The 65,059-nt window shown below is 39.6% G+C and overlaps 1 protein-coding gene and 2 long non-coding RNA genes across 4 annotated transcripts; 1 reads left to right on the top strand and 2 right to left on the bottom strand.

Moving 5' to 3' along the window:
- Nucleotides 1-7,281: 7,281 nt before the first annotated feature.
- On the bottom strand, nucleotides 7,282-8,359 carry LOC130471702 (uncharacterized). The gene is made up of 2 exons (XM_056841968.1): nucleotides 7,921-8,359; nucleotides 7,282-7,868 (listed from the first exon to the last, which is right to left on the bottom strand). The coding sequence occupies exons 1-2, from the start codon at nucleotides 8,357-8,359 to the stop codon at nucleotides 7,282-7,284; spliced, it is 1,026 nt and encodes a 341-aa protein (XP_056697946.1).
- A 56-nt stretch (nucleotides 8,360-8,415) lies between these two features.
- LOC130459216 (uncharacterized) lies at nucleotides 8,416-14,681 on the top strand. 2 transcript variants are annotated; one of them, XR_008918460.1, is made up of 4 exons: nucleotides 8,417-9,117; nucleotides 11,794-11,933; nucleotides 12,053-12,400; nucleotides 14,530-14,681. It is a non-coding gene; the product is annotated as an uncharacterized lncRNA (long non-coding RNA). The 2 variants fall into 2 exon arrangements; XR_008918459.1 differs by having other exon boundaries at nucleotides 8,416-9,117; nucleotides 11,794-12,400.
- Nucleotides 14,682-32,452: 17,771 nt separating this feature from the next.
- LOC110790528 (uncharacterized) lies at nucleotides 32,453-34,657 on the bottom strand. The gene is made up of 2 exons (XR_002533811.2): nucleotides 34,004-34,657; nucleotides 32,453-32,738 (listed from the first exon to the last, which is right to left on the bottom strand). It is a non-coding gene; the product is annotated as an uncharacterized lncRNA (long non-coding RNA).
- Nucleotides 34,658-65,059: the final 30,402 nt, after the last annotated feature.

The raw sequence follows: 65,059 nt of genomic DNA, 5'->3' as shown, positions 1-65,059 counted from the left end.
AGGTCTCCAAGCAGTTAGAGGCCGGATTTATTCGAGAATCCAAATATCCAGAATGGATTACAAATTTCGTCCCAGTTCCGAAGAAGGATGTCAAAGTTTGAATTTGCGTTGAATACAGAGATCTTAACAGTGCTAGCCCTAAAGACGGTTTTCCACTTCCACACATCGACATTCTGGCCGACAACAAAGGCAATCATGCCTTACTCTCTTTTATTGACGGGTACGTGTTTTTGACAAATTCTGCTTAGAGCCGAACTTGTCTTGAGGAAGGTGCTAACAATCGATTGAGCTAGATAATGGGAAGTGACAAGAGTAATTTGTAAGAGCATAAGGGAGCGTATTATTAGCAAGTAGAACTTATTCGTACAAAGGAGCTGTCTAAGCCATTTTATAGGCTTCATACAAGGATGTAACGTATGCAATTATTGTACATAATTAAGCTTAATGAAGATGGTTAATGATACGCTCCATACTTAATCATCTAAATGTAACCGCTGCCGTCTCACTCAACCGTTGGGATCAAGTTCTTCAGCCGTAACCTTGTTCCTTGCTGGCAGACACAGATACTCCATAGTGGCATACTTGGACACATCACCAAAAGGGTATTTTCTCCCCTAACAATTGTCCGCAAACCCATTTTGAAATTTTCTGAGAAGTTCAAAGGAAAAATGGGTTTCCTGGTTTACGAGAAAAGGGAGGAAATAACCTCTTATTCCCCCAATGACTGACGGCGTATCATAATGATGACCCCTTGATAAACCAACCGCCCACTTCCTCCACAAATATGTTACTCCCTTTCACCCACTTCTTCACACTTCCTCTTTCTCTCTCTTCTCAAGCGCAAAGAACTCGGTGGTTTTCTCTTCCAGATTTTAGGTAACCACCCTCTCTTCATCTTCCTTCTTCTAGTCTTCCATCCTCCATGTCACAAAGAATGGAAACCAAGTCGGCCCGTGCGAAGAACAAGAAAGTGGTGGTAGAGTGTGATCTGGATGAGGATCCTGTGTTTAGTCCAATTAACATTCTGGACAAGAAGAACCCTTGAGCGGCCACTTGGGGAAATCAGGATCCGGCGGCGCTCAAGGCTGACTGCGATTTTCCCCCGTCGGCGGTAATTCGTTTGCCGCTGCCCGACGAACGGGCCGATTGGACATTGGTCGGTTGGGTTTGCTTCTACAAGTACCCCTTCAAAATTGGGTACACTTACCCTTTTACGCCGCTGGTGAGGGGTGTTCTGAAAACCCTAATGGTGCCGCCGGCGCAACTGATGCCGCAGGTTTGGCGGGTCATGCATCTCGTCGACCACCTGGCCGACAAACTGGGAATGGAATTTCGGGTGGATGACTTGGTATACACCTACAAAGTCCGAAACTACGGAGCCTTGTCGGTACTTGCTGCATGTGAAGGATATCAGGGAAGCTCTGCTAGGTTCGGACCAATCGAACGACAGAGGGTGGATGGGTGGTTTCTTTTTTGTGGAGTTGGCTAGTTCGGGGCCCGACTCTTACTTCTTGACTGGGGAATGGATGGATAGAGGTATATTTGTTTATTTTTGACCTTTTATCACTTTTTGTTTTTATAGGGGCATCATTCGACACAGTTGGGGTCGGCGCTGAGGCGGTCGAGAAAACTGTTGTCCAGTTGGGGATACCTCTCAAGGATAGAACCTTTTGTGGGACGAGGTTCGAGCGTGAAGAACTTTCACAAGAGGAAGAACAATCTGAGCCTGCAAACATGTTGACTTCAACAGGTAAACTGGTTAACGTTAGTTACAAGTTGGGTTCGTAGCCCGTAAAATAATTACATGTGTTGCAACGAGACTAAGTCGTCTGTATGATATTATGTTTGCAGGAACTGGTCTTTCGACACGATCTAGTAGGGCCCCGTCTGCGGAAGCTTTGCTGAAAAAGAGGATGGACGCACTGGGGAGTGTAGTCCGGCCCAAACCCATCACAGTGGTGTCACCTCGGAAGTCGCCAAAGACTTCCCATGACGCTACCGTGACCGGGGCCACGGCTCTGCAATTCAATGTGCCGCCTCCATCTCGGAAGAGGAAGCTCTCTATTGAGTTTCCTGACGACGATGGGTCGGCCGACGCTCCATTGCACCAGATGTGGACATAAGTGGACCGCCTAAGGATGACCTCCAGTCGCGAACGTCAAGAGACCCTATCGCCAGTCGTTGCAACTGTCGAGAGCGTCTAGGATGCTTGGAAGGTATTCTTATTCGTCCTTTGCTTTTTGTCTTGTTGTCTCGCCGTCTTTGGGTTGGCAAAGACCTCTGAATGGTTTTGCTTTTGTTTTTGCTTTTCCTTTTTGAGTAGGCCCTGCAATATGCTTTTGTGACTCGCCATCATGTCATAGCCTTGGAAGAAAAGTTAGTGAAAATAAAAAATGACATGAAAAGGGCAAAGCAGGAAGTTGGTCGACTGGGTGGCGTCGCTAAGGAGGCAATGGCTAGAGCTGAGATGCTGGAGGCGGAGCAAGCAAAGGGGGTTGCTGATGTTGCTGCATTGAATGTCGACAAGGAGGCGCCGTTTGCAGAGGTTGACGAGCTGAAGACGTCCCTCGCCAAGGTCAAAGCAAGGATTTTCAAGTGTGCTGGCTATTACACTTGGATGACCCGGGCTGAGATGATGGAGGACTTCATGGCGGGCAGGCATGCGGACTGGACTCCGGAGAAAGACGCTGCTCAGTTCAATGCCGCATTCCCTAAGGAGTATGTCCCCCTGGTGCCGTCAGTGATGAAGAGGACGTTGAGGAGGGTGCAACTGCAACCAGCCCCAACGCCGAGATTGTGACGACACCAGACAATAGCGAGCAAGAGAAGAATGCGAGACTAGCAGACCCCTTGGAGTAGTCCATTTTCCGCCCCCTTCAAAAATATATAATTCTTAGTAGAGAATTATTTTAAACAATGGTTTGGTTTTGATTGGCGCGAGTGTGGTAAAAAAAAATTTCGGTTGTGTTTTGCCTTGAAGGCGGCAGTCTTTTGTTGTTTTGGCTTTTTCATGGGGATAAGTCTTGTAAATATTTGTGGATTTCTGGGTTTATTTATTTTTTTGTTTAGTTTGCATGATTTGCTTTGTTTTGTGGGATTCCTTTGGTGTTTGTGTGTTTGTGTGCAGGAAGCCTGGTATACGTACCTTGCTTTGATTTGGTGACGTCTTCAACTCGCCAAAGGTGGAGCTGCAAGGTAAAAAGGTTTTACCATATAGATGTAAACTTGTATTTCTGTAAATGTATAGTGTACAATATAATTTGTAATTTGTTTGCCATGCGTTTCGTATGGCCTATCTTGTAATTTGTAAAGTGTAAGACGCATTCCGTAGTTCGTAACTTGTATATTTAAGTTGTAAAATGTAACACATGAATATTCTTCATAAAGTGGAAATTTTGTGTTCATCTCGTCAGAGTGTTTTGTTTGTGTTGCGTACATGATTTTGTGGTCCTGCTTCCTTCTTTTCGACTTCGTCATCGAGTAGGCATCATATTGTCAACATAGCAGCGCGTGAAGATAAACCAACGACCCTCCGATGCTTAAGTCAGTATAGGGCTACATGAAATAAAACGAAATTACGAAAAGAAGGAAAAAACAAAGTTTTTAGAGAGTACTGGTCGAGACTGTGTCGTCCACTTGCGTTGTTGAGTTTTATTATGTTGGGACGAATGCGTAAACGTTGGCACTATGTTGTATGCATTCCCAAAAAATGTGATCTGCAAAACGAGATGATGGAGTCAAGGTTGGTCGTTGGTGCAGCCAACGGCCCTCCGATGCCTAAGTCAGCAATGGAAATGAGGAGGAAATGTAAATACAGAAAGGAAAAAGTAAGGATAAGGAACTTAGCTTGATTTGACGTTGTCGTGATGGCTACCTTGTGTTGGTACACCTGGATTATTATGACCCGAGGTGGAGTCATGTTGTCCCCTGCCTAGGGGAGCCGTCATGATGTCGCAAGCATCTACCATTCCTGTGTGTTAATGAAAAACAGAAAAAGGCAAGAAAAGATGGATTCTATGTTTTTAGAAGTGGTACAGCTTTAAGTGTGTCGCATTCTAGCTTCTTGGTATAGGCCTTCCATCCCTGTCCATCAATTCGTACGCTCCATGACCTGTTCGTCTCACAATCTGATAGAGACCTTCCCAAGTTGGGGCTAGTTTCCCATGTCGCGAATCTTTCTTGTTTGGAAAGACCTTTCGCAAAACCCAATCTCCTTGTTGGATGATTCGAGCTCGGACGTTCTTGTTGTAACTATTTGCAAGTGCCTGTTGGTAATATGTCATTCTGACAAAAAAGCCGCTTCTCTGAGTTCATCGACCGTGTCGATGTCGTATGAAAACACCGAGTCGTTCATTCCTGGTGCCACGAAACTTCTTCTTGCTGTGGGAAGCTCGACTTCGGGAGGAATGACAAATTCACACCCGAATACTAAAGAGAAGGGAGGTTGGTTGCTGTCTTGGGTGTTGTTCTGTCGGCCCATAGAATCATGGATAGTTCGTCTGCCCATCTTCCTTTTGCATCATCGAGACGTTTCTTGAGGTTGTTGATGATGATCTTGTTGCTCGACTCAGCTTGGCCATTGGCTTGAGGGTATCTTGGAGTTGAAGTATGCAAGGTAATATTATACCTGGTACAGAATTCCTTCGTTTTATTGTTGATGAACTGCGAACCATTGTCACAGAGGATCTCAAACGGGATTCCAAAACGGATGAGAACATTTCGCTTAATGAATGATATAACTTTCGTGTCTCGTACTCGTTTGAATGCTTCTGCTTCGATCCATTTAGAGAAGTAATAAGTCATTGCCAACATGAAGACGCGTTGACCTGAGGCTTGTGGCAGAGGACTCACTATGTCCATTCCCCACTTCATGAAGGGCCAAGGGGACAAGATAGGGTGAAGCTCTTCACAAGGTTGATGGGAGATGGACGTGAAACATTGACATGAATCGCTTTTTTTGGCGAAGGTGATTGCATCTTTCTTCATAGTTGGCCAGAAATATCCCATGGTCAGAGTTTTGTGGGCTAGGCTTCGTCCTCCGGCGTGATTTCCGCATTCACCGTCGTGGATGTTTCTCAGCGTCGACTCGATCTCGTCGTGGTCCAGACATCTAAGGTACGGTCCTGCAACTGACTTTCAAAATAGGATTCCATGGATCAAGATGAATCTAGAAGCTCTTATACGGAAGGATCTTTCATGGGTGACTTTAGGATGGTGTGGTGTTTGAGCCAATGTATGTACATCTCACGCCATGATGTGGGGGCAGAAAATTGAGTTGGTGGGGTCTGCTCATTGATGGGTAAGGTTTCTTTTGTATTGGCTGGGTATATAAGGTGGACTACGGGGATTGTGGTGAGTCTGGTAGGTTTGATGTTTGAGCCCAAATTAGCTAAGGCGTCAGCTTGGGTATTTTGGTCCCTTGGTATCTGTTGCAGGGTGCATGAGTCGAATTTACCGACGAGTCTTTTGGCTACTTCAAGGTAGGCCTGCATCTTGGAATCTTTTGCTGCATAGGAACCGTTAATTTGACTGATAATTAACAATGAATCGCAACGTACCTCAAGTCGACGAATATGCATGTCGAGTGCTAATGATAACCCTAAGATCAAAGCTTCGTATTCCGCTTTGTTGTTGGTAGCTTTGAACTCGCAACAGACAGACTGTACTATGGTGTCCCCTTGTTGGGACTTTAGCACAATTCCCAATCCTGTCCCCCGTATGTTGGAGGAACCGTTGGTGTACAGAGTCCATGTTGACGAGAGCCCCATATCCGTCAGCATGTTGACTTCTTTGTCGACATCGGGTTGGATACTTGGGCTGGAGTCAGCCACAAAATCTGCCAGAGCCTGCGACTTGATGGTTGTGCGAGCTTCGTACCTGATGTCGTAACATCCTAACTGTATGGCTCATTTGGACATCTTGCCAGATAACTCGGGTTTCCTCATGATTGACTTCATGGGATTTTTAGTTCTAACAATCACAAGATGACTTTCCAAGCAGGGACGCAATTTAGTGATTGCAATAATTAATGCAAGTACGAGTTTCTCGAGATGTGAATACCTTGTTTTGGTGCTAAGTAAAGACTTACTGACGTAATAGATGGGAAGCTGCTTGCCGTCTTCTTCTAGTACAAGGACTGGGCTGACGGTAAACTCTGTGACTGCAAGATATAACTGTAATTCTTCTCTGTGTTTTGATTTTGACAGGAGTGGGGGCATTGACAGGTATTGTTTGAGTTGCTGAAGTGCGGCTTTCTGTTGATCAGTCCAGCTGAATTTCTCGTTCTTCCAGAGGATGTCATAAAATCTAGAGATGAAGCGGTTGAGAGCAGCTACTCGCCCTGCCCACTTTTGCACGTCTTTTTGGCTTCGTGGTGACTGTAAGTTGATGATTGCTCGGATTTGGTCGGGACTAGCTTCGATACCTCGCAGAGTGACCATATAACCCAGGAATTTTCCGAAAGAGACCCCGAACGAACACTTAGTAGGGTTGAGCTTCATGTTGTACTCACGTAAGACGTCGAAGGCTTGCTGTAGATGTGAAATGTGATATGAGGCCTTCTTGGATTTGACCAGCATATCGTTAATGTAAACTTCCATGGTGTCTCCTAACTGTCTCCTGAACATCTTGTTGGCGAAGCGTTGGTAGGGCGCACCGGCATTTCTTAGGCCGAAAGGCATGACTTTGTAACAGTAAGTTCCCCGTTCCGTGATGAAGGCGGTCTTTTCCTGATCGTCTGGGTGCATCAGGATCTGATTGTATCCACTAAAGGCACCCATAAAGGTGAGCATCTCATGCCCAGCAGTAGCGTCGACCATGGTTTCAATGTGAGGTAGTGGGAAGGAGTCTTTGGGGGATGCTTTATTGTTGTCGGTGAAGTCTATGCAGACGCGCCATTTTTCGTTCTTTTTCCTGACTAATACGACGTTGGCCAACCAATCTGGGTATTTGACTACTGTGATTTTCCATGTATCAAGTAACTGTTGGACCTCATCGTTTATGATTTGATTACGCTCTAGGGCGAACTTTCGTTGCTGCTGCTTGACAAGTTTATGATATGGATCGACGTTGAGGTTGTGAGTGATGACGTCTGGACTTATTCCCGGCATGTCTTCGTGGGACCATGCGAAAAAATCTACATTGGCTTTGAGGAATGTTATGAGTTCCGACCTGATGTCGCCTGGCGCATCACACCCAATGAAGACGACTTGCTCCGGTTTGACAGGATCTAAGATGACTTCGTCGTGTTGTTCAGACTTCGGTTCTTTGTAGCTTGTAGGGTTAGAGCTGGACTGTAGTTGATATAATGAGGATTTGTTGGTGGCTGAAGGCTTCAGTGCCGCTTTGTAACACTCTTTGGATTCTTATTGATCTCCTTTGATTTCCTAAACCCACCACCGAGTTGGGAACTTGATGGTTTAGTGATAGGTTCGATGGGATGGCCTTCATGTCGTGAATCCATGGCCTACCAAAGATAATGTTGTAAGATGATGGGCAATCAATAACACATAATTTTACCTTTTGGTTGACTCTCTGGGCATAGACGGGAAATGTGAGTTCTCTGAAAGTAGTTTTCGCTTCGCCACTGAATCCTATAAGAACCGTAGATTTCTTAACGACGTCGGTGTCTGGGTTCATCCCCATCTCCTTGAGGGCATCGAGCATCATAACGTTGGTGGATCTACCATTGTCGACAAGGACCCGTCTGATCATACAATTCCCAACGGGAATAGATATTACCAGACCGTCAGTATGTTTGTCAGAGATGTCACCAGCTTCAGATTCGTCAAAGGATATAGGGGTCAGGTGTTTTATAGCAACTTCCCTCGCTGGTATGTCGATCTCGTTCTCTCGAGTGTGCCTTTTTGCTGCAGAATAAGTCAAACCACAAATGTCAGAACCTCCAGCAATGAAATTTACAGTTTTTAGTATGAGGGGGAGGTGAAGGAGGTCGAGAAGGAGAATTAGAGTTGTCTTTGTTGACGACACCTCGAGCTTTGTCGGACATGACGTCTTTGAGGTATCCGTTCTTTAATAGGTATGCGACTTCTCTTCTTAGCGCCACGCATTCATTGGTGGTATGACCAATGTCGGCATGAAAATCACACCACTTCGAGGGGTCTTTCTTTGAGTCTGGCTTGCTGGACTTTGGCGGCCATTGCACTGCTTTCCCCATCTTCGACAGGTGGTTTATCAGACCTACAGTGTCAACAGAAAAAGAATATTCGTTAATTCTGGGAGGTAGGTCGGGACTGTTCTTCCAATCGGTGTCGTCGTCTTCTTCCACCACTGCTACTTGTTCAGGTCGGGAGTAAGGGGCAGGACAATAATCTCTCCTCTTAGGGTAGGGTAGCCGCATGTCTGTCTTTGTATACACTAGAGGAAAAAACCTTATAAGTTGCTCATCAAAAGTTGCCCTTATACAACAAGAGCAACTTATAATAATTATAAAAAAAAAAAAATTAAAATGTATAGTAACTTTCCCTCCAATTTGAAACAAGGGCAACTTGAGACCTAAGCAGTTCACGCAATTCACATATTTCCCTTCATTTGCAGCAGTCACGTTCGTACCTCTCCATACTCACGTCTCCTTCTTCTCTCGTCCACACTCAACCCTCCGGCCACCATCACCGCGCACCATCACCATCACCACCGCCTCCAACGTTCGACTGTTCTTCTTTACCGGCCTCCAACCACCGGCGCGGCGCAGTGCTTCTTCACCATTCTTCTTCGTTGACCTCCAACTAGGGTTGTTCTTCTTCACCGGCCTAGCTGCGTCACTTCACCGGCGACCGATTCCCAAAAATCTCACCACAAGCACAACTTCTCTCTCACCAATGATGATTCACCGGAAATATCCAAGCGCCACCAGCACCGCCACTATCGCCGCCATCGTCATCACCACCGCCGTAGCAACTCCAAGCACAAAAAAGATGAAATCAAGGAAACGTCGAGGAAGTAGCGGAGGAGGTGACCAAGCCGCCTCATCTTGTCGATTATGATATGGAGGAAGGTGAGATAGTTGACGATGAAGGTGGTGTTGTTGCCGAAGCTGAAAAGAAGGTTGGTTCGGATGTCGAATCAGGTGAATTTAAGGCCGGAGATGATTCTTTCATGGTGTGTTCTCATTTTCCCTCTTTTAATTTTTCTTGCTTAATAAATTGAATTTACTCCTTGATTATGCTAATAATTAGAGTTTAATTTGAAAAACAAATTGAATTCGGGACTATTTTTTTAAAACATTTCTTGGATTGCTTTTATGTGCTAAGCCATACGAAGTACTAGAGTTGCTATTTCTTGGAAACATGACTCTTCTCTGTCTTAGAGGAAAAGAGTCTTACAGGTAAAGCGAATTGTAGCCAAGTCGTGAGATGTTTATTGAGAATGGTGTCAGACAGTTGCTTACCAGGAAATCAAATATAATTAGAAGTGGGAAATCTGTGAGATGTTTTATGAAGATAATGTGGGAATGCTCATGATTATGGCTCGGAATTTATGGATGTTTGAGCATGGTAAGCTTTTTTAAATGGGAAACTAGGCACTTCAGTCAGAACCTCCACTTGTACGAAAATTAGAACCTCAACATGTACGAAAATTGTTAAAGCAGGCTTGGTTTTTTTGCTAATTGATTATGAATAGGTAGCTTGGTGGTCTGAACGTAAGTTTTGCATAGTGTTATTAGCAATTCGCAGATAGACAGTACCATCAGTTTTCTTTTAAGAAAAAGTTTGTGTAGGTTATTTAGTTGTTGAGAAGAGGTCTTTACTGTTTAGGAAGTGTTTATTCCTTTTTGTTGGGGCTCAATGAACCTTTTTAATCGACTTTCTGTAGTTTCCTTCTTTAAATATAATTTGTGGGGGGTGGGACTTGGGGGTGTTTATAATAGTTAAGAGAGCTTATTATTACCATTTATAATTGGAAATTTTTTAGAATTTGCGATATATATTTCATTTAGTTTATACATTGGATTTGATTAATGGGGCATCCTAGACTCTAGAGGCGACTACGTAAAAAGACCGCCTGCCTTCTAATAGGGTGAATCACGAATCCAGAAGCCAATGGTTGTCACTTGTCAGTTTGAAGAAATGCACAGCATGAAATCTTAATAAGTTTGTAGAAATACACATCATGAAATGCTTACTTTCAGTTCAACCATTTGATATAGCATCTACACATGCGCCCATTGTGGGATCCATATTTTTAGTGGTGATAGTTATGAAATAAAATTGAATATTCTCTTTAGCTTATATGTTTGTATTTTTTTTCTTCTATAAATCTTGTTAATCGCCTGTATCCTGGTAATGAATTCACTTTTTCTCGAATTCCTACATCTTTTCTCAACAATCCCTGTGTATTTTATTCTAAATTGTCAACTATAAATGAAGCCTATGCTGCATACAACAACTTTTAATGGTCAACATCGTGCTAAGCTGGTTATATTCTTTTGATGTGGACTTGTTATACTTTCCATCTTCTCCCATTTATAATTGAAGGAGCTTATGAATCTTGTAGATTGGTTGGTAATCGCATTTGCTGGCATTGGTACAATAGGTAATGTAAGTCTGTAGAAGCTATCTTTTTTTAACTTTATTATTTCCTAATTTACTTAAAAGTTGACATCCCTATATAAATCATATTGATTTGAAAAATGACAACAAGAAAATCGAAACTACTTTTTGTGGTTTCCATATTTTTGTTCTTAGTTTTCTAAAAAAAAGAAAACTGATGCAAAAAACAATAACGAATGGGGCCTAATTAATTAGATTTCGTAGGAGAATGGTGATACCTTTGAATTTTACAACCAAAGTATTTTGTGTTAAGAAAGAGATTCACATAAATTCTCCATCACGTTACACTGGGATAATTTTGTATATTCTCCCGTTCAGATTGAGTGAAGATGGCTGCTAATTTGGCAACTAACTGCTGGCTAATTGTTCTGGCTATTAGATTTAGTGATAGTTGTTTAAATTTTCTGTTTTTTGTGTTACGTAAAATTTGTAATTTACTAGATGTTAGTTTTACAAACATGTAAATGATATATAAGGACACGACTAGGCTCTAATTAATTGGTAGTTGTTTGATAGGTTTCTAAAATCTTAGAGACAAATGAATCTAAAAACTTTGGCACCAGTATTGTGTCTTGCTGGTTTAGTATGACGTGCAGCCTGGGAACCATCTTCACTTTAATTTATTGTCGAGGGACTTATGGCAGCCTGACAGCAGATCAGCTGCTGAACAGATCAGTTTCTGATCTGCTCTGCTGCAGATCTGCAGCAGCAGATCAGTAGTTGAACATATCAGAAACTGATGTGTTCAGCAGCTGATCTGCTGCTGCTGATCTGCTGTTGCACAGATCAGAAACTGATCTGTTCAGCTGCAGATCACCAGCAGCAGATCAGCTGCTGAACACAACAGAGTTTCTGATCTGTGCAACAGCAGATCAGCATCAGCAGATCAGCTGCTGAACACATCAAAAACTGATATGTTCAGCTGCTGATCGTTACAGTCATTACACTTCAGCGGTTCATCATTTAGGACTATTTCTATGCTTGTGTAGTTTTGAACCAGCCATGTTACTACTAGATGCAGACAAAGGGAACACATTTTTTTTACTGGCTCTCATTTGAATCTGAACTAGAGCTCAACTTAGCCCATCTTGATCACTAGTTGAGTTGAGCATATTACATTTAAGCTCATATTGTATTTACCTGCGTGATTGAATCCTGGTGCAAGGTATCCTTCAATCAGCTTCCGATAAATGCTGGTTTAAGTCTAGTTTCTTGTTATTGGCAGGTCTTAGTTAGCTCTCTGGAGCAGAAAATTGATGAAACAGAGAAGAAATTTTAAGAAACTAGTAAAATCAGCGAAGAACGGTTGAAACAGGCACTTGATGCAGAATCAAGAATGATAAAGCTGAAAACAAATATGCAAAGGTTTATTGAGTGCTACATTCTTATGTTTCATTTCAACTATAGATTTGTTAATTTATTTTGGATATACATACTATTACTTGGTTTGAAGCTGCTTATGAAGTGGTGGTCCATTCCTACAGGCTGGAAGAGAAAATGTTTGACATGGAATCAGAAAATAAGATCCTTTGACAACAATCATTGTTAGAGCACCTATAAACTCAAGTTCAGAATTTAGTCCAATATGTGTTAGGAGCACCTTGGAAAAGTAGTAGTAATTCATGTTGTCATTCTAATCAGAGATTGTATATTTGTTTCAGTAGAATGTTGATGCTCTCATTCATTGTGTGGCAAAAAATATTGGCTTCAATCAGGGAAAGCCTGTGGCTGCATTCCCAATTTACAAGTGTCTCCTCCATTGGAAATCATTTGAAGCGGAGAGGACTAGTGTGTTTGACCGCCTTATCCAGATGATTGGTTCTGCCATTGAGGTAAAAATGTTCTGTTGTACTTGATGTGTTCTTAAACTTAACACCTTAATAATTCCATTATGAAATTTGAGGATTATTAAGGCTGTGAGATTGTCATGCCGCATTTCTTTTAGTTGCAATTGTGGTGTCAATTGTTTTGCTATAAGTAAAATTCATCTGCAATGGTGGGAACCAAAATTCTCCACCCAATAATGAAACAACCTGAAACCTTTTTCCCAAAGCGACCTAAAATTAAATCCGAACTTACTGACTAATAGATACTTGTAACGATTCCCTACATTGGGCCAAATGAGCCTTAGATGTGCATAAAGAACTTGAAATGAATATTAGTAACCTCTAACTAATCATATCAAACATAAAAAAGATTTAGAAAGTGTCCTTAGGTTCATTTGTTGATATTTGGAATTGAAAATGCCATTTTTGGCCAAATATAACCTATATCGAGCCAAATGAGCCTTAGATTTGCATAAAGAACTTGAAATGAGTTTAATAAATATATCACTAATCATATAAATCATGAAAAACGTTTAGAATATGGACATAGGTTCGTTTGTTGGTAGTTGGGATCGAGAATGCAATTTTTGTCCATAAATGACCTATATCGACCCAACTGACCCATAGACGTGCATAACGAACTTGAAATGAGTCTTATAATCATATAACTAATCATATGAATCATGAAAAATGTTTAGAATATGGAAATAGGTTCGTTTGTTGGTAGTTGGTATAGAAAATGCCATTTTTGGCCATAAATGACCTATATCGACCCAAATGACCCATAGGCATGCATAACGAACTTGAAATGAGTATCATAAACATATAACTAATCATATGAATCATTAAAAAGGTTTGGAATTTGAATATAAGTTCGTTTGTTGGTAGTTGGGATCGAAATTGCCATTTTTTACCATAAATGACCTATATCGACCCAAATAAAACAATAGGCGTGCATAACGAACTTGAAATGAGTCTTATAATCATATAACTAATCATCTAGATCCTGAAAAAGGTTTAGAATGTGGATATAAGTTCGTTGGTTGGTAGTTGGGATCGAAAATGCCATTTTTGGCCATAAATGACCTATATCAACCCAAATGACCCTTAGGCGTGCATAACGAAGTTGAAATAAGTCTTATAATAATATAATTAATCATAAGAATCATGAAAAACATTTAGAATATGGATATAGGTTTGTTTGTTGGTAATTGGGATCGAAAATGCCATTTTTGACCATAAATGACCTATATCGACACAAATGAACCATAGACGTGCATAACGAACTTGAAATGAGTCTTATAATAATATAATTAGTCATATAAATCATGAAAGAGGTTTAGAATCTGGATATAAGTTCGTTTGTTGGTAGTTGGGATCGAAAATGCCATTTTTGGCCATAAATGACCTATAACGACCCAAATGACCCTTAGGCGTGCATAACGAACTTGAAATGAGTCTTATAGTAATATAATTAGTCATATAAATCATGAAAGAGGTTTAGAATCTGGATATAAGTTCGTTTGTTGGTAGTTGGGATCGAAAATGCCATTTTTGGCCATAAATGACCTATATCGACCAAAATGGCCCTTAGGCGTGCATAACGAACTTGAAATGTGTTTCATAAACATATAACTAATCATATGAATCATTAAAAAGGTTTATAATTTGAATACAAGTTCGTTTGTTGGTAGTTGGGATCGAAAATGCCATTTTTGACCATAAATAACCTATATCGACCCAAATGAACCATAGGTGTGCATAACGAACTTGAAATGAGTCTTATAATCATATAACTAATCATCTAAATCATGAAAAAGGTTTAGAATGTGGATATAAGTTCGTTTGTTCGTAGTTGGGATCGAAAATGCCATTTTTGGCCATAAATGACCTATATCGACCCAAATGACCAATAGGCGTGCATAACGAACTTGAAATGAGTCTTATAATCATCTGACTAATCATATAAATCATGAAAAAGGGTTAGAATGTGGAAAGAGGTTCGTTTGTTGGTAGTGGGTCCAAAAATGTCAGTTTTGGCCAATATAATTGTTTTCGCGACCAATATAATTTTTGTTTTCGCATATGAAACTTGATTTAATTTATTGGTTTGCATGTACGGTGTTCTTTTAAAGGTTTTCAAAACTTCAAGGGAGGGGCCCTTTACCAAAAAGGAGTTGGATGAAGTTCGAGACAAGTGGGCTATTTACTTCAACGATTGTGAACCACCCTCAGTGTAATAAATAGAGCAGGCTTGTAGTTATTCGTGACTCTTACATTATTTTGTTATTTAACGATTTAATTAATTACATTTGAATTAATTCGGTAATATTAATAGAAATTTGAAATTTATATCATTTTTGAGAATGTCAAGCTGATGTTTGATGAAACAGAAATTATATTGCAAAATCAGAAATTATATTGCAGAATATTAGGAATTATATTGCAGAATTATTATTTTTTTTTTTTTTTAAAAAAACTCAAAAGTTGCCCTTGTTTGCAACAAGAGCAACTTATGTGCAGCTTATAAGGTGCCCTTGTTTGCAACAAGGGCAACTTATGTGAAACTTATAAGGTGCCCTTGTTTGTAACAAGGGTAACTTATAAGCTTCACATAAGTTGCCCTTGTTGCAAACAAGGGCACCTTAAAAGATTATAAGTTGCCCTTGTTAAGGGCAACTTTTGATAATTTTACAAAAGTGACCCCCCCATTGGTGGCACTTATGAAGGGCAACTTATAAGCCACTTTTAAGGGCAACTTATCAAGTTTTTTCCTCTAGTGATAGTCGTTCGTTACCTTCCTGGAATAGAGAGTTTCTTCGAGCCTAACTTAGGCCATTGCTTTGTCTTGGGCATCTTCAAACGTCTTGCAAGGATATTTGATGAGGTCTCTCCACAGATCGGTCTCCCCATACAACCCATGCCTGAACGCCTCGATCTGGAACTGTCACCTTCTCCCTAATGAATCGATCTATGTAATCCTTCAAAGATTCGTCCGGCCGCTAGACCACACGGTATAGATCACTTGTCTGCTTTTCTAACCCTCTGCTGCTGGCAAACTGCTGGTTTAACATATTGTCGAGATGCACAAAGGAAGTGATGCACCCATTTGGCAAACTGGTTAACCACTTCAGAGCGGGTCCGATTAACGTCGAATTGAAGCCTTTGCACAAGCTGGCTTCCCTCATGTGCTTGGGGACTGGGATCGTCATCATGAGCTGTTTGTAGGTTAATATATGTTTTCTGGGGTCGGTGGTTCCATTATACATGGGCATATTGGGTGGACTGAATCGCTTGGGGATGTCGATGGCATCGATGGGGTCAACATATGGCGAGTCAGCATAACTGTCCAGGCTGGCTTCTTTGATTGGTGTGGGTACTCCGGGGACTTTATTTATCATGGTCATGATTTGTTGGAGCTGGTGGTTGGTGTTTCGAAGATGCTATTGAGCACCAGGACGAGGGGGCTGAATGTTTCGGTGAGGCTAGCTTGAATATGTTGGTAGTAGGTGTTTTGTGGGTATAGCTTGATGGGGGGTGAACTGCGGCACGACTTGTTGCATGATGGGAGATTTCCCAGGGTAACGTTGGTACCTGCCACATAAGGAAAAGGAGTTACATAACCGTGACTAACCGGAATAACTGACCTGATAGGGGTATTGTAAAATGGAATAATTTCTAGAGGAATCTGGGCAGAGTGGCGCATGCGGGAAAGCTGCTTGTGGTGCTTGGCTGGTTAAGGGGACCGCCATTATCTGAGGAGGTGCTCCCGGTGCCGAAGTGACTAGATTGACGAAGGGTTGAACGACTTGCTGGGAGAAGAGTTGATCCCACGGCGCTTGGGTCGTTGGTGCTGGAGTCGGCCTCTGTGATGGCGCAAAGACAGGGACTGGCATCGACACATTTACCGTTGGAGGAGGTAACGGACGGGATACCGGGTTGGAGACGGGTGCCGACATAGGGGCGAATACCGCCACTTGGGATGTGCCTATCTGAGGTAAGATGGCTTGGGCGGTTGTCGAGGTTGCGATGGTTGCCGATGCGCCCATGGAAAGCGATTGGCTTGGAGGAGGGGGTAGCCAACCCGGATTTTGTCGGGGTTGACTTGGCAGGGGCTCGAATTCGCGGATCTGTTCCAGGACTGGACCTCCGGGCTCGCCAAACGGTACATGTAGGGGATGGTCAGGAGCAACGTCGAGGTCGAAGCGGCAGCTAAGACCAGAGGTATCTCGATGGTACTGGAACCTTGACCCGGTGGCGATGGAGGTAGCGGATCTGACCTGCGACTGCAAAGTTTCGTTCTCCCTTTAAAGAAGGCTGATGCGCTGCTCCATAGCTTCAACGCGACGTTTGTAAAGCTCGTTTTTCGACATTCGTTCACGAGGTTTGGGAGCGTCCTTCCAGATTAAAAAATAGACTAATTCCCAACACGAAAAGTTGAGCAAAAGTGGGCAACAAGCCACTATGAGTGTAACGCCCCGACCTCTAATTCAATAATTAAAGCATAATTAGCAGCGGAATTACCCTAATTTGGTCGGGACATTACCTGCCGTAACTCCCTCTTGGGAATTACAAGGCAACCATCAATCATAAGCTATTAAACTCCAAACTTAACATAATAATCCTTTTTAATTCCTTAATCAAAGTACGTAACTTAATCTCGAATCTTTACTGAAACTTGTTACAACTTAACAATAACTTAGGTGAACTTAGCAATAGTGAAAATCCTCGCCACTACTCGTTTCCGTGGTCCCCAGCAGTACCTAAAACAGAAAACAAAACGGTGAGCCGAAGACTCAGTAACGAGTTACCCTAGCATCGTAACATCATTTCAATTCATTTTATTTAATAACACAGGGAGAATAGAATATAGTAAAACATTTAATAAATCATCATTTCAAAAGCATCATTATTTCAGAAACATAATTTTAGAAACGTTATTTCAGAAACATCATTTCAGGAATATCATTTCAGGAACATTATTTCAGGAACATCATTTCATTAATCTTTTTCCTTTTAACAGTATTATTCTGGTCGTCAGGATTTTACAGTAAAACATGGTAGGTCGTCTCCTACGAACAGGGGAAGCCAGTGCTTCATAACAGGGGGAGCCATTGCTCCATAACAGGGGAAGCCAGTGCTTCTTACCAGGGGGAACCTTGGTTCCATATCAGGGGAAGCCAGTGCTTCTTATCAGGGGGAACCTTGGTTCCATTTCAGGGGAAGCCAGTGCTTCTTATCAGGGGGAACCTTGGTTCCATTTCAGGGGAAGCCAGTGCTTCTTATCAGGGGGAACTTGACCAGTTCTTACACTTTCCTTTATCATGTTTACATTTCTTTAAATAGGACATTAATCAGGAAAATCTCACTTATTCAGGATAGTTCAATAAAATCATTAAATCTCGTTATTTCATAAAATCATTTCTTTCAGGAATAATAATTCATTAAATCAGTACTTTGCATAAAGCTGCATTATCGTAAAACAATTCAATCAAATCATACTTGTAATCCCGCAAATCATAAAACATCATTATAAAACATCAATCATTCATAACATCATTCATAAATACATTTCGAAGGGATTGCGGGTACTAGCAATAACCGTTACCTCAATTCCACGATTTGACAGGCCTTTTTCCTTGGTTCGTTCGTCCTGAGCTCCGAGTCCGATTTCTTTCAAAGTATCAAATTACTGAATTAATTACTAAAACGATAAATTTCTTTAAAACTAATATGATTTTAAAATAATGAATATGTATTTTATAATTTCGGAATTAATGAAATATTATTTATTCCCAAAAATCTGTCAAATTATATTTTAAATCATTATTAATAATTTATTTTATTGAAATGTTTAAGTAACTATTTATTTTCATAAAACATTTAGATTGCCAAATTTATAAATAATAATTTTATAAATAGTGAATATTGAAATGATGAATTTAATAAAAATATGAATGTTTATAATTTCTTGAAAATATTATTAAACGAAATTTCAATCAAAGTTTCATAAATCGATTTACATGAATATTATTTAATTTCATTAATTAACGAAAATATTATTTAAATCCAAATTTTCAGTCAAAACATGAATCTGAAATTATCATGAAATTTATATGATAACAATTGATTAATATGAGTGTTTAAATAAATAAATAAATAAATAAATAAAAAGGGCTTACTTTGGGATATTGGGCCAGAACAAAGGGGTTGGGCTTAATTTCAGAAATAAAAACAAAGTTCCAAATTACTGGAACTCGTCCTTTTTTTTTTGAAGTTGGGTACGAAGAACAGGGGAAGCAGGGGGGAGATGGGTTCCCGAAACAGAGAAGCACGAAGGGAGGGAAGAGAGAAGGGAGCAGGGAGGCTAGGGGCTCGGTGCCGCCGGATTGCGCCGTTTAAGGCGACGGTGGCGGTGGGTTGTTCGCGGCGGCGGAGCAGCGAAAGAGAGAAGCAGGGGCGCGGTTTTGGGTGAGAAGCAGGGGAGTTGTGCGGTGTTGGGGCGGTGGAAGTGGTGGTTCGACGGTGATGGTGGAGGCGGAAACCAACTCAACCGGCGAGGGAGATGGATGTGGGTGGTGGTCGCACCACTGGTGGTGCGCCGGAGGAGAGAAAAGGGAAGCCAGGGAGTGCGAAGAGGGAAGAGAGGGAGCAGGGGAAACGGTGGTGCGGTGGCGGTTCTAGGTGGCTCGATGGTGAGGGTGGAGGCGGGAGTTTTTCAGGGGGTGGTGATGTGGTCGGAAGTGATGGTGGTTGCGGTATGGTGGTGCAGCGAAGGGAAGAAGGAGGGCAGCTACGGTGGTGGTTGTGGGTGTTGATTTTCAATTTTGTTTACTGATTGTTGGGTTGAAGAAAATGGGACAAATTATGGATTGTTTATACTGTAAAGTAGAGTGAAGAGGAAGCATTCACTCCTTGATGACCAAGGCATGAATGTGGACTGAAATAGGTGGAATGGGGAGTTGAAGACATACGTGGAGAGGAGGAAGAGAAGGGAAATGGAATTTTGCTCTTCAAGGGCATTTTTGTAATTTCACTAAGTTAGGCATAATTTCTGAAAATTGGTTTCTAATTTAGGAATTGATAAAAATAAAAGTGTTTATTTAGAACTAAGTTTTTGAATAATTTTTTTATAAAAATATCGTTAACGAAAAATAAATTTAGTTTCCTAATAAAATAAGAACGTTTCGAAATTATCAAAAATCCGAAAATAATTAAAATTTAAAAAGGTCGTTAAGCTCGTAAATATAAAAAATTAAATTATAAAATCCGAAAAGTAAATCGTGTAACAAATCTTAGAATTTCAAGAGAAATAAAACTTCGTAATTAAAAATAAAGTTCGAAATTAGGATTTAAAACGATTTTAGGCTAAATAAATAATTAAGCCTAATTAACCGAGTTTTAAAAATTCGGGGTATTACAATGAGCCACTGTCCTGGATGCAGGCAGTGGCATTGGGCGCAGGTGGCTGCGCCTGGCGCCAGTGCTGGCATCCAGTACTTAAGCAGATCAGTGGCTTGCTACTCGAAATTTGCTCGCATTTTCGAAATTGAAATTAGAAAAGTCCCTAGTGGAGTCGCCAGAATTGTAGGGGGTGTTTTTTTGCGTATGTATTGCAATTCCCTACAAGGGAGGCGGTTTTTAGAAACCATTGTATTTTTGTACCTCGAAGGAGTCGCCACCAAACATTGTTTAGGGTCTTGTTTGGAAAGACCGTAAATGACTCTATTAGGATAAGACTTGAATCTTCGAAACGGATGGGTGAGATCCGGGCACGAGAACGAGATGCTTATTCCGCGAGCTTTAGAAATTATTCGAGTACGTGACATAGCATTTTCGAAAATACCCTAGTTTAGACTATGTGGGTTTGAATTTAGAGCAAATAGAATCTCTACTTGTATGGTGGTCGTGAAGGAAATAATGCCCTTGGTCCAAGTATGCATTCAATGTTAAGTCTAATAAATGCGGTTCAGTATTAATTAACAAGTTAATAATTCAGTGAGATCAAGTGAGCTGAATGCCTAGCTAGAGGCCGCTTCAGTTCAAGTGGAATTAATGATATTAATCCACAGCTTACTCTTGACTGAACCCGTAGGGTCACACAAATAGTACGTAAACGGATCAAGTATTTAATGGCATTAAATACTCCATCTATGGATATTCGGAATCGACGGATCTTGGTTTCAGTGGGAGCTGAGATCGTCACAGGCAAGAAATGAATACTCCGGAAACGATGATATTGCCGGAAACGGAAATATGGATCGTATCGGAAATATAAATATTATCCAAGTCGTAGATGTTGCCGGAAACGGAAACATGGTACGTATCGGAAAATATTATCGGAAATGGAAATATTGCCGGAATCGGAAATATTGCCGGAAACGGAAATATTGTCAGAAACGGAAATATTATCGGAATCGGAAAATTAATTCCGGAATCGGAAATATTAAATATTGTTCGTATCGGAAATGAATTCCGAAACCGGGAATTTAATCGGAAGCGTATCGTACGAATAAGCATCGGACGACGCCTGCCGGACGAGGGCCCAGCACGAAGCCAGGCCATCGCCCAGCAAGCCACACGCATCCAACAACACGCCAATGCCTCGACCAGGCCCAGCGCAAGGCCAGTCCCAGCCAAGGCTGGCGCGCGCGCACAAATGGGCTGCGGGCAGTGGGCCTGTGCGCCGTGCGCACAGCGTGGGCCGCAAGGCTTGCGCATGGGCGTGCGATGCTCGTGCGGTGCGCGTGTACGTGCTATACGAATCCTAAAGCTATCGGGATTCGTGCATAGATTAAATCCTAATCCTAAAAGATTAAATTAATTATTTAGAGTTCTAATAGGATTCTAATTAATTAATTAGTATTCTAACAGGATTCGAAATCCTTTCCAAGGTTCTATAAATATATGCCTAGGGTCATAAATTTATACACAAGTTTTCAAGTATTCAAAGCTAGGATTTTTAAGCAGAAAAATCAGCCATAACTCTTGCCCATTTAGCCGAAAATAAGTAGCACCTTAAGGGCGATTCTAGTTGGTCAATCTTAAGGCGGATCCGGACGTGCTGTGGACTATCTACGGAGGGACGACACTTGGAGTCCTAAAGACTTGTTCTTGTTCGGTTCGGGCGCATCTAGGTAGGGCACGCAACAAAGAGTATGCATCTAAACTATGCTAAATGATTATGTGTAAATAATATGTTTTCCTGGCTTTATGGTTTTTCCGCATGATTTATGAATTGTCATATGTATCATAACCTAACAGTGGTATCACGAGCCTCTTATTATTTTCATAATCTAAAATTGCATGAACATGGTTAAATATTACAAATTTGCAAGAATTAAAAGGGGTGATTAATTTTCGTAATTGTTAATTAATTGCAAATTGCGTTTATTTAATTATACGTACGCAGTTTTTCGGCAGTTTCTTCGTTACTCATCCAAATCGAGTGATTTTTGTGTCAATTCCGTATGTAAAAGGCATTCTAAAATTTTGACAAAATAATATTTTTCTGCCGAACCCAGAATTCTCAAATTCGAAGCCTAACTATGACTTTTCGGAGGTTTTAGTTTTTCGAATGCAAAATTTCGTAAATTTAAGATGTTAAATTAAATATTTGCGATTCTTGTTGATAAATCTTGAATTTTTGATTGACCTACTGTATATGTTTAACAAGTTTGAATGCCTAGCCTTGTTAATTATGCAATCTAATTTGTAATTATGATTAATTTGTTGAAAATTAGAATAATTTAGAATTAATATGATTTTCATAATTAATTATAATTTAATTAGATACCTATGATTAAAAACCACCATAAAAATTGTAAATTTATGTTAAATTTTAAATTTTTATGACCTAGACTTGAATCCATGTTAATCGGAAATCAATTGAATAATAAATTTATGATTTTTCGCCCTGAAATTATGAAATTAATATTATTTATTAATTTGTCATTAATTTTGAATATAAATTTTAAATTTTTATGCGATTCGCTCATATAACTTGCACGCACAAAGCAATGGACGCTACGTGTTACCCTTAAGGGGTGTTGTATAGTGCGGGCATGTGACGACGAGCAAGGGAGCTCGTCGCCCATGCGGTACGAATGCAATGAGCAAGGCCATGGTGCACGAGCACAAGGCAGCAGCCCTGCCTTGTGTCGTGGGCTGTGTGCAATGGGCGAATGGGCGAGGGCGGGAACAAGGCCGAGCAGTCGCGTGTGGGCAGCAAGCGAGCTGCGCCACAGCGCGCACTGCCTCGCGCAAGCGTGCGGAGCCTCGCGCGCAGCGAGCGCAAGCTCGCGTGCCACGAGTGCTACGCCCAGCGTCGATGCCTCGCGCGCAGCGAGCGCCAGCTCGCATACTGCTGCCTCGTGCGATGAGCGCAAGCTCGCGTGCGGGAAAGGCAGGCGCGCAGCGAGCGATGGCTCGCATGGGTCGAGCGATGGCGAGCGCGCACAGCGAGCGATGGCTTGCATGGATCGAGCGCTGGCGAGCGAGCGCAGCGAGCGATGGCTCGCGTGCATCGAGCGGTAGCGCGCACAGCGAGCACCAGCTCGAGGGAAGCCTTGCGAAGGTGAGCAGCAGCGATGCGAAGCAGCGCATGGGCTGCGCGCACATGGCCAGCGATGGCTGTGTGCGTATGGCCCATGGGCGTGCGTTGCGTAGGATTGTTGCGATGCGATTAGATCGTTTTGAAATTTTCAGTTTACGTAATTTTAATTAATTTTAAAATTAATAATTTAAATTATTTTCTTGGATTTTAATTTTGAATATTGTAATTATAATAAATTTTATTTATTCTAATTATTTTACTAAAATTAAAATCATGAATTAATTTAAATGCGACTGAAATTAAATTAAACTTTTGGATTCAATTATAAATTTATATGAGCTTTAAATTTTAATTAAATTTGTATGTTTCCGGTTAGACTAGAAATACATTTTTATGTTTAAAATTAGTAAAGCATATGAATTTATTGGTTTAAGTGGGAGCCCTTTTTAGTCATAAACTCTTGATTAGGTCTACAAATCCTTAAGGTTAAAACAACTTGATTAGAATTAATAAGGACTGAATAATTGGTACATTATTGGTGCCCTTGATTAATTGCTGCAAATGTTTACGTGATGCATAATGTGTTTTACTAACCAGCTATGTGGGCCATTCATGATAATGAATGGGTGAGTGGTATATATTGTATATGTACTGTTTTGCAGGTTATGAAGTGACTAGTATGGCCCAAATAGGATAGAAAATATGGTCTGCGTATCATTAATTTGAATGTAATTGGTCTAAAGTACCAAAGTTGTTTTTCAATTCAAATATGGTCTGCGTACCATCAAATAGTTGTAATTAGTTATAGCTTATCCTATTTGAAGAAAATGGTGCCTCCCACGGAGATTTTCAAGACGGACTTTGAAGTTAAAGCTTCAAGATGAAGTCGGGCCATACTAGATCACATTTATCTTATGCATGTTTTAAGTTATTTATTGCTTTTAAATATGTCTTAAAATGCATGAGATCAAAAGCTTGATTATGTTGCATGATTAAGGATTTTAGTTCACTTAAAATCTAACCAACATAGTAAGAGCCTTAAGTTCCAAACTTAAAAATTGAGTTAAAAGGTGCCATGCCAAAATATACACTTGCTTGGATATCCTTTACATCAATCTAGTAATAGTTTTCGCTCAGCGAGGTGTTACTTATTGGTCCTAAAGGGGCAAGGTACACAAATAATTGTGAGTACATGTTACTTTTGGTGAAACTCAACGATATAAGTAAGGAGTCCTTTTATGTCGTGGCAAAATCAATAGGTTTACCTAATAAGTTCTTAGACGTACCTATCAACCAAGAGTAGTTTCTAGACTATTAGCAAAAGGCTTTTGCTTACCTAAAATGTTTTAGAATTGAGTCGACAAACTGTGCTTAATTCTTCAATGGTTTTAGGGTCTTGGAATCATTTTATTCACACCTGCCGGAACACATAACTCGAATAAAATGCTAATGACTTGTTGCATGATTGCTTTAATTTTCAAGTTATTATTCATGATAAATGTTTAGACTTTGCATGCTTCAATGTATGTTTTACTTATTGTTTATAATTAAATATCTTGCACTGCAATAAATCCTTTTAGAAAGGTAACAGTAAATTTCCTCGATTGTTAATGAATCCAAGAACGATTCACGGAAATGAGAGAAAGTGAGCAATTTAAAATGTACGTTTCTTATATCGACTTTTATGGTTGTTTTCGAGTATCAAAGTCGAATGGCAAACCGATTGGTGCTTGTGAATTCAAAATACAATGTAGTTTTGAGATCATAAAGCATTGAGTTTAAACGCTCAGCTTTAGCAATGGTTAACAACCTAAAATCCTTTTTCCATTTAATTCTCGAATGAGTCTAGTCCCTAGACATTCGAATAGATCGATGCTTAGAGAACTTTAGAAGCTTCTGGTAAAATCATCTAGTTGAAACAGAATATTCAACATAAATGGTAAGAACTTTGATAAAATGACATTGGACATGTCTAACAAAGTATAAAAGTCAACACTAGAGAATTCAATTCTTAAGACTATAAGAAAGGGTACAAGAAATAGGAAAACAAAGGAACAAATGAAAGGAATTTACGATTCCGGTTCTACCTATAAGTTTATGTTTAAAGAGAAGTGACCTAGCAATCAAACTTCCTTGGTATCATATACCGCTTGAGGTTCTTACTTCGGTAATAACTCAAACAATGGAAGCTAGGATACACTAATGGCCTACAAGTGGGAAATGAAGCATGGCAATGCTACATTAGTTGTAGGGTCATCTAGTTTGTTTTAAGTCCTTTCAAGGCTGGAACTTAATGGCTATTTTGTTCCATAATCAGCATACCTAAATTTCTGCTTCAAACACAGAAAGACTCACATTCAGAAGAACAAAAACAATTCTTGTTTGTTTGTTTGTTTGTTTATTTGAATGAAATGGTCAATTACAGGTTGAGTCAATATGCTTGATTAAAACAAACAACTCTTTAAAGAACTTTACTAGGTTCAAATCAAACCCTTGATTTGAGTTCCACTAATCTTTGGCATTGTTGCTTAGACCATATCAACAAGTTAACATTTAAAAGCTCTATTTTAATGGACTTTTGAAAGTTCATTGATTTTAGATCAATTTAAGACGACTAGTCTTACTTGTTGAAAGTAACAAAAGATATGAACTATTGTTAGAACGCCTAGACAATAGAGTTCAAAGCTAAAGAAAGATTTTATGACTTTATTATTTCACATGGATTTGAGTGAATATAGGTTTATTTACTCAAAAGTGATATAAGTTGAATCTGTTTGGCTAGTTCAAAGATTCAGAAGTATAAAATCCACTTGGCAAGAAATCATAAAGATCTAGGTTAGATCATGTTGATGATTACTTGAGACCAAATATGATCATCAATGATTGTGTGTTGTAATTTCACAATCTAGCTCCATAAGATATGGCATATCTGTTGGAATAATCGAAGTCAATTAGTACTTGATTCGATCAATGATGGATCATAAAGACTTTTCCTATAATTTCTAAAACAAAATGCTCAACTACCACCAAACTAAACCAAATTCGTCAAAGCTATTGAAAAGTAATTTCAGAATAACTTTTCATAAAATATATCTAGAGAGTTCCTAAACTCAGTTGGAGCTTAGTGTTTGTCATTCGACAAACTAAGGCCCAAGTATAGATATATGTTTCATTGTGATTTATTCAAATGAGACACAAGGGTATTGTTTCTACCACGAATTTTTGAGAACATAATGTTTGTTTGCTAAAAATGATGTCCTTTTGGAGATTCGTTTCCAAAATGACAAGTGGGAGAAAATAGACCTCGAAAGTCTTCGAGGCGAACAACAAACATAAACGGACATTCCGGAGGCTTTTCGAAGTGCTTCAGAAAACCCGAACTTATTCTTTAAGGACTTTAGAAGTGGCTTTAAAGAATAGACTTCTCTTAGAAGACTTTACAAGTGCTTCAAGGAGAACAGAATATTCAAAGGACTTTCAAGTGGCTATTGATATTCTGTTGTTTGATGTTCTATACCCAAGTAGGCATAGAGTTCAAATCACTGAAACTATGAGATTCTTCTATAGTGAAGAAACATGAAGTCCAGGTCCCTGAAACTATGCAATTCTTCTATTAGATAGTGAAGAAACCTACAACTTGCAGTCAAACTATTATCATGTAGATTATTGAGTTTGTGACCTGTAAGAAAGCTATGACGAAACCCAGATCCCCTAAAATGTTTAGAGGCCATATATAGACCCAAATGTTTTAAATGGTTGGAGGCCATAAAACATACTCAATGTTTTGATGACAAAATTGAAATTTTGTTGATTTGCAAGAATAGTTTCACACCTATTGGTTGCAAAGTTTGTTTTAAGGATAAAAACCATCAAACATGAAATTGTGTTCACACACAAAGCTAGATTAGTTGCTAAAGGTTACAAGAAAATTCACGGCGTGGACTGTGTTGAAGCCTCATGCAAAATCGTAATGCTTAAGTCTATAATTCAAGCAATGATTGCATATTGGTACATATGGCAATTGGATGACAAAACATCTTCCTCAGTCAAATGTTGGAAGAAACTATGTACATGGCATGTCATAGGATTTGTGGATCCAAACAAATGTTTGAAAAGGAATGCTAGCTTATGAAATCTAAGTACAGATTTAAGCAAGCAATTGGGAATTGGAAATGTATCTTAGTGAAGCTAATAAGTATTTTAGTTTCATAAAATGTACATAATTCTTATAGATATATAAGAAGTTTAGTGGGAGTACGTAAAACTTAATTGGTCCTATGTGTATCACACACATATCTCTCTATTGTGAAATAACATTCAAATGCTAATGACTTAGATTTGAAATAATTCATCAATGATGGACCTTGGAGAAACTTAGTACATACTGGGTATTAAGATCTATTTACAAAGATCTTATATTAATGTTTTGGATTAAGTAATGGCATTTACTAAATCAAACACGAAAGACTCCATTGGAGATATTCGACCCATGTGAATAAATCTAAGTAAAGAATGTTTGAACTATGTATAAGCATTTACTAAGTTAACATCAAAGAATCTAATGAGATTCTTCACCTATATTATATGTCAAAGAATTTAGCTGGATTCAGTATCTACTGAAATTAAATGAGCTAAAGTTACATGAATAGAATTCAATTGGGAATTATTCTGCAAAAGAATTTATCATGTATGATATAATATGAGGATCGCCAAAAATGTATCGTATGACTTTAGGCATGACGAACATATACCAATCTCTATTGATCTAAGTGAAGATCAACTAGATTGAGATCAAGAACACTTATGGTACTTGAAAAGGTACATAGGAATAGTTCTTGATTCAAGGAAATAAAGATATGCTAAATATTGATGCTACACGCATAAACACTGGCAAAGGATCAAGCAAGACCCTTTGGAGTTAACCATTAACAAGGACGAGCTAAAGAGCATCGTGTTTCGAAATGGCAACATGGATTGGAGACCATGAGGTGTTGCGTGGGAAATTAAAATATTAATTTCTATGTTCTAAGATACAGCTGGAAAGTCTTCCACATATTTGTGAACTGCTTGGATAAGCAAATCCAAACAAAGCATCACTAGCAACCTAAACAGTTGAAGTAAAAGTACTTATTGCCTAAGAAGAAATAAAACAGGGTTGTTTATGTTAAAGAGTTCTTCACTGAACTTGGGAAGATCACCTATCTGCTGGCTTGATGGTTCTTCATTGAAAAATGCGTAGAACCACTCTTGAAGCAAGAAAAAGGTCTGCTACCTTGATGGTTCTTCATTGAGAAATGCGTAGAACCACCATTGTAGCGAGAAAGACTAGATCACAATATAAACATACTCAAAAGATCTTATCATCTATCTCGAAGAACATTCGATGAAAAGGATATTAATATTGGCAAAGCATGATAACTAAACCTATGCAACAAGTGAGAAGCAACACTTACATTGTAGCACTGGAAATCAAGCATAGCTTTGAATTCCATAAACTGTTTCAAAGATGGGTTTTGAGGCCCATAGTTGTAAAACATAAAGGTTAAACATTTATCATATATGAAATGTATTTTCATATTCCATTTAATCTTGGTCTAGTATTAAGTGATGAGTCCCTTCAATTTGACGAAATATTCAAGATAGACTGTCAGGACCAGTCCTGTGACTAAGAAATGTCTATCAAGTGAACTTGAATGTCAAAGGTTGAGAATGGTCTCTGGTCGGAGTTTTCTATAAAATTGGACGCATAGAAAACGTTAGACGATTAGAATGCAAGATGACTAGTAGTTCTGTTTCTTGAACTATGTGGACATGGCAATGTCATAATCATTTGCATAGATACTTACTTTGGGAAGACTAGTATCGGACAAGACCTATGAAACTTTACTGTAAGAGATGAAAATCTGTCATAAGTAAATTTCATTAAAATTATTAGACACTAAATCCTCAATACCTGAGTGATTTGAGATTACTTGTTTGAGAACTGGTTGCTTTGACGTTGACCAACCGTCGCACCGTAAAAGGAGGCTATAAAGGCAACGCTCAGGTAATCACCTATCAAACGAAGTCTAATCTCAAGATCGCAAGATTGGGATTGTCCTCCCATAAATCGGGATGAGATGCTTAAAAGTTGTACAAGGCCACTCGGAGAGCTAGAAACTGTGAAATGCATGGCCGTGCTCGGATAAATCATAGGCTATGATTATCTGTTTATTTGATCAGTTGAACTCTGAAACCAAGGAACACCTCTGGACATAATAAGGATGACAACTCTTACCTTATGTTCAAGAGCAAGCATCGAGCGACAAAGGAATTAGGAAATGCACACTTGTCCCTAAGGACAAGTGGGAGACTGAAGGAAATAATGCCCTTGGTCCAAGTATGCATTCAATGTTAAGTCTAATAAATGCGGTTCAGTATTAATTAACAAGTTAATAATTCAGTGAGATCAAGTGAGCTGAATGCCTAGCTAGAGGCCGCTTCAGTTCAAGTGGAATTAATGATATTAATCCACAGCTTACTCTTGACTGAACCCGTAGGGTCACACAAATAGTACGTAAACGGATCAAGTATTTAATGGCATTAAATACTCCATCTATGGATATTCGGAATCGACAGATCTTGGTTTCAGTGGGAGCTGAGATCGTCACAGGCAAGAAATGAATACTCCGGAAACGATGATATTGCCGGAAACGGAAATATGGATCGTATCGGAAATATAAATATTATCCAAGTCGTAGATGTTGCCGGAAACGGAAACATGGTACGTATCGGAAAATATTATCGGAAATGGAAATATTGCCGGAATCGGAAATATTGCCGGAAACGGAAATATTGTCAGAAACGGAAATATTATCGGAATCGGAAAATTAATTCCGGAATCGGAAATATTAAATATTGTTCGTATCGGAAATGAATTCCGGAACTGGGAATTTAATCGGAAGCGTATCGTACGAATAAGCATCGGACGAGGCCTGCCGGACGAGGGCCCAGCACGAAGCCAGGCCATCGCCCAGCAAGCCACACGCATCCAACAACACGCCAATGCCTCGACCAGGCCCAGCGCAAGGCCAGTCCCAGCCAAGGCTGGCGCGCGCGCACAAATGGGCTGCGGGCAGTGGGCCTGTGCGCCGTGCGCACAGCGTGGGCCGCAAGGCTTGCGCATGGGCGTGCGATGCTCGTGCGGTGCGTGTGTACGTGCTATACGAATCCTAAAGCTATCGGGATTCGTGCATAGATTAAATCCTAATCCTAAAAGATTAAATTAATTATTTAGAGTTCTAATAGGATTCTAATTAATTAATTAGTTATCTAACAGGATTCGAAATCCTTTCCAAGGTTCTATAAATATATGCCTAGGGTCATAAATTTATACACAAGTTTTCAAGTATTCAAAGCTAGGATTTTTAAGCAGAAAAATCAGCCATAACTCTTGCCCATTTAGCCGAAAATAAGTAGCACCTTAAGGGCGATTCTAGTTGGTCAATCTTAAGGCGGATCCGGACGTGCTGTGGACTATCTACGGAGGGACGACACTTGGAGTCCTAAAGACTTGTTCTTGTTCGGTTCGGGCGCAGCTAGGGAGGGCACGCAACAAAGAGTATGCATCTAAACTATGCTAAATGATTATGTGTAAATAATATGTTTTCCTGGCTTTATGGTTTTTCCGCATGATTTATGAATTGTCATATGTATCATAACCTAACAGGTCGCTTTGCTTTAAAGTTAATTTAAGGGAACCTAAGATCGGTTTGTCCAAGAAATTATCTTTGTTAAGTGTGATGTAACCTTGCATTTTGTTGTATTTAGCATATGCGGTGATGAAAGCAATATAATAAAGCAAATAAAGCAACATCACAATAGTAAATAAGTGCGGAATTAGAAATACAAGACCCCCTAGAGACGGACTAGGGAGTAGGTCCACATTGCCTAGAAGGACTAGGCAAGTAAAGATGCGGAATTGAAATGTGGAATTGAAAGTGCGATATTGAAATTGCGGAATTCAAAGTGCGATATTGAAATTGCGGAATTGAAAGGTGCATAATTGAAATTGCAATATTGAAAGGTGCATAATTGAAATCACGATATTGAAATTTGTACTTGGGCACATGAGATTCGAACGCCAAGCAGCTCCTTAAAAATAAGTGCGCCCGACACGAATTCAAAGCCAAAAATCTCAAGTTGGGAGAAGTTCCTCATCCCAAAGTATCCTAGATTTTGCATATAGAACTTGAAATTGAAAGTTTGAATCTTGAAATATTGAACTTGAAATATTTGAACTTGAACTTGAAATATTGAACTTGTACTTGAAATATTGAAACTTAAGAGACTTGAATCTCAAAGATCGGGCCTTTTAATGTTGAAAAGGTTAGATCTTTGATGTGCTCTTATTTTAAAAGGATCCTAGTCTAGGGAAGTAGTCATGAGCAACCCAAAACATTGTGGGATCTTGAAATTTGAAAACTTGAACTTGTATATTGAAGAATGGAGTCTTGAATCTCAAAAGACTAAACCTTTAAAAGCTAGAAAGATGTCATCTTTGATTACTCCATACTTGAAAATCATTCTTGTTCAAAGAAGTGATTGCAAACAACTCTGAACATCCTTGAATCTTGAAAGTTTGCATTTTTGTATTTTGAAAAGTTTGGATTTTGAAAAGATGTATGATTGTTGCAAGTGACATTTTTAGTAGTAAAAATGCCAACTTGCTGTTTTGGGCAGGAAAATCAAAGAAACGTGATTGAATATGGTGGGATTCGAAATTACCTATTTAGGTTTAGGCAAGAATTCCTTTTAGAGCTCCCAATTGCTTAGAACTTGAAGTTTGTATGTGTTTTTGAAGGATTTTTTGATTTGCATTTGAGGCGTAATTTTTGTATTACGACGTTCTATATTGAATCTCCCTCTCTAAATGCTGGAAATTAGGGGGTATTTATAGGAAAAATGGCTGCAAAACGCGAGCCATTGCCAGCGCAGCACGCCAAAGCAGCGCCCAGCGCTGGTGACGTGGCATGAGTGCTGCCAAAACAATGACGCGGGATCCGTCCTTGATTTGTGTTGTATTGATGTACCTTCGTACGAATAGTACGATGCTTGGCACGTAGTGTTTGCTTGGAGGTTTAGACTTGATTTTACGTCTAAAAACAAGTCGTTTCGGGTTTTGAATTCCGGTTGTTCGGGACGGGGCCCGGCTTGCTCGGTTTTGTGGGTCTGCGCCCGAATTTGACTTGCCTTATATGATTTTGAGTTGAAAAGGCTTAGTAAAACCAATGGAATGGTCCACTAGATGAGATTGTACTTGGATTTTGAAATTGTTTTTTGAAAATTAAATTTTGTACCGAGTTCTGGAAGGGGAATGGCCTCGGGGATTGGATTTTGGATCTTGTATTTTGGAGATGTTCTTAGCAATTGGGATTTCCGCATGGAGTTGCTCCAACCGCCTAGTAAGGATAATGGTATCGTCATCATCCCAGAGGGGCACAAATTAGGTGTCTACACTAATCAAGAGAGAATTTCCATGAATTAAAACATCAACAGTCAAATTGAAGTACCTAGTCCAATAAGAAAGGATAAATTCACCTAATTCTGAATGAGCTACCCGGATGAAAAGATCAAAATGTACAAGACCAAGAAGTGGAACTGAATAACTGAAACAACACCCGAGTACAACTTATGATCAAGTAGTCAAATGCACAAGTAGTCAAATGCACGTCTTTCAGCAACCAGCAACCATCTCATCAAACCTCCAGCATTATCGAGATCAAAATCTCCAGCAAGAAACATGAACACCTGAATCAAATACCACATGAATAAATTAAAAATTTAGAAATACCCCCCAATACCGTGAAGTTTATCTTTCCTCGTCAAAACATTAATCAATTCAGATCAATCTGACTCATAAAATCAATTCAGATCAATCTGACTCATAAAATCAATTCAGATCAATCTGACTCACCAGCAATGTAATAATAATGTTTTCACATCACACCTCTTTTCTAGAAAAACTCAGATCAATCTGACTCATAACAACAAAAGTCAAAGAAACTATTAACCTCAGACTCTTACTATCAATATAGAGGAAAATTCCCACTTTTTCATCCCAAGTTAATTTACCATATGCAACAAGCTAGCTATCTCCGGTTTTGGAAGAACAGATCAACCAACTTTCTATGCAATGTATTCACCAACATCTATCAAACTGTAATTCGCAGGAGTTCTCCAGCAGGAAATGTGAGAGCATGCAGACCACCACACTCAAGGTATGTCTTCTACTCTGAAGAAAAGATTCGAGGTACGAAACAGCTTTGTCGGGACCCCACCCAACATAAACTATCAACTATGAAGTACTAGTTCTATTCAACTATTCATAAAGGAATAAGATATTCTCATAGTATACCGAAGTAATAAACTTTTTAGGATATTTCTTCACAGTTCATATTCCTCCTAGCAAAGAACCATTCCTAGAAGATTTTTCATGTTTTCTCATAAACTAGATGACATATTAGCGTTGCTACCCCGAAAGAAGAAATGGTAGTGAGAGAAAACAACACCAAATCCTGATTGCATATGCCAAGAAACTTCATCTTCCCTATTTCTTCTACTTATACTCCTTAACTGCTAATGATTTGGGATTGAAAAGCGCAAACTATTTCATTCTTTAGTGATAACCTGTAAAGAAATCCATATTCTGTATTGACACTTTTGAATGGTTGATATTACATTTAAGGTTAAGTATGTAAAATGTGTTTGTTTTTTCTATAATGCATCAAATGATCCTACAAATGCTAATGAATATGGATAACTCGACAATAAACCAACCATAAACAATTCAATACAATCAACAGTAATTGACAATAAACCCTACTGATCAAGTAAACTAATTATCTCAATCAAACACCAAAACCACACAATAATACTCAAATCGAACACCAACCCAATTCGTCCCAATGTCATGAACCCTAATTTCCAAAAATCCCCAATTCCAAAATCCTAAACCGACTAGGAGAAATTCGTCGGCAAAAGGAACAGAAAGTCAACCATAAGTTAGAAAGAACCTGAAGAGTTTTGGCATCTTGAGAGCGTTTTTTAAGATTAGTAACATAACGGAAACGACGACGGCGATTGAGAATGAGTGATCCGACGGCTTTCCGCCACCGAACACGAGCATCTTCCGGCGCATTTGGCGGCAAATTGAAGTCCTGAAGCAACTATCCATTGATTAAGCTTCTTCTGCTTTTGCCTCTACTTCTGTTTAGAGCTGTAGTGGTAGGAAGAAAACAATTTGGCCAGGCGAATTTGCAACAAAAAGACGGTTAGACGGTGAAGGAGCAGAGGGAGGAGGGAGCAGCGGCAAGCGACAGTGAAGGAGGAGATGGAGGAGGGAGCAGCGGCCAGCGACGGTGAAGGAGGAGAGGGAGGAGGGAGCGGCGCCAGCGATGTGATGAATTACGGTGAAGGAGCAGAGGGAGGAATGAAGTACGGTGAAGGTGCCTTAAGGAAATTTTTCGCTGTTTATTTTGGAGGGAATTAATTAAATGATTTAATTAATTTATTTTTTCAATCATCAAAGGTTGCTCTTGTGTGATAAGGGCAACCTTTAATGAGAAACTTATAAGGATTTTTCCTCTAGTGAACAACGCTTTGAGGAACTACTCCCACTGGCTCTTCTAAAGACCTTGGAGGTTCTTCGCCTTGAACTGCTTCTAAAGAGTTCTTGGTTCGTTGTTCATCTCCAATCTCTCCGAGGTCTATTATTCTCCCACTTGTCAATTTGGAAATATGATTTCTTTCCAAAAAGACACCGTCACGAGCAACAAATACTTTGTTGTCTGACTTGTTGTAGAACTAATACCCCTTTGTTTCTTTTGGATATCCAACGAAGAAACATTTGTTAGATTTTATTTCGAGCTTGTCCGAAATGAATCGCTTGACATATGCTTCGCAACCCCAAATCTTTAGAAAAGACAACTTTGGAAGTTTCCCAGTCCGTAATTCGTATGGAGTCTTTTCAACAGCTTTTGACGGAGCACGATTCAGTGTGAGTGTTGTTGTTTGCAACGCATGTCCCCAAAATTGTAAAAGATGTTCAGCTTGACCCATCATTGACATGACCATATCGAGTAAGGTCCTGTTTCTCCGTTATGACACTCCATTCCATTGAGGTGTCCCCGGAGCAATCAATTCAGAAAGAATACTCCGCATTCTTTTAGATGGTCATCAAACTTGTGCCTAAGATATTAGCCTTCTCGATCTGATCTTAGAGCTTTGATTTTCTTTCCATGTTGATTATCTTCTTCACTTTGAAATTCTCGAAATTTCTCAAACGATTCAGACTTGTGTTTCATTAAGTAAATGTAGCCATATCTACTGAAATCGCCCGTAAACGTTATGAAATAGCTGAAATCACCTCCAGCTTTCGTACTCATAGGCCCACATACGTCCGTATTTATTAGCCCTAGTAGTTCGCTTGCTCTTTCTCCCACCTTTGAGAAAGGTTGATTTGTCATTTTCCCAAGTAAACAAGATTCGCATTGATCATCTTCTCTAAGTCGAATGATTCTAGAATTCCCTTCTGTTGAAGTAATTCCATGCGCTTTGTGTTTATATGGCCTAATCGACAATGCCACAGAAATGTGAGATCGGAATCACCAGTTTTAGCCTTTTTAGTATTTGTGTTATAAATGTGTTTGCTCATATCTAACACATATAGACCATTTTCTTGTTGTGCTGAGCCATAAAACATTCCATTCAAAGCAAAAGAACAACTATTGTCTTTAAATTGAAAACTAAAACCTTTAGAATCCCAACTTGGAACAGAAATAATGTTTCTGGTGATACTAGGAACATAGTAACAGTTTTCTAGTTCCAAAACAAAACCACTAGGCAAAGAAATAAAATAAGATCATACGGCTAATGCAGCAATCCGTGCTCCATTTCCCACGTGTAGATCCTTCTCGCCTTTATCAAGCCTTCTACTTCTCCTTAGTCCCTGTGAATTGGAACATAAGTGTGAGCCACAACCAGTATCTAATACCCAAGAAGTTGAATTAGCAAGATTACAATGTATAACATACATACTTGAAGGAGAAGCAACGTTTCCGTCCTTCTTCTCTTCCTTTAGTTTAGGGCAATTTTTCTTGTAATGACCAATTTCATTACAATTGAAGCATTGCGATGTAGATGGAGAACGATCCCTCTTCATTTTCCTCTTGGAGGGAGCCACTTGCCCTCCTAGAGTAGATGGAGATGCACCCTTGCTTTGGAACTTCCCCGGAACCTTTTTCATGATTTTCTTGCTCTTTACTTTTAACGACGCTTGCTTATCACTTACAAAGTCCAATTCATATTGATGAAGAAAATAAATTAGCTCACTAACAATGTTTTCCCTTTTCTTGGAGAAATAGAGTAATTTGAATTTCTTGTAACCAGGATGAAGAGAATTCAAAAGTATTCCTGCAGCTGCAGAATCTAGGAATGGTTCACTAAGTAACTCAAGGAGGTTGAGAAGCCCAACAATTTTCTTTGTATGAGTTCTAATTGGCGTTCCTTCTGTCATTTCAAGATCAATGACCCTTTCCCTTGCCGGCCTTTTGTCTTTCGACGTTAAAGAAAAAACCCAGTGGAGCATTAAGCTTTAGATCCCCAAATGAATGTACCAATTCAAAGACATTTTGGTCGACATGTTGACCACCATGTTGGAATCTACCATGACATATATCCCTAAGATGCCTTAGTAGTGCCCATGGCTCATATGCAATGAATCTTGCACTCCAATCCTTAGGGATTGAGACAAGAATAAGATCCATGACTAGCCACATGTGGTTCGCCCATGCACAGTGCTTTTCTGGACTCATATCCTTTGAGTAAAAGCTGGGGATGGGATGCTCAACTACATATTTAATGTTGTTCCACCTGAGGACTTGCCAAAGCTTCGTCTCCCAATCAAGAAAGTTTGATAGGTTCAATTTTACATCCAGAATTTCAGTTACTTTGGTTGTTGTTTTGATTGCGTCCATTTGATTACTACAATTGAAAAGAATTCGCAATAAATAACCATTCATAACTTAATAACTTTAAAATAAATGCTAGCATGCAATCATTAAAGCTATTAAACATTTCATTCATGCAAAAGCTAAACATGGTCAAAAAATTAATGAAACGATTCCAAGACCCTAAAAGTCCTAAATCCTTAAACAACTTTGGCATGTCTTAAGTATTTTAAGATTCTAGGTAAGCAAAACCTATTGCTAGTAATCTCCAAATTACTCTTGGTTAATAAATTGATACCATAATTTATCTCATTGCCACAACATAATGCCATTGTTGTTTGAGTTGAAACCACAATCAACGTGCTCCTTTGGGACGCCTTACCGTCTAAGTCAACTAATATAGCACCTCGCTTTGGCGTAAACCTAATACGTTAGATCCTTAGATTGCTGTAAGTGCTTGATTTGGAAAGCAACTTTTGAACTCAATATTACTTTGGACCTAGTTGTTTCTATGTTGGTTCGATTATTTAGTGAACTAAATCTAATCGAGCATACAAACAACTTATTCATGCATAATATACATTCATTCAAGCAAAATATATATAGAGAGCATAAATAAATTGGTGAACTAGTATGGCCCAAAACTCATGTCTTGAAGCATCCAATCTTCTTCACCATCTTGTTAGCTTGGCATCGTCTTGAATCTTCATTCAATGCTAACTTAAAGTTCTAAACTAGAAATACTTGAATTAATAAAGATTACATCAAAATTTCAATGGTTTGCAGACCATATTTAAAACTTCATATTCAAAGATAAAACGGTTCGCAGACCGTATTTAACTATCCTAGATTGGCCATACTAGTCACTTGGAGTACCTGCATTACATAAAATATATATATTCTATGCATTCACCCATTCGTATGCTAAAACAAATGGCCCATATAATTATGCAAGTATTTACGTGAATTAATTAAAATTCACGTTCACATAAACGCGTCCTAAAAGATTAATCAATTTCCAAATTATTAATCCTTAGAATTTATTCTAATTAAAATTTAATTTAAAATAATGCGACCTACGAAAAATAACTAAAATAATTATTTCATTTTAATTTCATTAAGCGGCTCCCACTCAAACCAATAATTATTCCGGATATTTAATTATTTAAATATTAAACTAAACTCACGGACCGGCCCAAGTTAAGTAAAATAATTATTAATTATCCCGTTAGCCAATTTTAATGCAAACATAAATTTTAAGCCCAACGAAAACAAAAAAAAGTTGTTCAAGTGCAATGCGGGCTAGGATTGCTCCCAGCCCAGCATTACTCGTGCTGTGTTGCCTACGAGGCACACGAGCTTGCGCCCATGTCCCCGCAGCCAGTGCGCACACGTACCGCAGCTCGTCGCTGCCCGTGCCGTTGTTGTGCTCGAAGCTGCGCGCAAGCCAAGGCAGCCTTGCACCTTGCTTGCTCGCAACTCGCAAGCCAAGGAGTGCCTGCCTTGCTCGATCTCCTCGCCAAGCGCGCGCGGCACGCAGCACGCTTGCTGCTGCCCACGTTGTTGTGGCTCGGCAGTGGTGATGTAGCCCGCATGGCTACGACGAGCCACACGTCCATACACACCCTCGTGTTCGTGCCTTTGCTTCGTGCCTACGGACCAACTAATTAAAAAAAAAATTCACAAACATTTGCATTAACTTATTTTTCACAAAAATTACAATTTTTATTTTTGAAAAATAACGACTTTACGATTTAATTAATTTTTAACAACAATCCAATTTTGTTAAATTTATTAAATCTAGGCTAACTTAATTTAAAAATTTAAGAACGAACAATTTCAACCAAAAATTTGAACTTTTAAATAATCGAATCTAAAACTTTAAATCGTCCTAAACATTTAAATTTCAGATTTTTACTAATTTGGTTTAAGTGTTGATTAAAATTAACGAATCTAATCAAAATTTTAATCCAATAATTTTGAAAATCTTCCACTTTTACATGAAATTATATTCCCTTTTTCAATTAACCAAATTTCCAGATTCAAATTATTTAAAAAATCAATTAGCGATCTAAAATTTAAGAATTTGGGGAAAGCAGAATTAGGGTTTATACTTAACAAAAATGGCCGAAATGTTTACCATAATTCTAGAATATACCCAATAGCATTGTGTCAATAATTACAATCAATTCCGAGTAGTTTAGGTTGACCAATTAATTGAAAAACTTTCCGAATTTGTTAATTTTAATACGAAAATTAACAAAAACGCCCAAAAACGCCCAAAAACACATACTTCGAGGCCTGTTTTGCAATTCCGTTCTCATGAGTTGATCTTAGAAAATCGTTGTCAATAAGATTAGGGTCAAAAGAGTCGAAAATAAGAAACTTTTTGAATTCAGAACTTATTATACGATTCATCCAATAATCCATAATAATTCGAAAAAATTCAATAAAAATCCAAAAAATTCGACAACAGCAAAAACAATAAATCATGCTAAAAAATGCTTTGAATACATAAGGCTAATGATACCACTGTAGGGGAATACAGTTAAACATACATAACATGTGCGGAACATCCCCAAAGCCAGGAAACATGTATAAAGCACAGATTAAGCATACTTACATTTGAAGCGTGTTTTCCCGAGTATAGTATCAACGAACAAGAACAAAGAACTCCACTTGTCGTTCCTCTATGTGGTTCACCGACACGTTCAGATCCGTCTTGATTATTGTAGCTTAGACAACGCACAAGATATTTTGCTTTTCGGGGTGAACAGTTTTTGGGTAGAGAGAAAAACTGAACAACGTACTTTTGGAATTAGGGTTACGGGTTACTGGAAAAACAACTGTTGAAGTGTGTATGAAAAATATAACCTAATTGTTATATTAGGTGTAACCGGCCAAGACCAAAAGGCCTTGACTGGTCACACATCACACACGCGAGCACTCCCCGCGCACAGCCCACACTGCAGGCCGAAGCCCGCAGCGCAGCCGAGCAGCATGGGCCGTGGGCCTTGCTTTGCTCGCTGCTGTGTTGCTCCGCCTTTGTGCGCGCTGCCATGCCCACGCGGGCTGGCTTACATGTTGCGTTGCGAGCTCGCTGGCTCGTTGGGCCTTGCGCGCATGCGCGCTTGGCTCGACGGGCCGGCAGCTCCGATGCAGCTCCTATTCGCCACGAACACCTTACGGCTATTATTTATCGTATCGTACACGACGAATCACCGTCGTACGATACGATTATTCGTTTCGCCCAGCTTACGAATATTCGCGATACGATATACGATTCCGATGCAAGGTCGTATCGTATAATACGTTTTTCTAAACTAATTCCCGAAAAGCTATTAAATGAATTTCCGATTTATTTAATCCGGTGATCTGTTACATGTCATTGGTGTGACCTTATAGGTTTAATCAAGAGTAAGATTAGAACTCACTGATCGGAAGCATTGCTCCAGCTAGCTGTTCCGATCACTTGATCTTACTGAATTAATTGTTCGCAATTTATCTGAACCATGGTATTAGACTTAATGCACCTTGGGTGAAGGACATATTTTCTTCAACTTTCACTCTTGAAAGTATTCCTTACAACAATGATCTTCAAATCTTCAAAAACCCTAACTTTATACAAGTTCAAGGTTGTTTGGAAAAGTGCAAACCCTTTTCCAAATTAGAACACATGAACCCTTATTTTTGGTGTTCAAATGCAAGTCCTACTTTCAACATTCAATGATTTTTAAGGTTTTTTGTAATCACTTCCTTAAACCAGAATCAATTTAAAGTTATGGAGCACATTAAAGGTGAGGCCTTTTTAACATTAAAAGGTCTAATCTATGAGATTCAAGAATCCTAATTTCAATATTCAAGTTCAATATTCAAGTTTAATATCAAGTTCTATATTCAAGTTAAATATTCAACTTCTATTTCAATAACCAAAATCAAATATGCTTTATGATGAGCAACTCATCTAAAGTTGAGATTTTTAGAATTGAATCCGTGTCGGGCGCACTTATTATTAAGTAGTTGTTTGGCGTTCAGATCTCAAGTACAATAACACCATTTCAATATTGCCTTTCAATATCGCACATTTCAATATTGCATTTCAATATCGAAATTTCAATACAGCAATTTCAATATCGCATTTCAATAAAGCACTTTCAATATCGCACCTTTACATTTGCAATTTCAATTCCGCACTCTTTACTCACCTTTTTTGAACGTGATGTGGTTTTGTACGCATTTCAATAATTCTTACTATCTTGTGATGATGCTTTACGTGTTTATTGCTTTCATCACCTAACATGTTAAATTCAATAACATCCAAAAGGTTACATCACGCTTAACAAAGATAATTCTTGGACAAATTGGCCTTAGGTATTCCTTTAATTAACTTTAAAGCAAAGTGACCACGTACAAGTAGCAATTTCTATGTTCTAAAATGCATGCTCAAACCAACTTAGTGTTGTGACTAGGATTATTAAAAAACGATTGTTGTCATGTACTCGAATACAATTTCAAAACCTCGCAAAATAAACATTTTCGTTCCCTTCCCTGGATCTCACCCATCCATTTCTAAGATTCAATGCCTTATCCATGAGAGTCAACTTTGGTCTTTCCAAACCGGACCCTTAAATATTGTTTCGTGGAGACTCCTCGAAATTCAAAAATCTACAAAACCCGTAGGGGGAATTCCAAATTCAAATAATAATACTCGCCGGAAAAACACCCCTACAATTGGGAATGAATTAGTAGATTCCCTTAAATACTACTACGTAAATAGTTGCAAGATTTCAATCAGAAAGATTATTGATGAGGCTTTTTCCGTGTCGTTGAATCGTAATCCACCTATCAAACAATATTTATAAACCACCTAATCTACCAACTATATTGACTATAGTGGCAAGTAGGGATCGTCCCAAGAGAATGGTTATGTTTGACTTTTCAATCTAATGTGTTCAAAAGCTAATTCAAATGGAAAAAGTAAGTATGTACGTATAAATCTATTGGAATCAAAAAGTATGAAATATGAACAAGTAAAGAAATTCTAGAGACTTCGGGAATTGGCAATGGAAGTTGAATGTGGAAGTTCCGAAGATCCGAAATGCTCATGATATGCAATGACTAATTAATGAATGCAATGACTAATTTGTGGCTTCGACGAGCCATGCTCAACCAATCCAAATCTAGCTCTCGCTACAATCAAGACTCAAGGAGGAAATTATGAATGAAGAATCAAGCCAAAGTAATGCAAGCAACTAATCACGCTCTCGCGCCAATTCGAAGAAAAAAACTCCAATATTCTAGAAATTTAGGTTAGCTAATCCTAAACTAACTAGACATGGAATCAAACATCAATTAATCCATTTAATCACAAAATTAATCACAAAATTATCTCCAAAATCCCTAATTCTAAACCAAAGCTATAACCCAAATCTCGAGATTATGAACTATTCAATAGGCATGATTATGACTAAGATTAAACTAAAACTAATCCTAATCATGTAACTAATTGAATTAATGAAACTAATTGAATTCAGAAAAATCGAAAAATTCAAATATCAAAATTGGGGGAAAATTCAATAAAATTAAAAATATGAAACCTATTCTAAAATTCAACAGTGAAATCAAGCTTGAACAAAATTAATGAAGAATTTGAAGAATGAAATAACAACTTAAAGAGAAAAGTAAGAATTATACCTTGAATCATTGAAATTGCACCAAAATTGAAGAACAAGAAAATTCAAGAACTAAACTCAAATTAAAGAGAAGGAAATCTGAAATTTATGTTTGAATTCACTAAGAATTTGAAAGTTTAAGCTAAGAATCCTAAACTCTATCCTATAATCTAAGCTCTTATCTACTTCTCTCTCTAATCCTAAACTGATTTGAGAAAACTAATTCTAATTATGAAATTCTACCTGTCGAAACAAGGCAGCGATTTAGCTTTATATCGGCGATTCCGAGTAGCCCTGTGTACCACATGGGGTCTGTGCGTTCGCTAAGAAAGCGGGGAGTTCCTGCAAGCTTTTTGCATTTTTGTGCGGTCGAGCAAAGCAGTGTGGTCGCACAGCAAGGCCGTGCAAACGCACAGAAAAGCTGTGCGAACGCACAGCAGTGGCTGCCATTGCTTACTCTTGTATGTATTGCAATTGTTGTTGTTGGGGCTATGCAAGGCTCGTGGGCAGCACTTAATGAGCTTCGTCACTGCACATGCAAAGAATCGTATAGCAAGTTAGGAAATCGCAAAGCACGTTATTAAAAATCGAAAATCGTATTATTAATTCATCTAACATTTTTACAAATCGTAAAACATATTATTCGTCGACAAGCATAATGACACATTATTTAGCATGTTAATACTCAAAACAACCCTTACGCAATGAGAATGCGCACAAAAGGCACGTTTAGAGCAAAAACGACTAAAATATACGCAACACGAGAAAATGTTACGATTAATGCAAAAATGCGATAAACGAACTAAAAACGCTAAAACTAAGAAACAATAATAATAAAATGCTAATAAAATTAACTAAAATCCTAAGCTAAGAGTGACATAAATGTCGCTCATCAAACTCCCCCAAGCTAAACCTTTTCTTGTCCTCAAGCAAAGCTAGAATGAGAAACGGGAAGGAGAATGAGCTTATTTATTAAAAATCAAAATTACGAAAATAAGAACTACAAGAATATACAACCTAACTCACTTTCGAGGGAATCACGGTTGCATTTAAGCAAATGCAAAAAGCTCTTTAAACCCCACAATCGCTCATGAGGGCAAGTGGGATCTCTCAAGGGTTTCCAAAGAATTCAACCCATAACTCTTCCAAAAATTTAATCAAGGCAAGACCTAAAAAGGAAAATAAACTAAAAACAAACAAAGAAAAGAGAAGAAAAGGAAAACTACAAAAAGATTCAAGAGCCGGGCTTTTATTATGGAACGAGCATAAAAGAATGAAAATATTACTAAATCGATAAACGAATGCACGCTATTAAATGTCCTAAGTTGAGTGAAGGGTTCAAGGTGTGAAGCCTAGAGAACTAAGGATTTGCGCTAATCTATCCCCCTTCAACCGATCTTACCGCGTGAACTCTCTAGATCCTATTCACGCTCAAAGATAGCTTCTCGTGACGCCGCGAAGGCACTGGAAAAGACAAGAATTGCAAGAGAGGAAAGAAGGCTACTCGACATCTCGGCATGACAATCCCGCTCCATAAATTTGACCAATTCCTCCCTCCACCGACAATGACTCAACTTAAAAGGGTCAAGAGGGCTTTTATGGTGTAGCGTATAGGCTAGGGGTAAGGGCGTGGAATAAATTTGGAAATTGGTGCTCAATCCTAAAGTGAAGCACAAAATGAAATTTACTCAAGCAAATAGAACCAAAACAAATTCACACAACTTATTTGGGGCACCCCCAAGCTTATTCAACAACAAAACTAAGCTATACTCTTTTTTGCAATTTTCTTTATTTGATTTTCTCTTTTTTTTTGTGTGTTTCAAATGAAACTTTTCTCTTTGCCTTGTTTTTTCTCTATGTTTGGCTTTTTCTAAGCTTTATGGTTTTGCTTTTTTATTTCAATATATACAACAAATTTCTCCAAGCTTTCCTTTCAAACCAACATCCATCATTTCTCAACATTTTTCATATTCAATCAAAACCATAAAGCACAATAAAGCTAAGCTTCACTATCACTTCTAAGGGTGAAAACAAAACAAAGGCTAATCTGCTTGTAATGAGCTTATAACAAATGAAGGGAAAGGGCTCAAATGGCTAGCAAGGGGGAAAATGCAAACAAAAATAAGAGAGAAAAATAAAAATAATGTCCTAATCCAAAAAGAAAAATAGTCACCGGAAGAAATGCCTCTATCGTCCCCTAAAGTAGTTCGGTCGCGATCTCGGGAAGGAAAAAGTCGAATTCGGGATATAGGAAAGTCAATTCCAAGGATCCATGCAACTCTATATTTGTATACTTGTGTTTGGGCTAAAATGAACATGATCCTCACAAATGGGAGCAAATACTACCCTCTCTGGCTTCAAGTCACTAGAGAGATCGACACAATCTTACCACAAACCAAGGGTTCAAGACTCATGCTATCCAAAGTTCTAACCAACTACCTTTACACTCAAATCCTAGACTCTAACAAGACATTCAAAACCATGCACACCTCCACCAATTAGGAATAAAAGAATTCTACCCTACAAGTTCCAATTTTATTATGCCCGAATCAAGAATAAATCCTGAGAACTAGAAAAACTTGCCTTGACTAAGATCGAAAAGGAAAAAGAGAGAAAAAGAAATGAAAAAGAAAATAAGGAAAAGAAAAAGAAATAAAAAGAAAATAAAGAAAATCAATGAAACTAATCAAGAAATATGCACAAAGTCACAAAATATTCACAAAATAACGCAATCCATCACGTGGAGATCATAGTAGCAATCCATACAATAAAATCTCCCCCCAAGCTTGAATTAGGCCATATCCTCAAGGCCTAAAACGAAACAAGGAGGGGCACAACTACCCATATATCCAACCAATACCCCACATGAATGATACCCGATCCCAAAGAATGCAAGTGAGTGAGAAGGATATTACCGGAATGATGTGGGAGAAAGTCCCGCAAAGAACCATAATAACGAACGAACTCACCAATAAGAATAGCCGGACATGGCAAAGATGGATGCAAAGATTTCGACATCAAGAAATCTCGAGGCAAAAAACTCAAAAAATGAAGAAAAATTAGTATACATGGGCCATATGGCCAAGACCATGATTGCCTCCCGAGAAGCGCTCTATTTACGTCATTAGCTTGACGACTTTTACCTCTAGTAAGTACCCCGACAATGATCACAATAGTTTGTCAAATGCATTGGAAAACATATCCAAGAACATCAAGTAGGCAAGAGTCGAATGAGAAGCATGCACAAAGTAAAATGCAATTCTATTCCCATTGGGGGTGGGGTGCCAAGTGTAAGGAAAATCAAAAGGAAAAGTAAGAAAATATGAAGAAGATGAAAAAGATAAAAAAGAAAAAGGATAAAGAGAAGACTCATGCTCCTTGACAGACTCTTTTTGGGTGGCAAGGGAACCAATTTCCTCAATATTGTTCAAATATGGCATTTGGGGATGAATGGAGGGGGGAGAATCCTCAAGTGATGGGGCTCAGAGAAAATAAGGAAGAGAAGTGGGAAAGGAAGGATAAATTTCGAGTTTCTTGAGGGAAGGGAGTGGGAACAAAAGTTTCACCAACAACTTCACTCACATCACAAAGAGCACAAGAAATCTCAACAAAAGAACCTTCAATCAAATTCACATCATCAACTTCATTAATCTTCTCGGAGGCATCAAAAACCACCAAATTAGGTGCTTCACACTCAATGACATCCTTAATAGAACTATCACATCCCAAATGAACAAAATCATTCTCAAAATCCAATGGGCAATCATCAATGGGGTGAGAGTCACATGTGCTTAAGGGAGGGGAGGTGGGAGAAAAAGGAACAACTTCAAAGTTCAACACCTCACCCTTTTTAACATCATTCCCTTCACTAATTCGATCTTCATCCTTAGCATCATATGAACTATAATCATCATTATCATCAATAACATTGTAACACATAAATTTTTTAATGGTTCGGTCAATGCCATCGATTTGAGCTTTAGGAGATTCCGAACAAGATTTTAAAAATTCACTATGCAAGGAGTTTTGAAAATCGACATGGGGAGAATGGTTGTCATCAAGCTCATGAGCATTAAAATTAGAAACATGAGGAAAATCATTGACATTCATGCAAGGATGCGAAAAATCATGAGAATAAGCATGAGAGTCAACATATTGAACTCTAGCAAACCACGAAAAGAAAGGCATGGCATCTCTCCAATGCATGTTTTGAAGCTCTCCATTACAATTGGATTGGAGAATCTCAAATGTTTCCCCATTCACACCATTATATATGACATTGCAAGTATCACATGTCGTTAAACCATTAAGAGTTCCATGGGTGCGACGATATTCAATCACCGCATTCAATCTATTGTAATACATCCAAAATGGTTCATGAACACCTTGAGGAAATGAGAACACTCTTTAAAAAAAATTGATTTTATTTGAAAAGGAAAACAAAAGAAAATGAACTAGACTAATGAACAAGAATGAAAAATCAAACAATGATGCCATTCGCCGGCAACAACGCCATTTTGATGAGGCTTTTTCCTTGTCTTTGAATCGGAATCCACCTATCAAAAAATATTTATAAACCCCCTAATCTACCAACTATATTGACTATAGTGGCAAGGTAGGGATCGTCCCAAGAGAATGGTTATGTTTGACTTTTCAATCTAATGTGTTCAAAAGCTAATTTGAATGGAAAACGTAAGTATGTATGCATGAATCTATTGGAAGCAAAAAGTATGAAATATGAACAAGTAATGAAATTCTAGAGACTTCGGGAATTGGCAATGGAAGTTGAATTTGGGAGTTCCGAAGACCCTAAATGCTCATGATATGCAATGACTAATTAATGAATGCAATGACTAATTTGTGGCTTCGACGAGCCATGCTTAACCAACCCTAAACTAGCTCTCGCTACAATCAAGACTCGAGGAGGAAATTATGAATGAAATTCAAGCCAAAGTAATGCAAGCAACTAATCACGCTCTCATGCCAATTCGAAGAAAAACACTCCAATATTCTAGAAATTTAGGTTAGCTAGTCCTAAACTAACTAGACATGGAATCAAACATCAATTAATCCATTTAATCACAAAATCAATCACAAAATTATCTCCAAAATCCCTAATTCTAAACCAAGGCTTCAACCCAAATCTCTAGACTATGAAGTATTCAATAGGCATGATTATGACTAAGATTAAACTAAAACTAATCATAATCATGAAACTAATTGAATTAATTAGACTAATTGAATTCACAAAAATCAAAAAATTCAAATATCAAAATTGGGGGAAAAATCAATAAAATTCAAAATATGAAACCTATTCTAAAATTCAACAAAGAAATCAAGCTTGAACAAAATTAATGAAGCATTGTAAGAATGAAAGAACAAATTAAAGAGAAAAGTAAGAATTATACCTTGAATCATTGAAATTGCACCAAAATTGAAGAACAAGAAAATTCAAGAACTAAACTCAAATTAAAGAGAAGGAAATCTGAAATTTAGGTTTGAATTCAATAAGAATTTGAAAGTTTAAGCTATGAATCCTAAATTCTATCCTATAATCTAAACTATAATCTACTTTTCTCTCTAAGCCTAAACTGGTTTGAGAAAACTAATTCTAATTATGAAATTCTACCTATCGAAATAATGTAGCGTTTTATCTTTATATCAGCGATTCCGCGTAGCCGTGAGTACGCACTGGAGGAAAAATGTCCTTCACCCAAGGTGCATTAACTCTAATACCAAGGTTCAGATTAATTGCGAACAATTAATTCAGTGAGATCAAGTGATCGGAACAGCTAGCTGGAGCAATGCTTCCGATCAGTGAGTTCTAATGAATATTAAATTCACAGCTTAATCTTGACTGAACCTACAAGGTCACACCAATGACACGTAACAGATCACCGGATTAAATGAATCGGAAATTCATTTAATAGCTTTTTGGGAATTAGTTGGAAAACGTATTATACGATACGACCTTGCATCAGAATCGTATATCGTATCGCGAATATTCGTAAGCTGGGCCACACGAATAAATCGTATCGTACGACGGTGATTCGTCGTATACGAAACGATAAATAATATCGGAAAGATATTAATCGCGAATACGAAGGGCATCGGAGTTGTCGGCCGTCGAGCCAAGCACGCAAGCGTGCAAGGCCCAACGAGCCAGCAAGATCGCGAGCAAAGGCGAGAAGCCAGCCCGCATATGGGCGCGAGCACGCAACAGCAGCGCAAGCAACGCAAGCAACGAGTGAGCAGGCCCATGGCCCAGCTGCTCGGCGCGCGCGCGCTGTAGGCTTCGGCCTGCAGCGTGTGTTGTTGGGCGGTGGGCTGTGGTCCGTGTGCTCGTGTACGTGTGGCCGATCAAGGCTTATTAGTCTTGGCCGGTTACATCATTATTACAATAGGCAATTGTATTTTCCACACAACACACAATTCCATACACACTCAAATCCTAGAGACTTAGAGTACCCTAATTCTCTCTGTGCCTCCAAAGTGAGTTCTTCCCAAAAGCAAACTATCTTGATCGATTGTCTAAGCTACGATTAACAAGACGGATCTGATCATGTCGGTGAACCAAGTAGAGGAACGACCAATGGAGTTCTAAGTTCGTGTTCGTTGACATATTGTGGAAAACACGCTTCAAATGTAAGTATGCTTAATCTGTGCTTTATACATGCTTCCTGGCTTTGGGGATTGTTTCCGCACATGCTATTATGTTTAACTGTATTCCCCTACAGTGGTATCATGAGCCTTATGTATTCAAAACATATTTTAGCATGATTTTTTTGTTTTTGTTGTTGTCGAAATTTTGGGAATTTTTGTTGAATTTTCGGATTTATTATGAATTATTGGATGAATTGCGTAATAAGGTCTGATTTCAAAAAGATTCAGTTTTTCGATTTTTCAAACCCTAATCTGATTGAAAACGATTTTCTAAGATCAACTCATGCGAACGAAATTGCCAAAACAGGCCTCGAAGTGTTGTTTTTTGGGCGTTTTTGTTAATTTTTTAATAAAAATTAAAAGTGTCAGAAAGTAATTCAATTAAAAGGTCGACCTAAACTACTCGTAATTGCTTGAAATTTTGACACGATGTCACTGGGTATATTCTTGATTTTTTAAAATTTAGGTCGACCTAAACTACCCAGATTTTTCTTTTCCCCAATTCGTAAAATTTAGAACCCTAATTGATTTTTTAAATAATTTAGGTCTAATAATTCGGTTAATTGGGAAAGGGAATATAATTTCATGGTTCAGTGGCTAGTTTTGAAAATTATTGGATTAAAATTTTGAATGGTTTCGTTAATTTTAATCAAACTTAAACCTAATTATTAAAATCTGAAATTTCAATGTTAAAGAACGATTTAAAGTTTTGGATTTTATTATTTAAAAAGTTCAAAATTTTCAAGTTGATTCGTTCGTTCTTAAAAATTTGAATAATGTTAGCCTTGATTTAATATTTTACGAAATTAGATTGTCGTTAAAATTTTATTAAATCGTTAAAAACCGTTGTTTTTCAAAAATAAAAATCGTAACTTTTTATGAAAAATAACATTAATGCAAGTTCGTGAAATTAATAATTTTTTTTAATTAAGTTGGTCCGTAGGTACGAACCAAAGGAACGAACATACGAGTATGGTGGATGTGTGGCTCCACGAGCCATGCGGGCTGCTATGCGAGTGCCGAGCCGCAGCGACGCGGGCAGCAGCATGGACGCTGCGTGCCGTGCGCGCTGGGCGAGGACGATGGGCGTGGGCTGCGAGAAAAGCAAGGCACGAGGCCTTGCGATGTGCAGCGATGCGCTGCGACGACGTCGAGGCAGGCACGCAGGGGCAGCAGCAACTGCTGCGGGTACTTGTGCAAGGCTGCGGGTGCGCGGGCTTTGCTCATGTGCCTCGTAGGCCACACACAATGCTGCGATGGGCTGGGAGCAAGCCTATCCCAAGCACGCACTTGGACATTTTTCTTAAAAATTGTTTATTTCATTGGGCTTGACATGTTTGCATTAATTTGAGCTAACGGGATATTTAATTTAATATTTTATTTTCTTGGGCCGGGCAACGAGTTTTAATTTAATATTTTATAAATAATTATCCGGAATAATTATTGGTTTGAGTGGGAGCCACTAAATGAAATTAAAATGAAATAAATAATTTTAATTATTTTCGTAGGTCGCATTATTTTAATTAGAATAAAGTCTAAGGATTAATAATTTGGAAATTGATTAATCTTTTAGGACGCGTTTATGTGAACGTGAATTTTAATTAATTCACATAAATACTTGCATAATTATATGGGCCATTCGTTTTAGCATACAAATGGGTGAATGCATAGAATGTATATTTTATATAATGTAGGTACTCCAAGTGACTAGTATGGCCATTTAGGATAGTTAAATACGGTCTGCGTACCGTTCTATCTTTGAATGTAAAGTTTTAAATATGGTCTGCGTACCATGGAAATTTTGATGTAATATTATTATATTTCAAGTATTTCTAAGTTTAGAACTTTAAGTTAGCATTTGAACGAAGATTCAAGACGATGCCAAGCTAACAAGGTGGTGATGAAGATTGGATGCTTCAAGGCAAGATGTTTTGGGCCATAATAGTTCACCAAATATTTATGCATTTTGATATATATATATATATATATATATATATATATATATATATATATATATATATATATATATATATATTATGCTTGAATGTATGTATGTATGTTTTGCATGAATAGGTTATTTCATATGACTCGATTAGATTAAGTTCACTAAATAATCGAACCAACATAGAAACAACTAGGTCCAAAGTAATATTGAGTTTAAAAATTGCCTTCCAAATCAAGCACTTATAAAAATCTATGGATCTAAGGTAGTAGTTTTACGCCAAAGCGAGGTGCTATTTTAGTAGACTTAGGTGGTAAGGCATCCCAAAGGAGCACGTTGATTGTGGTTCCAACTCAAACAACAATGGCATTATGTTGTGGCAATGTGATAAATTATGGTATTATTTTATTAACCTAGAGTAATTTGGAGATTACTAGCAATAGATTTTGCTTACCTAGAATCTTAAACTACTTAAGACATGCCAAAGCTGCTTAAGGATTTAGGACTTTTGGGGTCTTGGAATCGTTTCATTCATTTTGGACCATGTTTTGCGTTTTGCATGAATGAAATATTTAATAGCATTAATGATTGCATGTCAGCTTTTATTTCAAAGTTATTAAAATTTATGAATGGTTATTTATTGCAAATTCTTTTCGATTGTAGTAATCAAAATGGCCGCAAACAATAACACTTTCAACTTGCGTTCAATTCTCGACAAAGAAATGTTGAATGGAAACAATTTCCTCGAATGGCAAAGGAACTTGCAAATAGTTCTTATGCATGAGGAAAAGGAATATGTCCTTGAGGAAGAGTTACCGGAAGAGGCTGGGCCGGAGGTAACTCAAGCAGCCCTTAATCGTTGGATCCAGGCCAACAAGGATGTTAAATGTGTGATGCTTGCTTGGATGATTACCAAATCATCTCGGAGTTGAAGAACATTTTCAGGATCAAGCCAAAATCGAAAGATTCGAGACTCAGAGGTTGATCCTTGAGCCTAAGCTCAAGAAAGGAGAACCAGTGAGCCCACATGTTCTTAAAATGATTGGACTCTTTGAGAATATGAGAGATCTAGATTCTGACGTCTCAAATGAAATGGCTATTGACATCATTCTCTATTCTCTTCATAGTGGATATGATCAGTTCAAGTTGAATTACAACATGAACAACATGGAGAAAAATCTTACTGAGCTTCACGGTATGCTGAAAACCGCTGAAAAGACGCTCAAGCAAGATGTAGACACCTACTTTTGTCTCCATTCCCAAAAGGGAAAGGTTCGATGATGAAAGCATAAATCTCCACTTGACAACGCATCTCCTATAAAATAAACGGATCTCAATTCCCCTTTTCATTTCACCCGAAACCTGATATTTATAGAAAACTGCTATTTATGGAAACCTGCTAAAAATAGTAACTGCCGTAAAAGGTAGCTTCTAAAAGTGGCAAATCATAAAGGATAGAAACCTGTCAGAATTAGGTGTTGCATTCCAACATAAATCCTAAATGAGATAGAAAACTGCAAGAATCCTATTCCTAATATGATTCGGAAATAAGAGTTACGTATTAATTAAAATCCTAATGAGCCTAGAGTTCGTAACGGGCCCAGACGCATTCCCGCACTAAAAGACTCGATTAAGTCTCAAACTCTACGGATTTCAGGAATCCGAATATGACTAAGAAAGCGGCCCAGACCCAATTTTCAACGCCTGGCTCTGGGCGCCGAAATCTTCGGCGCCCAGGCCTGGGCGCTGAAATTACCTGGGTACGTGTTTTTTCCTAATTCTTTGTGGATTAGAACTCTGCAATTCTATCTTTCCACGAACTCTTCCCTATAAATACAGCCCCAAATTCGACGTGAAAAGGACACACAACACACAATTATATTCTGAGTATTGACTCCAACCCTTAGCCTAAGCCTCATGCTACGAAATTGTTCACGCGTTCTGTCGCAATCGATCCATAAATCGAACAGAACGTATCCTGTCCCATAATTGAGATTCGTTAAATAAAAAGGAGAAATAGCAAAGTCAAAGTGGTTAGTTTTCTGAGAACCGTGACGCACCTCTCAAGGGTGCGTCGTAATGTGTCCCTCTTCGATGATTTAACCGCTTTCCTCGCCCTTTTTATGAACTGTTAAACTAACTAAATCTGATTGTTCTATCACGCCTAACAAACATAATATTTTTGGGAAATTGGATTATCATGCTAGGTCCCTTAATACTATTTAAACCAGATAATCACGATCGGTCTAGTATTATATGTTGCATATTGCTAAAATCAACTCAGATTAGTTAAATAGTTAACGCATATCCCTTCAATTATTTATGCTGAGCTAGTAAGGATATCCTGCCTCTGGAGTTATCGACGAGCGAAGTACTCCTCTCGGTAGTTACAATACCCCGAACCCTCAATCTCTACCTTGCGGGTGTATGTTGAGAGATCCCCACACCAGGGATCACAAGGGAACCTACGGCCGTCGTGGTCAAACATTATTGCACTCCCTTTATGTCACGATAACCGGGTTTTGTCAGTTTTTCTCATTGTTGTTAAAAATTGAATGGCGACTCCTATATCACTAGTCAATTGGGTGTAAACTCACAGGAAATCCAATTACACTTGATTGAATAAAAAAGAATCGTCACACCCACGATGGACGAGGTCACGCATTAGCCTCGTGCTTTTTCGACCCCCTCAAAGTGGCGACTCCATTGGGGATAGTGAAGGAAATACTCGTGCTTGTAGGTAATCAAAATAGCCGAAGGGTGAAACGATCCTACCCCGCGTTTATTTCCCCATCAAGTTGGGACGACCTGAAAATCAGCATATTAATGTGAACGGGCAGAACCGCATAACGAATCTCGGCTCCCTCGGGAGTTGGGACTAAGGATACCTTTTTTCCCCAATAGGGGGGTGCATACGCCGCGCATGTTGCCCACTCGGTACTTGTGTAGGTAGTACACCTATCCCGAACCCAATCGCTCGCTCATTAGGTCCCTCTCGCCTGCATGCCCCCTTGGCTTGCACTTGCGGGTTGGCCTCTTGGGCGAAATTCGTCTGTTGAAGACACTACCTCGACCGGGGCATGTGTTGGATCTACGATAGAAGCGGTACCAAGCTAGGCGCAAATAAACTACCCATAGAAGCCTATCATAAACTACGTGACATACTTAATTTTCAAATCCATGTTTGTAATGTAGTTATGTGTAACGAAATATGTGATTTTGTGTGACAAACTATCCTAGAAAACCAACGACCTTAAAAATTGCCCAAACATTCATAGACTAATTTGCCAAAGAGTTAAACCGAAACACGTGTGCCGCAAACCCAAATGATCGCCACAAAAATAAGCGACACTCGGGATGGCCTGTAACAAATCCCACAAACGCTGCTACGCGTAAAGGACGTTATTAGGCAAGCACGCAAATCAAAGTCGCATAAACAGAAGACAGAAAATGAGAACCAGCCAGGGACGCATTTTCAACGCCCCTGGCTGGGCGCCAGAATTTCTCACGCCCCTCGCTGGGCGCTGAAGTTGCTGCTTGGCCTTCTGGTCAGGCGCAGCAGCCTCGGTGCCCGCGCGAAAGGAAAATACGTAGCGCAAAAAATGTTCATAAAAAGAATTGCTACGAGGGAGTAAGAAAAGCACTCGATTTCAAAAGCGACTCGTGAAAAAATTAATAACTCTTTGTGTTTTGTTAGGCCTCCTACGACGGCAATGCTCGGCACCAAAACCGGACATGCTAATAACTATGAATGTCACACGGGCAAGTGTTTCGAAAATCCAAAGAATGACCAAAATAAAAAAAAAACCAAAAAGTGTACCGACAAAAGAAAGAGTGAAAAACCAATTTAGAGAGTCGAAGTCTAGACTAAGTAATGCTTGAAACTTTGGGAACCTAAACTTTAGCTTATCTTATGCCTAGGACTGGTCCTGCCACTTGGTGCCGATCAGGGAATCAACGGTTAGTGCGTCTCGAAGATACATCACCAACATAAGGTTTAGTGACCCCAAGCTCCGTCCGTCGTCCCTCATTTCAAGGATCTCCGCTTCCCCAACCTCGATTCGCACCTTCAAACATGTCCATCGAAGATTTGCGAGTCCAGATGGTCCAAATGACCCAACTTATGGGCCAATTGAAAATGGAAAATGAAGCTTTAGCGGCTGCGCAAGCCAAAAATGACCTCGATAACGAGAAGAGGATTGAAAAAATGGTCCTATAGCAAACCATGGGGAGAAAATACTTCTCCCTCGATCCTGAACCTTTTCCTGGCAAATTATCAGAAAAGTTCAGTTCATCTGACTTATCAAAGTTCAAGGCCACGGACAACCCCCGTGATCATCTCCTAAGCTTTGTGAATGCCATGAACTTGAAAGGCGTGGACAAGTCCATGTATTTACCTGCCTTTCCTTTGTCCTGGGAACCTGTGCCGCTCAAATGGTATTATCACCAGGACCCTAAGCTCTTCCCCACTTGGGAAGACTTTGTCAATGTCTTCATCAAGCAATACTCGTCGAACATGGATTTCCAAGTCACCATGCGCGAGCTGGAAGTTCTCTTCCAAAAGAAAAATGAGGGTTTCACGACCTACTTTGCTAGATGGAGGGACTAGGCGGCCCAGCTAATCAATAGGCCTCTCGAAACAGAATTGGTCCAAAAATTCACTGACAACCTGGACCCGGCTTACAGACAACACCTTAGGTACCTGGGACTTGACACTTTCAAAAGAGTTTATGATGTGGGAATAAAGATCGAGGACGACCTCGCCAAAACCATACAAAGCAAACCCACATATAAAAACAACACCTATAATTGGGGTAACACATCCCAAGCCCAAGAAGTCCATGCTGTAGAAGAGACTCCCTCCCGAAGAAGCCCTGGAAGATGGGTCCGAGACCGAAAGTTTGCCCCACTCGGGTCGACTTTGGTACAAGCCTTTGAAAGACTAACCAATCAAGGAAAGTTGAGACCTATAGGCCCCACCCGTGATCCTCCTGTCAAAAGCAAATATTGGGTCGAAGGTACTTACTGCAAATTCCATCAAGGAAATGGGCATGACACTGAAAACTGCTGGAATCTAAAACATACGATCCAGGACATGATAGAGGATGAAGTGACACCTCTCCCTAACGTTGGCAAACCCAACAACAACAAGAGCCCACTCGGCTCTTGTCACATCTCTCTCGACCCACGGTGTATATTACATCTCAAGGTGCACCACTCGCTGTGGTCCCTATGGATCGAATCGAGAGAGAAGTGTGCGGTGTGTGGAATGATGACGCTGAAGATATTTACCTATCTCAAGTGTCGGGCCAGGACCTCTTCACTGAAACTTGGCCCGGGTATGCTCTCATTGACACCACCCCTCAGGAGCCCGAGGTCGACAACCTCACCCGATCCGGAAGAATATACCAACCGGATATTCACCCATCTCCTGTGGACCACATCCCGGTTAGGCAAACTCCTGAGAATGGACGGCACGCCACCGTCGCAGAAGTCATTGAAAATCCTCTCCTGAAACAACTAAAAAGAACCAAGGCCGAGATTACCATCTGGGATCTCATGTGTACTTCAAAGGAACATCGCGAAAAGCTTATTCGCTCACTTGACCTCATCTCAGTACCTACAGATATCACACCTGACTCATTGGTTAGCCATGTCACGAGAGATGCTGGAGAAAAGGCCATAGTTTTCACTGACAAAGACTTGCCCAAAGAGGGGGGTGCTCACAATAAAGCCCTTTATCTAGTGGTTGGATGCAAAGGACAAAACATCCCCCTAGCGCTCGTAGATAATGGTTCGGCGGTTAATGTCTGCCCATTGCGAACCGCCCATTGCTTGGGGCTAGGAAACGATGACTTCCAAACCTCCACGCAAGGCGTACGAGCTTATGATAACTCCCGAAGGCCTGTATTGGGAAAAATCAACCTTACCATACAAACCGGGCCTGTGGCACGCACCACGGAGTTTCAAATAATCGACATCAAGCCCACTTTCAACCTCCTCTTGGGGCGACCTTGGCTCCATGACTTAGGAGGTGTGGCTTCTACCTTGCACCAAATGGTTAAACTTAACCATAACGGGGTAATACTAGAAATCCGCGCCCCTCCTCTCGACGTCAGTTGTACTATGGTTGGAACGGTCGAAACTGCAGACGACCTTTATGGGTTTCAAATGGAAGAAGCAATCCAGTTCAAGATTATTTTCCAGCATTCCTAGACCCGCATGCATCCCGAGTCATCCCTAGAATGCTGTTAGCTCAAGGTTATTTCCCAGGAACCCCATTGGGCATAAGGAAGAAGGAATACACATTCCATCCTTTTCCCGACAAATCTACTCCCTTTGGCTTAGGCTATGAACCAACGGAGGAAGATATTGCTGACCGCCTGTCTAGGCTACGCCTAAACAAAGCCAAACAAACCACCCTCCTTCCCCCGTATCAAAGGACCTTTAACGGGATGTTCGTTCGGGAAGGAGAAGAACACCCATGCTGTGATTTCCCAGAACCCTTCGTTCAGGATGGCTTGCTAAAACCCGTATTTGAAATTTTCCATGACTGCCACACCTTGGATGAGGCACCCCACCTCACTAAGACTAAAACAACTGAAATATTGGACAACCAGGCTCTATGGACATTGTTTAACGAATTGAGGCCTATGGAGAACGAGACTGTGATGACTACCCTAGCTTTACAAGATGAAGGTTTTGATCCAACCCGGTTAATCTCTCCTGCATCAACACTAGAAGAGGTCGAGAACGGATGGGTAAAGACATATCAGTGGGTCAATGCAAAAGGAATGGAATTCAAGATGAGTACCGGTGAAGGACCGAAGTTTTATGAGACTAAACCCCAGGCTTGAGCCACATAGAGCACCATTAGTGAAAAGCGCCTAGTAGTTCTTTAGATTGATAAAAAAAATAAAAAAATTAATAGAGACTTTAGATGGTCCTAAGGCCCCTAAGAATATGGGTCAGTTTTATTTCAGTGTGTTTTCGTTACTTTCCGAATCAATAAAGGCGTAATATTTCTCCTAAATATTTTATTCTAACACTAAATAAACACCAAATGTACTCGGTTTTGAAATAGTGCCATGGGAACCAATTCCCAAAACCCACAAAATAAACCACACTATCCCATTCATATCCCCAAAACCTAAAAAGCCAAACCAGTGTCATCATAAGAGTCAATCCATGCAACCGAGAATCAAAGGAAATCAAAATCCAAAACAATGCAAATGTTACCAAAAAAACAGATTCATAAAACATAGATTCCATCATACCCTTCACTTAATACACGCACTTCAACCCACCTCAAAAGCCTACATAAAGATCTTCATAACTTCCGCACCCTAACCCCATTTTCAAAACTGTTTCGAGTCACGAATAGAAAGAATTGATCCGGACAAAAACGCATTTCACGCTAACAGTAAAAAAAAAAGCCTCCAAAGTAGCCTCAAAATTGGCTTTAAATACGAGCAAAATATCAAGGCACAAAAAAAAAAAAGAAATAAATGCAAGAACATGTGAAGCAAAGCGTCAAAAATTGACCGCCCAAGTCATTTTCAGTGCCCAGGGCTTGGCGCCGAAATTTCTGACGCCCCAGCCTGGGCGTTGAAACTCTCTGCCTGACAAAAATTTTCTTTTCAGAAGTGCTCGTTACTTTATCCGCACACAACGGAAAAATAACGAACACTTGGGGGGTACAGTACGTATCCACGTATCCAAATAGGCTTACCAACCAAGAATATAGCCATACAAATTAGTCGAATTTCCAATTTCATATTTTACGCGACTTATGGCAAAAAAAAAACGGCAGATGAAAATAATGATAATACTTCACTCATTTGACCGATTAAGTAATATGTTTCCACCTCAAGGCATATCTATCGAAATCCGGCATACTAGAACTTATTCTAAAGCTAGAACTACGCGCGACCTGATTCTGACAAGATACGTAGGCAATCCTTACCAAGGATCCGGTCCAATAAAAAAAACGAATATTCTTTGTGCAAAAAGTGTTAAACATATAAAAACATAAAAAAGAGAGAAACAAAATAAATGAAAATGAAAAATAAAAATACGCCTTTATTAAAAAATAATAAAAAGGAAAACAAAGTGCTAAGAATAAAAACAAACACAACTGAAATAAATAGAGGGCACCTACACCCTAGCAAGAACTACACTACTCTAGTTCTTCCGGATCATCAAATAAAGTCTTGTAGAGGGCAATGTTCGCAGGATCCACCCCCACAGTCTTCTGCGCTGCCCCAATATCAATCTCCATAAGAAGCGGCTCCTGGACACTAACTTCCAAAGATGCCAAGGCTTCAGAAACATTCTCAGTTATAGCCCGCTCAGCCTCAAGGGCACAGACAATGGTGGGAGAAGGATTATTATCATCAACTAGACTAGTCACTGTTTCTACAGGCGGCTGAGCCTTCCTGACCCATACATTGTTCCGGCGACAATCTCCGCGAGAGCTTGAATTTCTTTTAACAACAGCAGGCCCCTTCATGTTAGGCATCTTTTTAGGCCTAAAACTGGAACGGGGAGGAACTTCCTTTCGCTTTCGATCAGGACGAGCTTTCACAGTCTTAATACTATAGGTACGAGGTCTGGCAGAATCAGGACCCTCATACTTAACACGAATACGAGGTATCAAAAGCTCAGCCGGCTCCCCATTACGAGCCTCGGCCCTCACATCTTTATCATCGGAGCTCATCCACAACTTGTAGTTTTCAGAAAGACCCACAAAGCCAATTGTAGCTATGGCCCAACGCGGGAGACCATCATAATACTTAGCCCACGCTAGAACCCGTGTTTGTGAAAAGGCCACTACCTTAGGTGGTACCGTATCAGAAAAGGGGATAGTCTGCCGCAAACCATATTGACGCATGACTCGGTAAGGGAAAATATAAATGGGACGAGATAGCCCCAACAAAGAAACATAAACCGATACATCAGAACCCCCTGTCATAGTAGTCAAACCCCACCATGGTACCACCCACTTAATAGAACAAATGCCATAAGTAAAAAAGGAGGTCCATTCGGCCTCGTCCTGGCCTTGGTGCAAGTATTTTTGGTTACCCAAGGCTATAGGGCGATAATTTTTTAGGATCGGCAGGAGCTTCCAAATGTCTAAGCCGTTCCGCAAGCCAAATCTGCAAAAACAGGTACGATCGAATCAAAAGAATAAAAAGAAAAAAAAAACGGTTCCTAGGGCGCAGTTTCAACGCTCAGGACCAGGCGCCGAAAATTCCAGCGCCCAGCCCTGGGCGCTGAAACTCAGCCCCAGCGAAAAGAAATATATGCAAAAGGGACGTATACGTGCGCAAGGAAAAATCGATTACCTGCAGTAATAGGGGGCTTCCCTTAAAATGTTCAGATTTGGCATCCTTCTTCAGCTCATCCGCACTCAGCAAAGTCTCGACGACAACCAACGGCATAATAGAATAGCAACTTTCCATCTGGCTAATCAAGGGGATCAACCTTATGTCACCGAACTCACCATTGTTATTCTTCAGCAAATAATGATTCAACAAGCAAAATACAAAGGCTCGAATATTCAATTTCTGTTCGTTCATATTCTTACTAGGCCTAAAGTGATGTTTTACAAGTTTTGCCAAGTTAACCTTGTCCTCTACAACAATTTCAGCAAACATGTTATCATCTAGTCCTACGAAAGCCCTTATGGTTGTTTTACCCTCTTCAATAGTGCCAGGAGTAACAGGAGTAGCATTAGTAGGATAACCAAGGATCGCAGCAAATTCATCGGGCAAAGGACATATTTCGTTGCCCTGAAAGGCAAAAACATGATGATCGGAGTCCCAAAAGCTTAGGGCAGCATGCAGAAAGTTATAATCAATATTAATTTGTTGTAAGCCTAAAAGTGCCTCTAAGTGGTATTCTTTTAACAAAGCTTTTTCTGTAGGAGTAAGGGCCCGTAGCCAAAGTAGGGATCGACATGGCAAAAGCAATGAGTAATTAAAGCACAGCAAAAAGGAGAGAAAGAATTTGAGAGTGGTAGAAAATAGGGACGTATCTAGCCCCTATATGTAGCTGGACGCACCCAGTGACATCCTGATCCCATTCGGAAACGTGTTAGGAAATCCGAAAGTCAAATATCACCAGGAAAAGACTTTCAGCGCCCACGGCTGGGCGCCGAAATCTTTAACGCCTGGCCTTGGGCGCTTAAAACGCAGCCCAAGGCCCAGATTTCACAAAACACGGAACAGGAAAGGACTTAAGACCGTGTTGCTAAACACGAGGCCCAATTGCAAGTAGGATCAAGCCCAAAGCACCTTTAGCTCCCAAATAAGCAAATATAAACATTAAAACTTGGTCGAAACTTAGACTCGTCTCAGAAAATACTTATGTACACTTTTCAAAAAAAAACAAGTTAAATATCATGGTCATTCTTCGAAACACCAAAAATATGTGTCGTCAAGTCGTTGGTTTTCCAAATAAGAAATGTTTGTGTGTTAAAGGATTAACCCAGGCCAAGATAAAACCGGATGTCGCATGAAAACTAAAGTCGCACTCCACGGCTTCGCTAAAGTAGCGCACTACTATAAAAGGTCGCTCGCACATACGAGCATGACCCCAAACATGATTACAAGATGCGAAAAACGACCGACGAGCCCCAGTGCTTGGGGGCTCGCGGAAAATAGACTCCAACAAGGAGCGCACAATCGAAATCACATTCTCGGACTGCGCCATACACCATATCATGTTTGGATATCTAAAAAAAAATCAGGTTCGACCTTAGGGAAAGGTCGTCATTGACACTTGTGCACGGTCCTCTGATCAAAGACCAAGTAGTGGCAAAATTGAGCCGTAAAGACTAGCTCAAACCACGAAACCAGAAGGTCGCAAGACAAAGGTCCGTCTGAACACGTTGTCAGCCCACGTTCAGGTTACAACTAAATTCGAGCATCCCTCGAAAGAATTCGCTCTTGCAAGAATGAATAAAAAGAAACTCTCAAAAGAAATCACAAAAAACCAAAGAAATAGGAACTTGCCCATCTTCAGTTGGCAAGACCGCGGCACGCGAATCCCAAATCAAAAAGACGAATTCAGGTTCGCTCACCTCCAGGGAGCGGGGCGTCCACCCTTAGCGGACGGGGCTCGCCCACCTTTAGCGGGCGGGGTCTGCATCACTAGCCGCGCAGGTCCTCAGTTTTCCAAAAATGAAGTCTTCAAAAACAAAATGAAACAGGCTCGCCATCTTCAGCCGGCGGGGTCTACGGCGCAAACCACGTAGGTCCTTATTTTCAAAAAGCACAAACAAATTTCAAAATAGATTCGTCCACTTCTATCGGACGGGGTGTCCACCCTTAGCGGACAGGTTCGCCGTCTTTAGCCGGCGGGGTCTACGTCACAACCCGCGTAGGTCCTTATTTTCAAAATTCAAAACAGATTCGTCCACTTCTATCGGACGGGGTGTCCACCCTTAGCAGACAGGCTCGCCATCTTTAGCCGGCGGGGTCTGCATCACTAACCGTGCGGGTCCTTAGTCGCTGCAGCGATAACTCGTTCTGGTTTTCCCTTTTCCAAAAATTAAAAGGATTGGTTTTCCGTTTTTTCTGAAAAAGAGCGATGTGCTGGATTTTCCTTCGTTTTACGTCCCATAAAAACAAGGGGGTTTTCTCGTTTAGCTAGCCCTGAAAATGAGAATCTTTAAAAACATTTTTACCTTGTGATTGGGCTTGGCCAGGCCCAATTACACTTTATAGCTTTGATTTCGAAAAGATCTGTAGTTACTCCCAATGACAAAGTGAGGGAGTTTCTACGCACCATTAGATCCTTCCAATGACAAAGTGAGGAAGTTTCTATACTATCAGTTGACAAATCCCAATGACACGTGAGGGATATGTCGACACTTCAAGTGATGACCCTTAAGTCAAATGTTATCACTCGGGGGCTCGTGAGACCCTCGCAAAACAGGTCACATACACCATGGCTTGTGTGACGCACTCCGTCTAATACTTTGAACATCGTCTTACTCCAAGACTCAGTCAAAGTGGGGGCTAACTGTAGACACCTACTTTTGTCCCCATTCCCGAAAGGGAAAGGTTCGATGATGAAAGCATAAATCTCCATTTGACAACGCATCTCCTATAAAATAAACAGATCTCAATTCCCCTTTTCATTTCACCCGAAACCTGATATTTATAGAAAACTTCTATTTATGGAAACCTGCTAAAAATAGTAACTGCCGTAAAAGGTAGCTTCTAAAAGTGGAAAATCATAAAGGATAGAAACCTGTCATAATTAGGTGTTGCATTCCAACATAAATCCTAAATGAGATAGAAAACTGCAAGAATCCTATTCCTAATATGATTCGGAAATAAGAGTTACGTATTAATTAAAATCGTAACGAGCCTAGAGTTCGTAACGGGCCCAGACGCATTCCGTCATGAAATTGATACGCACTAAAAGACTCGATTAAGTCTCAAACTCTACGGATTTCAGGAATCCGAATCTGACGAAGTAAACGGCCCAGACCCTATTTTCAAAGCCTGGCTCAGGGCACCGAAATCTTCGGGCCTGGGCGCTGAAATTACCTGGGTACGTGTTTTTTCCTAATTCTTTGTGGATTAGAACTCTGCAATTCTATGTTTCCACGAACTCTTCCCTATAAATACAGCCCCAAATTCGACGTGAAAAGGACACACAACACACAATTATATTCTGAGTATTGACTCCAACCCTTAGCCTAAGCCTCACGCTGCGAAATTGTTCACGCGTTCTGTCGCAATCGATCCATAAATCGAACAGAACGTATCCTGTCCCATAATTGAGATTCGTTAAATAAAAAGGAGAAATAGCAAAGTCAACGTGGTTAGTTTTCTGAGAACCGTGACACACCTCTCAAGGGTGCGTCGTAATGTGTCCCTCTTCGATGATTTAACCGCTTTCCTCGCCCTTTTTATGAACTGTTAAACTAACTAAATCTGATTGTTCTATCACGCCTAACAAACATAATATTTTTGGGAAATTGGATTATCATGCTAGGTCCCTTAATACTATTTAAACCAGATAATCACGATCGATCTAGTATTATATGTTGCATATTGCTAAAATCAACTCAGATTAGTTTAATAGTTAACGCATGTCCCTTCAATTATTTATGCTGAGCTAGTAAGGATATCCTGCCTCTTGAGTTATCGACGAGCGAAGTACTCCTCTCGGTAGTTACAGTCCCCCGAACCCTCAATCTCTACCTTGCGGGTGTATGTTGAGAGATCCCCACACTAGGGATCACAAGGGAACCTACGGCCGTCGTGGTCAAACATAATTGCACTCCCTTTATGTCACGATAACCGGGTTTTGTCAGTTTTTCTCATTGTTGTTAAAAACTGAATGGCGACTCCTATATTACTAGTCTATTGGGTGTAAACTCACAGGAAATCCAATTACACTTGATTGAATAAAAAAGAATCGTCACACCCACGAGGGACGAGGTCACGCATTAGCCTCGTGCTTTTTCGACCCCCTCACACAAGAGAATAAGCACGATGTGCTTATTGTGCGTAAGGGCAAGAAATTCAAGAAACCAGGCAAGAATAAGGGCAAGAAGGGTAAGGGCAAGGCTACGCCCTCATCCAAGTGCAACGGCACCAGTTCTGGTAAACAGAAGAGGGTGACTCGTTCTGCTGCCGACTCTGAATGCTTCTACTGCAAGAAGAAGGGGCATTGGAAGAGGGATTGCTTGAAGAGAAAGGAAGATGAGAAGAACGGGAACGTTGCTTCTACTTCAGGTATGTATGTTATACATTATAATCTTTCTAATTCTACTTCTTGGGTATTAGATACTAGTTGGGGCTCACACTTATGTTCTAATTC

This window comes from Spinacia oleracea, chromosome 4 (assembly GCF_020520425.1).
Source record: "Spinacia oleracea cultivar Varoflay chromosome 4, BTI_SOV_V1, whole genome shotgun sequence".
NCBI classification, from domain to species: Eukaryota; Viridiplantae; Streptophyta; class Magnoliopsida; order Caryophyllales; family Amaranthaceae; genus Spinacia; species Spinacia oleracea.
This window is presented reverse-complemented; position numbering and strand designations above follow the sequence as displayed.

Bases quoted from the DNA above. Each gene is read 5' to 3' on its own strand.
- LOC130471702 (XM_056841968.1), bottom strand. From the start codon at position 8,359: ATGCGGCTACCCTACCCTAAGAGGAGAGATTATTGTCCTGCCCCTTAC. The intron at 7,869-7,920 runs GTAAATTTCATT...CTTATTCTGCAG, and splicing joins TCCCCCTCATACTAAAAACT to CAAAAAGGCACACTCGAGAG.